This window comes from Hippopotamus amphibius, chromosome 16, assembly GCF_030028045.1.
Source record: "Hippopotamus amphibius kiboko isolate mHipAmp2 chromosome 16, mHipAmp2.hap2, whole genome shotgun sequence".
NCBI classification, from domain to species: Eukaryota; Metazoa; Chordata; class Mammalia; order Artiodactyla; family Hippopotamidae; genus Hippopotamus; species Hippopotamus amphibius.
In genome coordinates, this window is record NC_080201.1 from 38,149,667 (window position 1) to 38,221,755 (window position 72,089).

General features: G+C 39.6%; 1 protein-coding gene across 1 annotated transcript; it reads left to right on the top strand.

Annotated features, from left to right (window-relative positions):
- Positions 1–19,089: 19,089 nt before the first annotated feature.
- SHCBP1 (SHC binding and spindle associated 1) lies at positions 19,090–57,358 on the top strand. Its single transcript, XM_057711807.1, has 13 exons — positions 19,090–19,241; positions 22,699–22,866; positions 23,042–23,157; positions 24,550–24,758; positions 29,846–29,938; positions 34,323–34,556; positions 34,648–34,816; positions 37,707–37,827; positions 40,253–40,384; positions 41,061–41,179; positions 54,091–54,177; positions 54,531–54,672; positions 56,224–57,358. Exons 1-13 carry the CDS (start codon positions 19,133–19,135, stop codon positions 56,547–56,549), a joined length of 2,025 nt encoding a protein of 674 aa, XP_057567790.1. The 5' UTR covers positions 19,090–19,132; the 3' UTR covers positions 56,550–57,358.
- Positions 57,359–72,089: the final 14,731 nt, after the last annotated feature.

A 72,089-nucleotide genomic window follows, 5' to 3' on the forward strand; every position in this document is an offset into this window, starting at 1 on the left:
AGAGATTCTAATTGCAATGTGAGTAGACCTGCTTAAATTAAACTGGAACGTGTTATCAGAGTGAAGGTTAATGACCTAAAGATTAACAGCAGAGATTGAATTACCAGGAGAAGGATTGTGCTAATTGTATCTGTGAATTTAGAGTCTCTGCATTGCAGAGATTAATGGGAGGAATCCGTGCTCACCCTTTTTTCCAGCTTGAAGGAGAGTGTGGTTCCCGCCTGCCCTCATCAACCCACAACCACAAGGCTCTCAGCGAAGTGACGGAGTGATGAAGAGGGAACATATAGACCCAAGGCAGTGTGGTTACACTGACGCCTACCTGCCGTAGCAACGATGCTAACTGTTGTAATGTTGGCACATATTTCTTCCTCTCTCTGAACCTTAGCTTCCTTTTGGTAAAACATGTGGAGGAATGTATGTTTCATGCATGCTGTGGTGATGGTGTGAGGATGGCATGCGCTGCAAAGAAGCTTGGAAAAAGAAGTATGGTATGAGTCAGGACAGATGCCTTTGTTTGCAGGCGGCAGAAAATGGATTCAAAATTTAAACAACAATATTAAAAAATGGAACTTATTGACCAATGAAATTAGAAAGATCAGTGTGTGTATGTCTGTGTGTGTTTATGCTCAAGTGTGTGTGTGTGTGTGTGTGTGTGTGTGTGTGTGTGTGAATCTGGCCTAGGCACAGGTGGATGCAGGGAATGGATGGACTGAGAAAGGGTTAGGGGTGGTTCCCCAAAGAGATGCTGAGCAGAGAGAAGACATACAGTCACCATATGACTGATGTCACATCCAGCAAGAACTCATGGACTCTCCCCCTCCCCAGTCTGTCCTGAGTCTGAGAAACACCCCTCTCCCAGGGACCCAAGGCAACATTACAGTTTCCAATGATGAGGCAGCTGTTTGGCCTGCACAGTTTGGACAGAGGGCTCTACTTGCTACTGTGGTTAGCTGGTCTGCCTGTTGCAGCGGGCTGCAAATACTCTTGGCCCCAAATGAACATAGAGCCCCCGGTGCTGAGCAAGTGTGTAGATAAGGATTGCGGTCTTTACCCTGTGACAGCAGTAACCTGGCTGCCAGTCAAAGAAAAAAACATGTTGAAGACATGAAAGGGCATAACCATGTTGTTTCATAATTTTTTAAAATTATAACATTAAATATGATCCATCCTACTTTTTAAAGTAGATCATTTTATATGTAAAGCTGAAGTCCAACCACCACTCCTAATCCCATGACTCATTCCTAATACCAGCTTTATAAATACATTTTTAAAATAAACATATTTTTATTTAAATATTTTAAACATAAAATAAACTAAAAAAAATCTATTGGGGTATGTGTGTGTGTGTTTACCAGTCAGGATGGGCTAGGCTCTGCTGTGGTAACAAATAATTCAAAAATTTCAGAGGCTTAACACACATCAATTTTTCACTCCAGCATATACTTGACAAGGGCCTACAACGGGAATCTGTTTATTGGAGTCACTGAGGGACACAGGCTGACAGAAGCCAAGAGAGAAAGGAAAAAATGATGAGTTGTGGTCTGTTTCATAGCTTCCACCCAAAAGTGAGCCATGGCACTTCTCACATTTCATTGGCCAGAGCAAATCACAGGGCCTCACCTAGCTCCCAGGAGTGGGAACCTTGTACTTGGAAGAGCTGGAAATAAATTGGCAGCTAACACTAGTGACTATTCCAGTAGGTTTAATACATCTTCTGTGGTTTTGTTATTTTTATTCAACAATGTTTCTAGAATGTATCCATGTTGATCCATGTAGATCTAGTTTAGAGGGATGAGTCAATAAGCTGAACAGGGGAGTAGATGCTGTGTGATTCCAACATCCCTGAAGCTTTCTATCACTGCTTAAGTTCTCCTAACAATTCTTGGCCTCCAGTCCAACAACTGATGAACTGATCAATCCATCCTGAGAGATGAATTTAATCCTGTGACAGAAGATATCAATGAGCCAAGAGGTCAGGAGAGCTGTTGTTCTGCCCTTGAGGCGGCTGGGGACAGATTCAGGGGCAGTAGGAGGCCGAGTGCTGAGGGGTGCCCTGCCAGGGCTGAGAACTGCACGGCAGGGAGGGATCCCAGAGGCTGGAGTAGCTAGAGTGGGCTTCCTGGAGAGAGTGGTGCCGGGCCTGGAAGGTTGGGTAAGGCAGGGATAACAAGGAAAAGTAGAGTGATCAACAGATCAGTTTGGTCAGACTCATCTCCATCTTCCGCCAGCTTGGATGTGTCACAGGTCCAACCATCTGAACCCAGAGTCATCGTTCTTGGCAACGGCTACTCCAGGACGCCTGCACTAGAGTGCTGAGCCAAAGCCCCTGTGACTGGAATCTTCTTCCAAATTGGGGCTTGACTAATTCTTCTAAGATTGTGCCTGGAGCTGAAAATCACAGTCACAATGACAACAGTGGGCCATTATTGAATGCTCGCTCTGCATCAGGCCCCGTGAGGGAGGTGCAACGTGCTTCGTGTCAGTCAATGAGTGTGTGGTTACAAGAGGAGGAGCAACAACAAAACTGGCACTGCCCACTGCTCACTACGCGGCAGGCTCTTTTCTAAAGGACCTGGGGTATTAATTCATGTCTCCCACCTGACAGTCCCACAGTGCAGGTACTCTTGTTATCCCTACAGGTGATAATGCAGGTGAGGACAACAGGGTACAGACTGGTCAACACCTGCTCAAGGCCACATAACTAGGAAGTGGCAGACATGGAATTTGAATCCAGGTATGTTCTGAACTCAAGGGAGGATTGAAGAAAGCTCTGCTTCTGTCTTAGACTGTTTGGGCTGCTATCCCAGAATGCCACAGACTGGGAGGCTTATAGACAATGTATCAGAGACAGACAGAAATGTATCCCTCAGTGTCTACAGGCTGGAAGTCCAAGATCAGCCTGCTGGCAGATTCAGTGTCTGGTGAGGACCTGCTTTCTGGTTCACGGATGGCTGCCTTCTGGCTGTGGCCCCACCTGGCGGGGGGGTGAGGCTCTCTGGTGTCTTTTTTTTCAAGTAACTTTTAAATTAATAAATGAATTAATTGGCTGCATTGGGTCTTTATTGCTGGGAGCAGGCTTTCTGTAATTGTGACGAGTGGGGGCTACGCTTCATTGTGGTGTGCAGGCTTCTCAGTGCAGTGGCTTCTCTTGTTGCAGAGCATGGGCTCTAGGTGTGTGGGCTTCAGTAGTTGTGGCATGTGGGCTCAATAGTTGTGGCTCATGGGCTCCAGAGCTCAGGCTCAGTAGCTGTGGTGCATAGGCTTAGTTGTTCCGCAACATGTGGGATCTTCCCAGACCAGGGATCGAACCCATGTCCCCTGCATTGGCAGGCGGACTCTTAACCACTGTGCCACCAGGAAAGTCTCCACTCTCTGGGGTCTTTTTAAAAAGGGCACTAATCCTAGAACGTGCTTTCTATTCTCATGACCTAATCAATTCCAAAGGCCCCACTTCCTAACTTCATCACATTGTGTGTTAGGTTTCAACAGGTGAATTTTGGGGGGACATTCAGATTCAGTCTATAGCAGCCTCTCTCAGCCCACTTTGCAGTCCAACATATAACAGCAATGGTCCCAGTGGCTCTGGTGTCATTGTTTTGGGCCTGGCTGGAGGCCCAAGTTGGCTGAACCCCAAGATTTCTTTTTATCCGACAATTCCTACACCCAGTAATGTTGCCTGGTGATCACCTAGAGCCCTCCATCTGTTATAAAGAGGGTTCTTTACTGGTCTGATTAACCACAGGCCCTACTTGTATGTGCTTTCCAGTGTGTAGGCAGAAGGGTGTGACTTCTGGAAGGGGAGGGTTCTTTCCCCACAGCCACCTGATGGCTGCCCTTCCAGCCACTCCAGGCCCCCCAGGCAGCTTATGGGAGAGTCAAAGGTAGGAGAGCATAAGCAGAAATTTTTAACCTCTTCTGTGCCATAGTCCCACTGGGTGGAGCTTCCAGACTCCTTTACAGAATATTTTTATGAGCACAAGTAAAATACATAGGATTATAAATGAAGCCAATTATAATGAAATGCAGGTATCAAATTGTTTAAAAATTGTGATATAGTAATATATGTGCTCTTTTCTTAACTCATCAAATAAGATGTAGAGGTAGGATTAATGACTACAAAAATTCAAAGGAGAGCAGGCAAGCGAGGCTCCCTGGAGGATGTGAGCTTTCCCTGTGCCTTAAAGCATGGGTAAGATTTGAAAAGGCAAGGAGAATGGCTCATAAACACTGAGTGGAAGAGATGGGGTCAGTGTCAGAGAGGAGGTGACTCTGAGCTCAGCAGGACAGGACAGGACACAGAAACCTGGGATATGTGAGTTACTTTATTTTTTTTTTTTGTCAATTGCATTTTTTTAAAGCTCTTTATTGGAATTTAATTGCTTTATACTATTGTGCCAGTTTTTGCTGTACAAAAAAGTGAATCAGCTGCATTTATACATATATCCCCATACCCCCTCCCTCCTGCGAATCCTTCCCACCCTCCCTATCCCAATTCTTTAGGTCATCACCTGTTATTGAGTTGATCTCTCTGTGCTCTGCAGCAGCTTCCCACTCACCATCTATTTTGCATTTGGTAGTGTGTATATGTCCACGCTACTCTCTCTTCGTCCCAGCTTCCCCTTCACCCTCCACCCAATGTCCTCAAGTCTGTTCTCTACATCTGCATCTTTATTCTTGCCCTGTCACTGGTTTCATCAGTACCATTTTTTAAGATTCCATATATATGAGTTAGCATACGGTATTTGTTTTTCTCTTTGTGAGTCACTTTAATTGGGGGCATTAAATTAATATTTTAATTGCTTTATTTTACTGTCAATGCACCTCATTTACAAGTACCTGAAATAATGAAAAGGCGTGCAATTAAAAATACTTCTGTCTCCAAATCAGATGCTTCATAAGAGTCTGCCCTGCTTTGGGATCATCAGATTGCATGTGACACATGGGGCTACTCTGTCCGTGTCAGGGTTGGGCCAGTGCAGTGGGATTTCTTGGCACTGAGCTAAAGAAAGGTGAAATAATGCCATATATCTGAGAGCCGGAGAGCTGATAGTATAGATTCTGAGCACCAGGAGTGCTGAGGGTAGAAGATCAACATCCTAGTCCAGCACTCAGACAGAGGGTACTGCCACATTCTCTTCTCTTCCTCCACCTCCCTTCCTGCAAATCTTCCTTTCCTATACGTTTTTGTTCTAGTCAGGCCCTCAGTTGGTTGGATGATGGTGCCCACTTTGGGGAAGGCAATCCTCTTTACTCTTGTGATTCAAATGCTAATTCTGGAAATATCCTCACGGATGCATCCAGAAATAACGTTTAATCAGATATCTGAGCATATAAAACTGACTCATAGAATTAACCATATCACAACTCCACCATTTTTCAATGAGGCACCCGTACACATGTTCTGAAACCACTCTTAATCTACAAATAAAGATAATAACAGTCATAATTTCATCTAACATGATACAACTATCTTGTGTACAGCCGATAATACACTAGCTCTTTCCCTAGGAGAAGAGGTAGAGTCATGGAGTGAAGCTTACTCTCCTTGCTATCCCTTAGCTTAAATAGTATAACACGAAAATAACAATGTTTAGGTACTACGATGTAAAGTCAGTGTATCTTACATTACATGCTAGGGAATAGGAGAGGAAAGAAAACTGTTTCTATATCTGTGTATCTGTCTCTCTACCTATATGCATACACACAAGTATTTATAAGAAAATAAGGACTGTGATAATTATAGTCATTGTTTCTGTAACTGGTCACATGGTCATTGCTGGTGTTTATAACTAACTACCTTCTACTACCTTCTTCCCTCTTCCTGTCGTATTCCCTTTGCCCTAAGCAAGCACTTCAACTGGTCATAGTTCTTTACCTGGTGGGGTGACCCCAAACCTTCATTCCTGAAGGATCTGGGTCAGTAGCAGTCCTGTCTAGATTGAGTTGTAGTTTTCCATTGACCCTAATCATAGGGCATGGTAAAACTAAGAGACACCCTAAGGGGTTGCCTGTATTCCAGACATACTCTTTTTTTTTTTTTAATTGAAATATAGTTGATTTACAATATTGACTTTCACTGTTCATGAAAGTGATTCAGCCATGTAGATACATACATAGAGAGATAGAGATAGAGAGGTACTCTTTCTTACTTCCATGGTGGACTAGTAATCTCCTTGGTGATCAGGATCGGTCACCCCAGCCAGTATAGTAACTCCCTTCTTTGCCCGTTGATTCAGAAGAATGAGGCACCCAAGGTGGCAGCCTTACCTTCTAGTTCAGTGGAATCACTGTTGTGTCTCCTGGTGTAAATATTCCTTCCTTTGGAACTAAGACCTCTAGGCCAGTGAAGCATAGCATCATGGGAACAGTACGCAGGAGAAGTTTTGCCAAGGGGTTACTAGGCATAGCAGTGAGTGGTGCCACTGTCACATATGCTCTTTGACTCCTGGACCCGTGAATGCTCACTGTGGGAGAAACAGGACCCTATATCAGATGCTGATTCGGAGCACACACAGCTATCTGAAAACTTTGCCCCAGCTCTGCAATGTATTGTGCTAACACCTATATTGTGCTGTAGCTGAGTCTTCAAAAGGCCATTTTCTATCAAACCAGCTGTTTCCAGATGGCGGGGGACATGGTAAGAATGCCACGAGCATGGGCCTATCGCTTTTTTTCTTTTGCTGTGGAGTGAGTTCCTTGATTAGAAGCAATGCCATGTGGAATACCATGATGGTGGATAAGGCATTCTGTAAGTCCACGGATAGTCGTTTTGGCAGAAGCATTGCATGCCAGAAAGGCAAATCTGTATGCAGAGTAAGTGTCTCTTCCAGTAAGAACTAAATGCTGCCCCTTTAATGGTATAAGTGGGCCCGTGTAATCAGCCTGCCACTACATAGCTGGCTGATCACCGTGGGAAATGGTGCCATACCAGGGGCTCGACGTTGGTCTCTGCTGCTGATTGGGCACCCAGCAGTGGCTGTAGCCAGGTTGGCCTTGGTGAGCAGAAGCCCATGTTGTTGAGCCCATGGGTAACCTCCATCCCTGCCACCACAGCCACTTTGTTCATTAGCCCATTGGGTGTTCACATGAGTGACTGGGAGAAAAGGCTGACTGGCATCACAGAATGGGTCACCCTATTCACTTGATTATTAAAAGACTCTTCTGCTGAGATCACCTTTGGTGAACATTCACATGAGACACAAATATCCTCACATGTTTTGCCCGTTCAGAGAGACCTATCCACATACCTCTTGCCCAAATTTCCTTGTCACCAATTTCCCAATCACATTTCTTCCAAAATCCCCAACTATCCAGCCAAACCATTGGTCATAACCCATGAATCAGTATAATCACAAAATGAACAACAAGGTGCGCTGCTTGAAGTCCCGCCTGCTGAGAGGGTTTCCCTTTCCCACTGTCCTTCAGGGATGTCCGAGAGAGGGGCTGTTGTGTGGTCCCTGCATGTCACACAGAACTATCTGTAAACCAGGCCCAAGTCTTCTCTTCCATTGATAGTAGGGAGTTCCCCATGAAGCCATAGCTACAGGCTGGGAGAGAGAAGGCAGCACAGCAGAACTGGGGACCATGGGTATTTGGGCCACTCCTTCATGTAACTTATTTTTGCTTTCAGGGCCTGCCCAGGGCCAACCTGGTATATCCTGTTTCCACTAGATGATGTAGTGCTGCTGTGCACGCCCAACTCTGTAGCTTGGTGGGTCAGATAAAAGCCAGTTCACAGTGGGCAGCTCAGGTTGCCTAGTAACTTGGAGGCGCATGGATAAGCATTCAGTTGCTACTAAGGCCCAGTAGTAGGCAAGAGTTATTCTCAGTAGGAGAGTAGTTATTTGCAGGGAATGGCAGGGCTTTGCTCAAAAATCCTGAGGACCTGTGCTGAGATTCACTTATAGGGGCTACGAAAGGCTCCAAACAGCATCTCTATCACTTGCTGACACTTCAAGCACCATTGGATCTGCTGGATCCTGTGGCCCAAGTGGCAGGGCAGCCTGCACAACAGCCTCATCTATTGCATAGCCATCTCCTGTTCTAACAGCTTTTCTGGTCCCTTGGTAAATGGGCCCAAGTAACACACTCAAATGAGGAATATGTTGCCTCCAAAATCCGAAGAGGTCCACTAGGCATTGTGCCTCTTTTTTGGTTGTGGGGAGGGCCCAGATGCAGCGACTCATCCTTTACCCCAGAAGGAATATCTTGATATGCCCTACACTATTGGACCCCTAGAGTTTTCACTAAGGGAGAAGTTCCTTGAATTTTTTCTATTGAAACATTGTTTATATATGATATTATATAAGCTACAAGTGTTCAACATAGTGATTCACAATTTTTAAAGGTTACGCTCCATTTGTAGTTATTATAAAATATTGGCTGTATTCTCTGCATTGTACAATATATCCTTGTAGCTCATTTTATACATAATAGTTTGTATCTCTTAATTTCCTACCCCTGTACTGCCCCTCCCCCTTCCCTCTCCCCACTGGTAAGCACTAGTTCTCTATATCTGTGAATCTGCTTCTTTTCTGAATATACACTAATTTGTTGTATTTTTTAAGATTCTACATATAAGTGACATCATATAGTATTTATCTTTCTCTGTCTGACTTACTTCACTTAGTATAATACCCACCAAGTCCATCCATGTTGCTGCAAATGGCAAAATTTCATTCTATTTTTATGGCTGAATAGTATTCCATTGTGTATATATATACACACACACATACATAAAAATACCACATTTTATTTATCCACTCATCTGTTGATGAACACTTAGGTTGCTTCCTCATCTTAGCAATTGTAAATAATGCTGCTATGAACATTGGGGAGCATGTATCTCTTTGAATTAGTGTTTTTGGTTTTTTTGGGTATGTACCCAGTGGGATTGCTGGGTCATATGGTAGTTCTATTTTTAGCTTTAGAGAAACCTCCATACTGTTTTCCATAGTGGCTGCACCGACTTCCATTCCCTCCACAGTGTACAATGGTTCCCTTTTCTCCACACCCTCACCAATATTTGTTATTTGTGTTCTTTTTGATGATGGCCATTCTGACTGGTGTGAGGTGATATCTCATTGTGGTTTTGATTTACATTTCCCTAATGATTAGTGACGTTGAGCATCTTGTCATGTGCCTGTTGGCCGTTTTTGAAATTTATTTTCCACCCTCTGATGTGCAAAAATCTTAGCAATAAGTCTAGAGTAGCTGCTCCTTCTTGCTCAGTAGGTCTAACCAGCATAATGTCATCTATGTAATGAACCAGTGTGATATCTTGTGGAAGAGAAAGTTGAGCAAGAACCCTACAAACTAAATTATGAGATAAGGCTGGAGAGTTGCTATACCCCTGAGTGCCGAGACCAGCTCGGCGACTCGAGGTGAGTGACGGGTGCCGCAAGCTTGAAGAAAACACAGACACAGACTGAAGAGAAAGATGGGACCGGGGGACTCAAGACCTCTAGGATCAAGAGCCTTGCTGATTCATCCCATGTTGCTTTTATTTGTTTCCTGGCTAACACTTCTCAGGTTAATCCCATAAACAATCAAAGGCTTCACATGACTGGGGCAATGATCTTTGTTTGCCTCCTGGGTCCGACCTGAGCAGGTGTGGATCCGAGCAGGGTGCGGACCTGAGCTGGGCTCGGAGAGCAAAACAGCCCTGGGGGCAGGAGACCTCTCTCAGATATTAGGGGTCTGTGCCCCATCCCTGTTGGCCCCTCTGCGGCTGTGCCTGTCTTAGGTTGTTCCTCCCCTGAGGAATCTTACCCGTCTCTGGCTAACCAGCCATCCTCCAGGGCCAAACAGGGTGATGTGAGGAGGTAGAAAGGGGCTGCGCCCCCAGAGAGGGCCAATCCTCTGCCTATGCCCCCATAGTCTCCATGCCCTGCACCCTCAGCTCCTCCACTGCTCAAGCAGGACATTCTGAATCCCATCGCTCGGCCCACATACTTTAACATTTTCAAGGTTTCAGAAAGACTCCTGAATGTCTTCCCACACCTGAGGGAGAACAATGTGTGGGTATTGCTAGCTTTGCCAGCTGAAAGCAAGCTGCTCCTGGTGGGCTTTACAGACAGGGATGGAGAAAACGGCATTTTCCAGATCAATAGCTGCATATCAGGTATCAGGGGATGTGTTAATTTGCTCAAGCCAAGAAGTCACATCTGGTAAAGGAGCTGTAACTGGAGTCAGCACCTGGTTAAGCTTATGATAATACATGTAATTCTCCAGGATTCATCTGTCTTCTGAACAGGCCAATTAGACACATTGAATGAGGATGTGATGGGAATCACCATCCCTGCATACTTCAAGTCCTTGATGGTGCCATTAATATCTGCAATCCCACCAGGAATGTGGTAAGGCTTTTGGTTTGCCAATTTCCTAGGCAGAGGCAGTTCTGGTGGCCTTCACTTGGCCTCTCTCACCATAACAGCCCTCACTCAGAGGTCAGGGAACTAATGTGATGACTTTGCCCTTTGCTGAGTATATCTATTCTGATGACACATTCTGGAACTGTGAAAATAACCACAGGATGGAGGAAACACTGGACCTATTGTGAGATGGATCTGAACTAAAACTCCATTGATTACTTACCTCTATAACCCCCTGCTCAGACTGGAGGGTCATGGTGACATTTTGGGTTTCCTGAAATTAGTGTCAGTTCAGGGCCTATGTTTACTAGTCCCCTAAATTTCTGCTTATTTCCTTTTCCCCAGTGCACAAGTATCCTGGTAAAAGTGATAGGTCCTTTCGCTGAAGGCTGGGAGAAAGATTAATAGAATAAAATTTTGACAGTATAGTGGGGTCCTTCCTCAAGGCAAACCAGCCTCCCCTTCATTCAAGGGGCTCTGGGCCTATAAACTGGCTCAAGTCTGGGAATTGTTTGAAAGCCTGTGACTCTGTTTCTACCATTCAGGTTAGACCTTTGTTCACTTGGCCAAGAAATTTTATGCTTATACAGAACAAGTAAGAATTCAGTAGGCTTCCTATCTCTTTCAGCTCCAGGAAAGTCATGATCAACTAGGCAACGCCATGGGTCTGCATGAGTCAGACTATTTGGGTTGCTGCTTTGACACTGCTGTTCATAACTTGCAACCTTTCCCACCTTGCCTTTGGCTTCTGCTACCCTGGATCCAATTACTCCCATTGATGTTGAACCCAAGTCCGTGTACTAGACACACAGTGAGGCCAAACAAATTGAAACGTGGGAGTCTGGAGCAGAGAAAGGTTTATGGCAAGGGCTGTGCAAAGAAAACGGGCAGCTCATGCTCAAAAAGCCAAACTCTGGATGGTTTTGGGGCAGGACTTTTTATAGGCAAGATTTGGGGGAAGACCTGCAGAGTATGTGACCCTCCACTGATTGGCTGGTTGTGAGGTAACAGGCTGGTGTTGCAGGAATCTCAATCATCAGCCTTCTGGTTCCAACCAACCTGGGGTCCCCGTGCTTGTGCCCAGCCTAAAGTTACCCCCTCCACTGGGGCCACCCTCTTCTACGGGCCTTAGTTCCTGTAGAAGAACTTAGAAACATGTATCAGATTGTTATGCATAACCCTTGAAGAGGAACCAGGACCGACTTCATTGCTGCACCATCGTTTCTTGACTTTCCCTTTGTTTCTGCATTCCCTCACTCCATTAGTAACTGTTGCAATCTGCCCTTGGGAATTTAGGGAAGGTCTAGGAGGCTGAAAGTCTTTTTCCTGATAATAAGAAATGCAGGACACAGGAGGGCTTTTGTACCCAGGAAGGCCCCACAGGGTCCTACTCAGTTTCACTGTCCCATTTAGGGTTCACAATTCAGTGGTCGCAGTTCCCACCACAAGGTCTGGCTTATAGAGCAGAGTGATCACGGAGCTGTCCAAGGATTCTGGGATTCCCCTCACAAACTTATTTCTCACAGTGGTGGTGAAAGGTATGTCTTCTGCGGGTGAGGAGGATGGTCTTTGTGACAGCAGTGATGGGGTGGTGGTAAAGGCCCCTCTGCTTCATGAGCCAGCCAGCCCAAATGTGCTGTGTATGAAAATTATCACTGCAAGAGCCAGAATTCTTAATAGACATTCCAAGAAGCCAGGAGGTTTCTGGCACTTTGGTGAGAACTGAAGCACAAAAGTCATATTCCTTCTAATTTCTGAGAAAGTTTTTAATTTTTGGAGCTTGTCCTTTAATGAGGCCAAGAGGACTCAAACAGATGAGTTTTAGTATAGACCCTCTATCCACGTGTGTTTTTATTCACTCAGGAGATATTTATTTGCTCCAGCCATGCTCCAGACACTCTATTAGGCACCAAGGAGGTGTTAGGGAATAGGACACAGTCTTCACCCTCTGAGGTAGACAGAACAAACAAGAAAAGAGAGAGCTCTGTAATTACAAATTGTGAACATGCTGTGAAAAAAAATAAACTGGGTATAGTCAAAGAATGATGGAGTGAGATCTAGTTTAGATTGGGTGGTCAGGAAAAGCGTTTCTGGGGAGAGACATTAATCAGGGACCAAACAGGATAATCAGGGACCAAATAGCTATACTTGGCGGCATATGTGTGATTCTGAGAAAAAGTTGCTAATAAATTAAACGCTTGTAAATCGAAGCACCTGGGCAGTGCATCGGGGAGAGCCCACCTGTGGAAAGGAAGCTGCTGTGAAGACAGATAAGGGACGAGTCCTAGGTAGTATGAATACTGTCAATGAAAAATTAGTCATTCAATCAAAGAATGAAAAATTTTATTTGAGCCAAATTGAGGATTATAACCTGGAAGCATTGTCTCAGAAAGCTCTAAGAATACGGCTCTATAAGTTCTTTGAGACAGAGGGCTGTACATTAAATGATGTATTATTGACAGTTTACACAATCCAGATCTAAGCATCATGTGGCCCCTTACAAGATCAAGAAGGAATGTTATCTTTTTTTTTTTTTTTTTTAATGGCTCATGGGCTTAGTTGCTCCGTGGCATGTGGAATCTTCCCAGAGCAGGGCTTGAACCCATGTCTCCTGCCTTGGCAGGCGGATTCTTTACCACTGCGCCACCTAGGAAGTCCGGAATGTTATCTTTTTAGGAGTTGTCTTGTTGATGCTAGGAGAATGTTGCTCTTTATGAGTGAACAGGTATTCCTGCTGATGGGGGAGGTCTGGTCGATGCTTAATGCAGATACATAATGCACAATAGGAGAGAGTGAGGAGGCCAAAGGGCACGGAAAAATTGTTGCATGTAAATTTTTTCTTGTCTCGCTATAAGATATGACCTTTATTTCACAATACTCATGTCCTGATTTACTTCCTGATGAATGCTACAAACATTTATTGAGCACTGATTATGTGCCAGATACTGAGCAAGGCACTAGGAGTTGGTGATAAGAAAGCAAACATGTTTCTTGCCTTCATGGAGCTCACTGTTTAATAGGGAGGTAGGAATAATAGAGAAGTGTAAATTGTGATAAATCTTATAGAGGAAAAATGCAGGAGACTATAAAGTCAATATTACTTTGGTATCAAAACCAAAGTCATCACAAGAAAACTATAGAAAATGTCTTGTAAATATGGATGCAAAAATCCTCGATGAAATACTAGCAAATTGAATCCAGCAATACATAACATGGATAACACCATGACCAAGTGAGATTTACCCCGGGAATGCAAGATTGGTTTAATATGTGAAAATCATTAATTTAATATACCACACCAGTAGAATAAGGGACAAAAGCCACACGATCATCTCAAGAGACCGAGGAAAAGCATTTGATAAAGTTCAACACCCCTTCAGGATAAATTCAGTAATATAGGAATAGAAGGGAACTTCCTCAGCCTGATAAAGTCAATAAGAAATCCACAGGTAAGATTATACTTAATGGTGGAAGGATGGATGCTTTCTCCCTAAGATCAGGAACAAGACATAGACGTTAGCTCTTCCCATTTTTATTCAGCATTGTTCTGGAGCTTCTTCTAGCCAGGGCCATTAGGCAAGAAAAAGAAATAAAAGACATTTAGAATGAAAAAGAAGTAAAACTATTTCTGTTTGCAGATGATGAGATCTTATCAACAAAATGCAAATTTAAGGCATAATGAGATATCACTATATACCTACTAAAATGGCCAAAATTAAAAAAACAAATAACAAAAAACACATGTTGGTGAGGATACACACACACACACACACACACACACACACACACACACAGGTCCTAAGATCTGCACGATGGGTCAGCAAGCTGGAAACCTAGGAGAGCTCATGGTAGTTCCACAGTCTAATTCCAGAGGCCTGAGAACCAGGAGAGCTAATGGTATAGTTTCAGCTCAAAGGCCAGCAGGCTTGATACCCAGGAAGAGTCAATGTTTCAGTTCTCTCTTATCATGAAGGTTTTAGCCCAATACCCCTGCAAAGAGGGCCCTGCCTAGGATTCTCTCTCCTTGGTCTGACTACATTTGACAGGTATTCTCTTGTTTAATATGCCTCTCCTCTACTGGACCATGAGCTCCACGAGGTAAGAGTTAAGTTTATTTGTTCCCTTCTAATCCCTGGAGCCTTGCACAAGGTCCAGAGGCTCTACAGGAAACTTGCTGAAAGGACTTCTCAATGCTTTATGAAGTGCCAAAGATTTATTTTCTTTTGAAAGTTTAAGCTGCCCTCTAGTGGAAAATACAAGCCAAAATTCACGCCTGGTTTTTGTTCTTTGTTTTTGTTGCCAGTGGGAACCGTGGACTCTCAGATGAGAGTAGCAGAGACCTAGCATCTCTCCTCTCCCTGCAGTGGAGTGGACATCGTGGGCTACCTGCCCACCCTGGGCCCACAGCTGTGGAGCTCCCCACAACTGCAGATGGAGAGACCGGCCTCTGCCGTTAGGACCTGTCCCAGGATCTGGGGGCTCTCTCCACCCTTCTCTGATGTTCAGAATTTGCACCGTCTGTCTTGGTCCTTGTCTGTGCTCAGAAACCCATTCATACGGATGTGTGGACACATTCTAAAGTGGGGCAGTGGCGGCTATGCTGGACTTCTGTCCCCCAGGGATCAGAGTCCTGAGCTGCACACTTTAGAGAGTGTTTCTCTCCTGGGAGAGCTGGTGGGCTGCTTTGGGGGCAGAGGGTCCCCAATACAGGCAGCGTTTGCTGACCCTACCTTAGGTAATAGTAGTAATGTTGAATCTGTGGTTCTGGGTAGGCGGTCTCTGGGCAGTAGCAGCAGAAATAGCCCAGACCTGGTCATTTGACTCTAAACCTGAGCCTTTGGCTAATGGCATCATAATATTACACTATACATAAAAGGAGCTGTATTAACTTAGTTTGTCCCTTTACTAAGTGAATTTTAGTAGTAGGTACCAGCCATACAGAAATGAATGTGACATGGTACTTACCTTCAGAGAACCACAGCCTCTGATGCAATGTCACACGTAGACTAGGCCTCAGAAGCTGCAAACTGGTGGTCTACAGATATGTTTTATTTGGCTAGCACAGTGTTTAAGTTTTTAAAAATTAGTTGCCAAACTTTTAAAAAATATTTTTATTTATTTATTTTAGAACTTTTTTTTAAAGAACTTTTATTGAGATACAGTTAACATACAATAAACTGCATATATTTAGCGTGTACAATTTGGTATTTTTTTTCATTAGTAATGTATATATGGCAATCCCAATCTCCCAATTCATCCCCCCCCCCCCCCCACTGCTTACCAACCTTTTAATATGGGAAATTTCTTATAAAAATCTAGACTTCTGGCTTCAATTGGAAAACCAACATGGCAACATGCGGTCCATACGCATCACTTTCCACGAAACTGGCACCAATGTGCCCACTTCTCTCCTTCTGTCACCCCACCTGCCTGGCCATTCCAGGTACTGCATTGAAACCCCTGTCCTGGGAGCAGCGAGAAGTAAGCAGTTAACTCTGGAAGCAGGTGAGGGAGTGGGTGAGTCCTCTCAGGTGCAGTGACTTCCCAGTTGCCATCCTGACAACCTGCATGGGAGATGGTGGTGGCCACAGGGGGCTGTGGCAGGGAGGGTGGGATGAGATGAGAGCCTTATAAGCTGGAGGATGGGCTGCACTTGGCTTTGCAGTATAATGACCGTGAATCATGAATGAGAATTCCAGGTCAAGTTTTCCAGCAGGATATGAAAACTGAAAGAGCCTCAGGAGAGAACTCAGGTCTGAAGACCTTTCTATCAAACATGAATTATGTTACTTGAAGACTGGGGCTCTTGTTGAAATGCAGATTCCAATCCAGCAGATCTAGGGACAGGGGAAGGACTCTGAATTTCTAACAAGCTCCTGGTCCCTGGACTGTACTTTGAGTAGTTAGGGCTCAGAACACAGGTTGCAGTCTACAGGGCTGTGGGCCAAATTTGGCCTGGGAAATAGGTTTTTCTGGGTTGCATAGTGTTTACATTAAAAAAATAGTAGATGAATTGGATTGGGATTGACATATATACACTATTGATACTATATATAAAATAGGTAACAAATGAGAACCTACTGTATAGCACAGGGAACTCTACTAAATGTTCTGAGGTGACCTAAATAAGATGGAAATTCAAAAAAGAGGGGATATATGTATACATATAGCTGATTCACTTTGCTATACAGTATAAACTAACACAGTGTTGTAAAGCAACTATACTTCAATTAAAAAAATTGTTGCTAATAGCTTAAAATCATGCATTTTCACATAAAAGTCTGAATCTGTCTTCCCCACTCATCACTCTCTATCACTTCACTAAACTTTATTTTATTTTTAGTATTTTTCGTAATTGAATCCTGCTTGTTAATTGATTTTTTTACTTGTTCGTTGTGCATCTCCACTAGGCTGTGAACTCCTTGCAGGCAGGACCTTGTCCCTCTTGTTTGCCCCTGCTTCCCTTGAGCCCAGAACAATGTCTGGCACACAGTCTATACTCTCTATATTTATTACTTGTCAAGTGAATAGCACATCTGCTTTCCTGTGTGCTCACAGTGAGTGCCACAGTCCACACTAGACCTTCTTCACTCACTTAGGTTACCTCCTGTGGAAGGACTCAGGATAATGCCCTTGGGAGCCCCTTAGGTTTAGGGAATCTGAGGAGGAGGAAGATGAATGAAGGCAGGAAGGAGGACCAGGAGAGTGAAGGCCTGGGGGCCAAGGGAGGAAAGACTATGGATGCGGGTGCTGGGCCATCAATGCTGCAGCAGGAGGAGGGTGATGGGAGTGAGAGAGGGCAGGCCTCTGGAGGAAGCTACTGGCCGTTAAGAAAGCAGGAGAGGCAAGGCACTACCCAAGAGCAATTTGATGCTATCCAAAAAGAAAGTGTGGAGGCAGTATCTCTAGATTGCAATTGGGCTTTGGGAAGTTTTTAGGGGTGGACAGTAAGTTTTGAGCCCCTGTGTAGACAGAGGATAAGGACCTAGTGGTGAGAAAGAGAGTGAAGATATAAAAAAGACTGGGAATAACGGGTGCCACACCACCTAAGGCAGGTGGACGGCTGTGATGGGCTGCAGATGGAGGGATTGGAGAGGAAGAATTAAAAAACCCTTTCCCTAGGATAAGGGGGAGGGGGCAGGAAAAGCAAACTCCCAAAAAATATGTGCTTCTAAAAGGTCTCCACTTAGGGGAAGACTCTAAAAACTTTCCACATAATCATGCAAGCATAGGTTTGGAAATGTATCCAGTTTAATAAAAGATTTGTCCTTATGGAGTTTGCAGCTACATAGGTGTTTCGTCTGACCCCGTGGTCACATGTTCCTTTCCAAGAATTTTCCAGAAGAATTAGTTTGGGCAATATCTTGACAGTTGACAAAATATTCCATAATTGAACCAGAAGAGAGCTATGTTGTCTTCAGCACTGAGGGATGTGGGTGAGTAGAAATCCTGCCACGTGTGGGGTTTGTGGGCAGAAGGGTTAAAAGGAGAATTATGAGAAAGCTAACTCGGTCTTCAATGCCCAATGCTAGTGTTGATGTTATCGTTTTGTGTGTTTTCACCTTGTGGTGCTTAATAAATATTTGTTCAATGAACAAATAAATGTAAGGTCAGACTCTGTACATGAGAGTCAAAGAAATCTTGTTTCCTGGAAAAGCTAGCTGAATTAAGTGCAGGTTTCCACAGTCACCTCTCCTGGTTCCTTTTCGTTTCAGCTGTGAGGGATCTGAGAGACTTTAGCGCAAGGTTTTCCTTCAAGGCAGTAAGTGGAAATGTCCCCCCTGTGATAACACTGTCATGACCAGGCTCTCATCCTTTTGTGGGACTCATCCTACCCGGTGTTCTGGTAACCTCTGCTGTTTCCAGCCATCTCAAGTCTGACCAGTCATGGCCTGGCAGAGCCTTTAAAGGGTGGATTCAGGAATTTGGCTGGTTTCTAATACTGGCTCTGTGGGGTTAAATTGGGCATTGCTTAATTTCTTGATGACTCCAATTCCTCTTCTGTAAAATGGGAATAATAATAGTATTTCCTGTCTTATAGGATAGTTTTTGAAGATTGAATAAGATATTGCAATAAAATAGAAGGAAGGTGTCTTGCACACAGTACTCAATAAATGTTAGCTATTATCACTGGAGGTTATAGTTGTTGATTAATAAATGTGGGTAAAACATACTTTTACATACTACATATAATTTGACAATCTTTGAAAATATCCTCTGCGTGTAGGTGGTGAATGAAAGAGAGGGGGAGAGAGAGAAAGCGAGTGAGCAACTTATTTTTGGTGGTGAAAGGTTTGGAGCCATCTAGGCCAATATACTATTAGAACTGAAGATGCTCTTCTGAGAGATGAAGTGACTTGCCTAAGGTAATTCCAGTGGTAATGGAAGAAACAAGTCTAAATACTATGTTTTTTGATTCTCAAGCCAGTGCCTTTTCCGCTCTACCCCACTTCCAGGTACGGCTTGTTAGTTTTTCGGCAATCATTCCAAGTTACGTCCTAATTCAGCTTTGTCCAAGTTCGTCCCAGTAAGCAAAAAAATCAAGAACTTGAACTAGGGAGTCCGCCCGGCCAGTAGATGGCGCCCAGGCACTGCTGCCGGGGTGGGCGGAGGCTGAAGGGGACGGGGCTCGAGCGGAAGCGGGGGGGCTCTGCAAACTTTCCTTTAATTGGTCCAAGAGCCTCGGCTCGCTATCCAATCAGAAGAGGCTGCGTCATCACATTACTGGGCTGGGCGGCCGCCCGCGGAAATTTGAAATGGCTGACGTGTTGCTGGTGGGTGGTGGGCTGGGGTCGCAGGCGATGGCCCCGGAGCCCGAGCGCACCGGCTGGGCGGCCAAGGAGGAGCCGGCGCCCTTCGAGAAAGGTGAGCACCCGCCTTGCCAGACCGGAGGACAGCCGCCTGCGACAGACCGTGTCGGCAGCTCGGGGGGCGTCGGGACTCTCCGACGGCGCCTGGGGCGCAGGCCTTCCGGAGCTAGCTGGCCTGGGTGGCGCCGGTGGCTGGGCGATGCCCCGACCCACTCTTAGGACGTCGAAGTCGGGAGGTACCCTGGACAAATCCCCTGCCCCCCGCCCAATCTGACCTCAGCTTCCTCGAGACCGGAGGAATTCCTACTCTTGCTGTCTGGGTGCGCCCGCCCCGCCCCAGCTTTGAGAGTGCGTTTGTAAGTGCAGAGTGGGCGCATAATTTTTATTTGGATCTCAAAGGAGATCATGTACCACACTCCCCTTCACCGAAAGAGAAGAAACTTGAATTCTTGGCCCAGATGGCTGCACCGAGCACTGAGGGCAAGTGACAGGCCCAAAGGTAGGGGAGCCAATTTGGGACAGAGTCTAAAAATAGAACCCAGGTCTAATTCTCAGTCCTTTCTACCTCTTCATGGAGACTCCGTTTTTTTTTTTTTTTTCCTCCTGATATTTTAAGGTGATTCAGGTTTTACTTTAACATTTTCAGTTGTATTGTGTAGTGGAAAGAGTCCCAGGAAAGTGAGAATACATAGGTGTGACTTAATTTCACTACTAACCCTTCTTGTGAACTGGCAGCAGTCACTTGGCTTCAGTTTTCCCATCTGGAAAACAGGTAGTGGTGCTATGGAGTGCTGAAGATGAGGTGAAACAATGTGTGAAAAGTAATACTTTCAAATTGGCTGTAAAGAATTGAGTTGATATATTGTACTCTTTTTAGTTGTGTTGACACACATAACTTAAAATATACCATCTTTATTTTTAAGTGTACAGTTCAGTGTATTCATTCACGTTGTGTAGCGGTCACCACCATCTGTTACCATGATTCTTTTCTTCTTGTAAACTGAAACTCTATACCTCTTGAACAGTAACTCCCCAATCGCCCCTCCCCCCAGCACCTGGCAACCACCATTATACTTTCTGTCTTTATGATTTTGACTACCCTAAGTACCTCCTATCCACAGTATTTGTCTTTCTGTGCCTGGCTTATTTCACTCAGCATGTTTATCCAGCACTTGTCATAATTTCTTTCCTTTTTAAGGCTAAATAATTTTAGCTATTGTGAATAATGCTGCTGTGAACATGGGTGTACACATATCTCTTGGAGATCCTGCTTTCAATTCTTTTGGAAATTGCTGGGTTATACGGTAATCCTATTTGAAAATTTTTGAGGAGTCACCATACTGTTTTCTGCAGTGACTATAGCATTTTACATGCCTACCAACAGTGTACAGTGTTCTTATTTCTCCATATCCTTGCCAACACTTGTTTTCTTGATAGTTTTTCTTTGCTTTTTCTTTTTCTTTTTTTTGGTGGGGGGATAATAGTCACCTGATGTTTGTGAGATGAAGGTATTATTTATTTAAAAAATTTATGTTATATGATGGGTACTGTTGGAAGTGATTAACAAATAGTTTATTCTCTTAATTGAAGTTGGCATACTATTTTCATCTCCCCTGAGGTACAGAGAAATTGTCACACTGCAGGTAAGGGATTGATGTCCTCTGAGGCTCAGGTGCATTGATGTCTGTGAACAGGAAACCCTTAAGTACACCTTGGTCATCTTGTTGCCAAGTCCAAACTTGCACTGTTCCATGCTCGACAGACCAATAAATTGAGAAATGAGTTGTTGGGGCAAGGATTAGTGACTTTGTTTGGAAAGCCAGCAGACCAAGAAGATGGTGGACAAGAGTCCCAAAGAACCATCTTGCCAAAGTTAGAATTCAGGTTTCCTTTATACTAAAAGGGGAGAGAGTGTGACTGGTTGTTGCCAACTTCTTGGTATCAGAATCCTTTGTTTTAGCATCTGTCCAGATAGGTCAGGTCATGATGTTCCTGTAAACCTCCAACAAGACAAATGTTATTCTCTGTTCTGCAACTTTTTATCTCTATATGAATGGAAATGTGTTAAAAGTGTTAAAGATCAGAGCCTTGAGAATGGGCTCTCCTGTGTATTTCAGGCTATTGGCAACATTCTTAACTTGTATCAAAAGCAATAGAATACAAAGTTTAAAGTATAAGAAATAGATCCATATGGAGTCAGATTTGTTCTTCCCTATTACAATCTGTGGGGTCACATAATTCTGGTGCCTGAACAGGGGCAAAGAAATGGAAAGAGGGAGAAAAAGAAGGAGAAATATAAGAGGTGAGGGAAGAGAAAGACTGTTGCTAATAATAGTCTCAGATACCCTTCCTGAAATCACTGGGAAGGACTTTGCCAGTCTAAATGCTACCCTCAGCATTGTTTATTTAGTAGTCATTTTGTCCATTAAAAACAGCATAATACACAGAATTAGATATGTCTGTGGCCCAGTCACACCTTGTGAAACGTAATTATATATAGCCCAAACCTAATGCAATTAGAATTTTCTAATCCTTTCCTTAGACCAGGCATTGAAATTAGTGAGGAGGAACCTAGTAGCTTTGGTGAAGTAAATCTTATGCCTTATTAAGAATCTCTCATCCCTGCTTATTGAGGGGCACGGACAAGTTGATATTGTAGAAGTTAAAGGGAGATTTCAGTTTGTCTGAGATGGAGTGTAGGAAATCCGCTCTGTATTTAATGCAGCTTTATGGAGTTGTTTTGGAAGAAAAAGTGACTAAAATATTTGACCATTATAAGTTGCTAGCTCTAGGAATAATCATAGCCATATCCTCTGAAGGAGAACTTGGGTGATTTCCACTGAATTAAAAAACAGCCCTCTTGGGACTACCCGGGTGGCACAGTGGTTAAGAATCTGCCTGCCAATGCAGGGGACACGGATTTGATCCCTGGTCTAGGAAGATCCCACTTGCTGTGGAGCAACCAAGCCCGTGCGCCACAATTATTGAGCCTGAGCTCTAGAGCCTGAGGGCCACAACTATTGAGCCTGCATGCCACAGCTAGTGAAGCCTGTGTGCCTAGAGCCCATGTTCCACAACAAGAGAAGCCACCGCAATGAGAAGCCTGCGCACCACAACAAAGAGTAGCCCCCTCTCTCTGCAACTAGAGAAGGCCCGTGTGCAGCAATGAAGACCCAACACAGCCAATAAATAAATAAATTTATAAAAACAACAACAAAAACAACCCTCTTCCTTTGCCTCCCTGAGAAACCTCATAGCACAGCAATAAAAACCTAACCCATGCAGGATTTTAAGTCCTTATTGTTTTGAAGTAGAACTTGGATTTTGAGATATTTTTAAATTTAGAAAACTGTTTTTTTCTGACAATGATAGAGGTAAGTAAAGCATTATACCCACATCCTTGTTTATATTTTGTTTAGAATTTCTAAGCAAGTATATGAAAACAGAAGCAGTTTGTAAGTACTGGAAGTGTCTGGGATAGTTCAGCCTGCCTACTTTTGCTGTTCTCTTAGGTTTGTTCGAAGATGAAGATTCATGCAGTGATTGTAGCAATCACGATAAACCAGGTACGAGTTTACAAAGTTTTGTGCCAGAAGGAAAAACTCACTTCCCAGAAATGTTCCAGACAAGTCAACTTTTGTTCTATGAGCGATTCAGAGCTTATCAAGATTACATTTTAGGTGAGTGGGTCCTCTTTTTTGCTTCTTTTATCTTTTAATTTATACGTTTTCAATAGATTGTCTCAGTTCCTGAGACTGCCATTTGTTGGTTCTGAGAAAGTAGCTTTAAGTGGATTTACTAACTTCTCTCTGCTTTATACAGTCCCAATTCTTATTGTGTTTAATTTGTTTGTAGCTGACTGCAAGGCCTCTGAGGTAAAAGAATTCACAGCTGAGTTTTTAGAGAAGGTCCTTGAACCATCTGGATGGCGGGCAGTGTGGCACACTAATGTGTTCGAGGTGCTGGTTGAGGTAAATTTAATTCTGTTATTGAGACATTTATCTCTAGCTGAAAACACTTTCCCTCAGACTGTTATAGCCAAAGTGCTTATTATTTTTAATTAAAGTTTATGAGCTGATTGAAAATAGCATGTTTTTCACATCTAATTGCCATGGGTGTATGAAGTGTTCCACAAATTTTAAAGGCAATATCAGGGGATTGAGGTGGTTTAAGTTTCAGTGTCCTTTATAAAGGGGAAATGGATTAGAAACCTATGAAGTGGAGGAGGTATTTGAGGCCATTTAAAAAACAAAGAGGCCTAATTATAAAGTCATTGGGGTTTGAATTAATTTTTTACCTCCTTAGTTGTAGCCCATTAAAGTAGCTCAAACCAAGTAGGCATTTTAAAATTAGCCTATTTTTTGCCTAACAAATTTGTAGATATGTGGTTAACTTCTTGATATCATGTTCCATTGCAGAAAGTAAAAATAATCTTATTTTTCAACTGACTGGGCCATTTACATTGTTTGCACTCCAGTTACAGCTGTGAATATTTCTCAGTGTTTGCTAACTGGACCACAGAAACCCCCGTTAAACTAAAATGGTAAACCAGGGAGTATGAATGCAAGTTGTGGCTGCAGCCCCTTTAGAAAATGACATTACATACTGCAGTAACTATATATGAAGCAATGGTTTGCAAGCAGCTGTTCCTTGTGGATTTTTAAATTTGGGATTATGCTAATACTTTGGTTGCAGTTCAGGCCTGTTAATTTGATTAGAATAGTAGCTCCCTCCCCACAGCACACCTCAATTCTCTTAACAGTAGTCAAAGTCATTGTTTTAAAAGAGAAATGTGCCATTCCTCTGCTTAAAAACCTCTAATGAATTGCATTTACCAAAGTCCTGGCTTTATGGCTTCTCATTGTGCTAGATAACGTGTAAAAGCCAAGCTCCTTCCAGTGTTCTTCCTGTCCTGATCTCCTTGCCTCTCTCTCACCTCACCTCCTGCTGCCTCTGCCTCATTTCCCTCCTTTGGTTCCAGCAGGAAACACTGCTTCTCTGCTCCTCCAGCTGCCAAGCTGGTCTCTGCCCCAGTGCCTTTTGCATCCTTCCTGCTCTTCACACAGCTGATTCCTTTTCATCCTTTTCAATGCAGCTCAGAAGTGACTTCCCCTAACCCTCCCAGTAAAACCAGACGACCACCTCTGCTACTTATTCTCTGTCACATACTTGTTGCCATCTTGTTTGTTTATTTGTCACCTTGATTACAACATCAGCTCCACGTGGCCCGTCTTGCTTATCCTTTATATTATGGAAGAAAGCTCCCTACTCCCATTTCATGCTTTAAAAAATTCAGGCTGTGAGTAGTATTTTAGATGTATCTTAGTTTTGATTTGCATAAGTCACATTGTTTTAAATTTCAGGTCACAGATGTGGACTTCGCAGCCTTGAAGGCAGTGGTGAGGCTTACTGACCCGTACCTCTGTGAATCTCAAGTGAGCACTTTTACTTTGGAGTGTATGAAAGAGCTCCTTGATCTGAAGGAACACCGGTTGCCCCTGCAGGACCTGTGGGTGGTGTTTGATGATTCTGGAGTATTTGACCAGACAGCACTTGCAATTGAGCATGTCAGGTAGGAAGAGTGGTTGATAAAAGTAAACTTGTGGCCAAAAACTTTGGATGAAATGCAGTGATTCTGGTCTGTCTTATACCTAGATTTAAAACTCAAACTGTAAACTTGGTCACTGCAATATTTTAAAATATTCAAAGACAGGGGAATCTTTCTTAAATTAAAAAAATGTTTTTAATGTTTAAAATTTTGATTTTGAGATAATTTCAGAGTTACAGAAAAGTTGAGATAAGTAGCACTAGGGATTCCTATATAGCCTTCTCTTAGTGCCCCCAAATGTTAGCAAAAGATAGGGAATTCTTAATTTGGTTTGTATATGTTTAGAAACTGTCTTAAAAGTTCTGGATGCTAAGGGTATAGTTGATGTAGTTGAATGTAAGAGGGAAGGAAAGAAGGTACAGAAGGTGGTATACTGTCACCAGTGCACTGGTAAGACTGACATACCGTGTTTTCAAGGATGTGTCCGGCCAAAGAAGGCATTTTCTCAGGCCATTTCCAGGATCCTTGTGGGATGTGTGCTTGCCTTTCAACCTTTCTTGGCTTAGTTGGTTTCCACTTGCACAGGTGCATGCCTTGTCCCTTAAGTGAGAAGGAAAGCCCATACCTGCATTAATAGGTATGCTTTTTTTAGTTTTTAGATAACTTTTTTGTCAGATAGTTCCCGATACAGATGGTTCTTTTGAATCTTCTTTTTATAAGAATCTTTACTAAGGAAGGCTTATTTTTGGCTATTTAAAGTGGACTTATATTCCTTCATGAACTGGGGACTGGATAATATAAAGGTCATGTTAATAGTGTTGCTTGGTGTTTTGTAGTTCAAAAGGTACCTTCCAGTTTCTATACCATTGGTGAGTTAACCTGGTTTTGCTGAGCTTAATTTGATACTCTACAAAGAAGCAGAGTGTCTTTGGGCCCTGCTTCTGACATCTTATGGAAGATTTCTAATTGTATGTGAGGATATTTAACCATAGGTATTCAATATTAGGCCAGACAATATAAATCTAAAGAACTGGCTTGTGTCCAGAACCAAAATAACTCCCTTATGTTTCTGTCACTTAAAAAAATCTGTCCATTGAGGCACATGAAGGTGAAAGGGTAATTGATGAGTTTAGGAACTTGGGATCAGGGAGCTAATCTCTTATGTGTGTAGACGTTGGTAGAAAGACAAGTATCTGGAATTAGTAATAGTATTATTTGACTATTATTCTTCATTTTGAGGGCTCAAAGTTAAATTATGAGGATTTTCATTTGTTCATTTTATTCAGTAAGTATTTCAGTGCTGGGTCCTGAGTTGAGGGTGAGATTTGACTGGCACACAAAACAGACCCAGTCACCATCACCAGGGAGATGTCAGTCTAAAGTTGGGAGATGAACCTTGATGAAATAATCACATAAAGATATGTGTGTGATTAGAAACTGCAGTGATTGCTGTGAAGGATAACAGAGTGTTCTAAGACTAGGTCAGCTCGGTGTAATATGGTTATTTCCTGAGGAAAATGGTATTTGAACTTGGGTCAGAAGGGTTGGTTAGGTGAAAGTGGTTGTGACAGGGTAGGGGAGGGAACAGGTTCAGGAGCTCAGTGAGTGTAAGGAGCCAAAAGGCCAGCATGGTTGAAACATAGACAGTAATGGAAGAGACTTAGGAAACCAGCTTATAGGTTGTCAGGGTTCAGAAGATTCAGGGATTTGTCAGCCAATGAATCATTTTTGTCTTTAGGAGCAGTGGGAAACCACTGAAGGGTTTTCAAGCAAGAGTGAATATGATCAGCTTTGTGTTTTACAAGGTTCATTCTGGCTTCTGTGTAGAAAGTAAATAGAGGGGGAAGGGGTAGAGAGACCAGTTAACAGAGAGTGAACTAGAGTGCAGATATGGAGAGTACAGATCAGGCTTATTGAGAAAGTAAAATGGCTGAGACTTGGTAGTGGAGTGGATATGGGAGAAGTCAAGGCTGACTCCCAAGTTTCTGTCTTAAGAGAGTAAACACTGGAGGAGGTGCAGATGTGAATGAAATGTAAATCCCCAGTACTGAACTGGTGAGGATGATATTTGAGCTGGGTTATGAAGTGTAAATATAAACTTACCAGGTGGAAAAGGTGGAAGGCAGCCTGATCAGCATGTCACAGTAGGTTTGAAAGAGCTTGTAAAATTGGGAGTTTGCATTCAGGGTCTCTGAGGCAAGAGAGGTGCTCTAGAGGCAGAATGTGAGTCCATGTAATATCACCAAGCTCAGGAATTTGGACTTTGTTCTGAGGACAGCAAGGAGCCAGCAGGGTTTTTTGGCTGAGTAAAGGCATGCTGAGGTTTATTTTATTTTTATTTTATTTATTTTTTTGCTTGTTTTTCAGAGATGGACTCTAGAGGGTGAAGAGACTGGCAGTCTAATCTATAAGAATTAAGAGATGGCTTCATTTTCTTTTCTTTTTCTTTTTTTTAAATTTGTTTATTTTTTATTTATTTATTGGATGCGTTGGGTCTTCGTTGCTGCACACAGGCTTTCTCTAGTTGCTGCGAGCAGGGGCTACTCTTCATTGTAGTGCGCAGGCTTCTCATTGTAGTGGCTTCTCTTGTTGCGGAGCACAGGCTCTAGGTACGTGGGCTTCAATAGTTGCAGCACATGGGCTCAGTAGTTGTGGCTCATGGGCTGTAGAGCACAAGCTCAATAGTTGTGGCGCACGGGCTTAGTTGCTCCGTGGCATGTGGTATCTTCCCAGAGCAGGGTTCAAACCCATGTCCCCTGCATTGGCAGGCGGATTCTTTACTGCTGTGCCACCTAGGAAGTCCAGAGATGGCTTCATTTTCACTGCTCCATTTTCAACTTTTTGACAGATATAGTTTTGTACTTCCTGGCAGTCCATTAACGCTTCTACTCCTACAGTACCATTGAAATTGTGCTTAAGGTCACCCATATTCTTGTATCCAGTCATCACTCCTCTGATCTCCTCTTGCCTTGACCTCTTGGTCACATTCTAAATATTTGATCATTCACATCTTCTTAACATGCTCTACTGTCCTCCCAGTTTCTGGGACACCACTTTATGATGGTATGTCATGGGCTTGCTTTCTTAGTAATCTTGGCTGGCTCTTCCTCTTATGCTCAAACTTTAGAATGTTGAAGTTACCCAGGGCTCAGGCCTAGGCTGTCTACTCTTGTCTCTCTCTAATCAGCTTTGGAAGCACATTAGAATCTCCTGGGAATTTTCTTTATAGGAGTATTCCAACTAATACATGAAGAAAGAATGATAAGATGAAAATATCATTATTTTGCAACCCGTAATAAAATAGAGGTTCCAGGCAATGATCATCAATGGCTGCTACAACCGTTGGTGAAAAACTGATGGGGAACTTTGCAGCAGATAAATCAGGCTGACAATATCTGAATCCGTTGATCATTCTTAACCTCATCATCAAAAGAGATGACCACATATCATGTGCTTCATGATGAAGGTACATTATACCTCCCTTGAAATATTCTTGCCAAAAAGTGTTTCCTAAAGACGATCAAGTCACTAGTTCTTACTATCAGTTTACTAGAAATAAAGGAAACAGAAGAACATGTTAAATGACCCTAAGAGGTTGCAATCAGTAAAATTCAGAGTGTGGGAAACTATTAAATTGCAAAATGAAAAAGAGGGATGGATAATATATAGAGTAAGTGTGATTTAATTAAATTCAATGGCTGACCCTTGTTTGGATCCTAACTTGAACAAGCCAACTGTAAAACAACAACAGCAAGAACAAAAGAGATAATTAGGGAAAACTGAACACGGACTGGATACTTGGTTATTAAGGAATTAAAACTTTTTTTTGTATAAAGGTTTATTTTAGAGGCACATACTAAAAATTTATGAGTAATATGCTATGGCAGAAATTTGCATTAAAATAATCCAGTGTCAGGGTGGTAGGGGTAGGAGAGCAGAGAAGTAAGTGGCTAGAGTGGAGGTGAAATAAGATTGCCTGTGGGACTTCCTAGGTGGTGCAGTGGTTAAGAATCCACCTGCCAATGCAGGGGCCACAGGTTCGAGCTCTGCTCTGGGAAGATTCCACATGCCACAGAGCAACTAAGCCTGTGCGCCACAACTATTGAGCCTGTGCTCTAGAGCCTGTGAGCCACAACTATTGAGCCCGTGTGCCACAACTATTGAAGTCCACATGCCTAGAGCCCGTGCTCCGCAACAAGAGAAGCCACTACAATGAGGAGCCCACGCACCACAATGAAGAGTAGCCCCCACTCACAGCAACTACAGAAAGCCCATGTGCAGCAACGAAGACCCAATGCAGCCAATAAATACATTAAATATATAAATAAATTTATTTAAAAAAAAAGATTGCCTGTGAGTTGATAATTGTCAGAGCTGGGTGATGGATACATAGTATTCATGTTACTATTTCCTCTTGTGTATGTTTGAAATTTTCCATGATAAAACATTAAATCACTTTGGGGATCTTTAAAAAAATATAGATCCTGCACACTCCCTCTGCCACACCCCACCCAAGAGATTCTGATTTATTGATCTGGGATAAGGTTGCAAATCAATTTTTAAAAACTTCCCAGGGGACTCTAATGTGCAGCCAGGGTTGAGAACTACTTTGTTTTATGTCCCTGGATGATCTCATCTGTTGCTTTAATGCCATCAATTTGCTGACAGCTTCCAGATTTATGTGTCTAGCCCTGACCTTTCCCTTGTGCTCTGGGCTTATATGTTCATCTGCACTCTTGACATCATCCACTTGGAGTTCAAATAGGCATCCACCTGAACATGGTGAAAATAGAACTCTTTATTTTCAACCCTAAACTTGTTTCTCTCCCAGTCTTTTCTATCTTAGCAAGTGGGACTAAAACTTTCTACCAAGTTACAGATGGTCAATAAATAGTTCTGATAAAAAGAAGGTCCTAATAGAATCAATGTTGTAGAAAAACTTCTTTAGCCAGTCTAAAAAAGTTCTCGTGCATCTCATAACTACCAAATTAGTGAATATTCAGTCTTCTCTGCCATACTCGATAGACTTGTTTTGATTTGCCCTTACCCATCCAAAACCCTAACATTTTAAGCTAGTGATTGAATTTGAGTGATGCTAATTTCCTTTTCAGATTTTTCTATCAGTACATTTGGAGGAGCTGGGATGAAGAAGAAGAGGATGAGTATGATTATTTTGTCAGATGTGTTGAACCGCGATTGAGATTGTAAGTATTTATTAGTGGCCTTGTACATGTTGGAAAGAATAGCTATTTGTGGTTTAATTTCACCAGCATTTTATATATACTGTATATATACTCCAGGGGCCTACGGACAGAAACAAACTGATATATAAATATTATAACCCACTGACAAGTTATTAAATGAAACTTGTACAGGTGCAGAGAAACTTACTTTTAGTGTTTATAAACCTACTTGTAGTGTTTTTAGAATCTGAAAGCAGAGGATTCAAGAATATGTAAGTTAACAGCTCACTCTTTTGTAAATTTGAATAAAACTCAATTGAGCTAATGTGTTAAAAAGAAACAACCATTCACCAAATTCAGTAAAGACAGTTGTTTGAAGAACAGTGAAATTAATTGAATTATAGAAGACTTTTTTTTTTAAGAGTACTTTTAAAGACATGGCTTTACTGTAAGTTCTTACAGTAAAATATACTAGGCTAAACAGACTTACCTCAGGATGTTTTGTCAAGTTCTTTTCCTTAAATCTTATTTGATAAATAGATGAAAATACTAAATAGTTAATATTGATGGTAAACAAAAATTTCCAAAATACCTAAACAAACCTAACACATACTAAATAAACAAAATACCTAAACATTCTTTATTGTATTTTGGTAAGGAAAAACCCTTCCATTATAAAAATACCCCAGATTAAACATGCAGCCCAAATAGTTGTCCTGGACTGACTGTTAAACGTGGCTTCCACTAGATGGTGCTATAAGACCAGGCAATTTTTTGGTACTTGTGCATGGTAATTTAATAGGCAATGCTGCAATAAGAATAAAATTAGACCTTGCATGCTAAAAAAAAAAAAAAAAAGAAAAAAAAATTGTAAAAGGTAATTTTTTTCCCTGTGTGAAAGATGATTTGGTTACATAAGATAAGGCAGTAACCCTTTCCATTTCTGTGGAACCAATTTGATTCAGTAAATTTCTCTTGGTTTAAATAGTAAATCATAAGTAAAAAGTATGTGAGAAGTCTTGTTAAGGTTGGTTCTAATTTCAGCTTTTCATAAATTGGCTGTGATTTCCATTTAGCCTTTCCAATTTTTCCATTATGCATTTCCTATTTTCCCATAGTGTATTCAATAAAATGCCAGAATTTCAATAAGCTTGCATGTTTTCTAGTTTTGATATACTTGCTCTTAAAGAGCACTGATTGGTTTTGATTGAAGGGAAATGTAATGGTGGATGAATATCGTGTTTCTGGCAAATTTGATCTTTACTTGGAAAATACTGTATTCCGATTTGACAGCCTTACATGTTCGAACAATAAGAAATGATTTACATACATATCTTATACATCACTGGCAGATGGGAAAGCATAAGGGAGGAATTGTTTTCAGTTATGGAGAGGAAATTATGGTACTTGATGGGGAAACTGGAATGTTATCAAATATAGGCTGTATCTTTAAAAGGTCCCTGGGCTAAGACAGGAGTAGAGCTATTCACAGGCAAGAGTTAAAGGGAATCAAACCATATTGTTTTGATTTTGCACTGTGAAGTAAATATTTTTCTTTTCTAATTCAAAACACTCTGCTTGAAAGCTTATGGGTCTGTGACACAGATGTTGGTTCATTACTTTCAGACTATGAAGCATCACTATAATGGGAAGAAATAAGCTGATTGGCATGGATATTGCAAATGCTAAGAAACTTATTTTAAAATTTGAGTCTTAATCTTTATAACATAATAGACCTGATCAAGCACACAGTGGTTGGGTCCCCAATTTCTTGTTTGCAAAGTGGATTTCTAGACTATCCTTAAATGAGTGTGGATTCACCAAAGCAGAAAAAATCCTTGCTTTTCAAGCTTCACCTAATTCATTTACTTGAAAACTGGAAAAAGATATTTTCTGTTTATCTTAAATACTATTTAAATGCTCGCTGTAATCTGATGTAAATATGTTTAGGATGTGATTCTGTTTTTTTGTCCCTCTGTCTTATTCAGAGCATGACAGAGTTAAGAAGATGTCATCTAAGGCAATCATATTCAACCTTGGCTGCACATTAGAATCCCCAGGGAACTTTAAAAATATCCCTCTACTACTAGAGACCAATTTAATTGGTCTGGATGGGGACCTGAGCATCTGTATTTTTAAAAGTTCCCCAGTGATTCTAATAAGCAGCCAAGGTTAAGCTCTGGCCTAAGTCAATATACTTTTAACTAAGAAATAAAGCAATTATTTTAAAACTACAGGTAATGACAATAATATTGCAGTTTATTTTCAAATCCATTAATTTCAAATCCATTAACTTAATTGTACATTCATAAAATATTGCATCTAGAAGTACTTTTTGTCTGTCCCTATATTTGAGAAGGTATGTAAATTAATAAATTTTAAACACCAACAAGGTTGTCCAATACAAGGTTATCTTGTTTTAATCACTCTCTAGTTTAGTAATAACAGCTTCATTTTTTTCTCAGAATCTCAAAGGCTTATACTTTTTTAATACTCTAATAATCTTCCTGAGGGACTATTCAGCAAGCTATGCTCCATAGTGCTTTATCTATTTTATTTATTTTTTAAATATTTTATTTATTTGGCCACAGCAGGTCTTAGTTGAGGCACATGGAATCTTTGTTGCTGCATGTGGGATCTTTTAGCTGCGCCATGCAAACTCTTAGTTGCGGCATGTAGGGATTTAGTTCCCTGACCAGGGATCAAATTTGGGACCCCTGTCTTGGGAGTGCAGAATCTTAGCCACTGGACCACCAGGGAAGTCCCCTCCATAGTGCTTTAAATGCAGGCAAGGACTAGATGATTTGAATCATTTAAAACTTTTGATCTGATAAATGTGGTAATCTTTTTTTTTAATATGTCTATTGGAGTATAATTGTTTTACAATGTTGTGTTAGTTTCTGTTGTACAACAGTGCATCAGCTATACGGATACATGTATCTCCATATCCCCTCCCTCTTGAGCCTCCCTCCCACCCTTGCCATCCCACCCCTCAAGTTCATCACAAAGCACCAAGCTGATCTCCCTGTGCTATGCAGCAGTTTCCCACTAGCTATCTATTTTATATCTGGTAGTGTATATATGTTAATGCTACTCTCTCACTATGTCCCAGCCTCCCCTTCCCCTTTGTGTCCTCAAGTTCCGTTCTCTATGTCTGCATCTTTATCCCTGCCCTGTCACTAGGTTCATCAGTATCATTTTTGTAGATTCCATATATATATGCGTTAGCATATGGTATTTGTCTTTCTCTTTCTGACTTACTTCACTCTGTATGACAGACTCTAGCTTCATCCACCTCACTACAAATAACTCATTTTCATTCCTTTTTATGGCTGAGTAATATACCATTGTATATATGTGCCACATCTTCTTTATCCATTCATCTGTTGGTGGGCATTTAGGTTGCTTCCATGTCCTGGCTATTGTAAATAGTGCTGCAGTGAACATTGTGGTACATGTATCTTTTTGAATTATGGTTTTCTCAGGGTATATGCCCAGTAGTGGGATTGCTGTATCATATGGTAGTTCTATTTTTAGTTTTTTAAGGAACTTCCATGCTGTTTTCCATAGTGGCTCTATCAATTTATATTCCCACCAACAGTTCAGGAGGGTTCCCTTTTCTCCATACCCTCTCCAGCATTTATTGTTTCTAGGTTTTTTAATGATGGCCATTCTGACTGGTGTGAGGTGATACCTCATTGTGGTTTTGATTTGCATTTCTCTAATAATTTGTGATGAGCATCTTTTTGTGTGCCTGTTGGTCATTTGTATGTCTTCTTTGGAGAAATGTCTCTTTAGGTCTTCTGCCCATTTTTGGATTGGGTTGTTTGTTTTTTTTGATATTGAGCTGCACGAGCTGCTTATATATTCTGGAGATTAATCCTTTGTCAGTTATTTCATTTGCAAATATTTTCTCCCATTCTGAGGGTTGTCTTTTCAGCTTGTTTATGGTTTCCTTTGCTCTGCAAAAGCTTTTAAGTTTCGTTAGGTCCCATTTGTTTATTTTTGTTTTTATTTCCATTATTCTAGGAGGTGGGTCAAAAAGGATCTTGCTGTGATTTATGTCATAGAGTGTTTTTCCTGTGTTTTCCCGTAAGAGTTTTATACTGTCCAGTCTTACATTTAGGTCTTTAATTCATTTTGAGTTTATTTTTGTGAATCACGAATGCTTAGATCTATAGAAAAAAAATAGCAACTCCTCAAAACAGAAAAATTAGTGACCTCAGTGAAGTGGTCCTTAAAACTTTTGACAGCTTTCACCTATTCAATAAGACTTAACGTGTTCCTGAGTTATATACTATGAAACACTTTTCTTATGGGGTTGCTGAGGACTAAATGGGCTGTCTTAATGATGGGAAAATGTGTCTGAAAGGCAATGGGTTTCAACTTGCTTTTAAACTTTCAGGCATTATGACATTCTTGAAGACCGAGTTCCTTCAGGACTTATTGTTGACTACCAAAATCTGTTGACTCAATGTGAGGAGAGTTACAGGAAATTTTTAAATCTGAGAAGCAGTTTGTCAAATTGTGACTCTGATTCTGAGCAGGAAAACATCTCCATGGTGGAAGGGTTAAAATTGTATTCAGAGATCGAACAGTTGAAACAAAAGCTAAAACTCATTGAGAATCCTTTGTTGAGGTATGTGTATCTTTGTTCTTCTCAACTAGTCAGCATCTTTTCTAACCAGCTATATTACTGAGAACTAACAAGTCTGTTTGGTTTCTTTAAGATATGTATTTGGTTATCAGAAGAATTCTAATATACAAGCAAGGGGCATCCGTCCAAATGGCCAGAAGGTCACCCATGTAGTCTCCTCCACCATGACGACTGGTCTACTGCAGTCCCTGCTCAGGGATAAGCTTTGTCCAGAGCCTTGTAAGGAAGAAATAGAAATTCAGGTAAAAGAAGGGTTTTGTTCCAGGTGGCTTTTTTTTTTTTTTAAAGCTCTTTATTGGAATATAATTGCTTTACACTCTTGTACCAGTTTTTGAGGTACACCAAAGTGAATCAGCTGTATTTATACATATATCCCTATATTCCCTCCCTCCCACAACTCCCTCCCACCCTCCCTGTCCTGGCCCTCTAAAGCATCATCCATCATCGAGTTGATCTCCCTTTGTTATACAAAAACTTCCCACTAGCTATCTATTTTACATTTGGTAGTGTATCTATGTCTATGCTACTCTCTCACTTCATCCCAGCTTCCCCTTCGCTCCCCACCCCAGCCCTGTGTCCTCAAGTCCATTCTCTACATCTGTATCTCCACTCTTGCCCTGTCACTGGGTTCATCAGTACCATTTCTTCAGATTCCATATATATGAGTTAGCATATGGTATTTGTTTTTCTCTTTCTGGCTTACTTCGCTCTGTATGACAGTCTCTAGGTCTATCCACCTCATTACATATAGTTCAAGTTCATTCCTTTTTATGGCTGCGTAATATTCCATTGTATATATGTGCCACATCTTCTTTATCCATTCATCTGTTGATGGGCATTTAGGTTGCTTCCATGTCCTGGCTATTGTAAATAGTGCTGCAATGAACATTATGGTACATGTTTCTTTTTGGATTATGGTTTTCTCTGGGTATACGCCCAGTAGTGGTGTTACTGGGTCATATGGTAGTTCCATTTTTAGTTTCGTAAGGAACCTCCAAACTGTTTTCCATAGTGGCTGTACCAGCTTACATTCCCACCAGCAGTGCAGGAGAGTTCCCTTTTCTCCACATCCTCTCCAACATTTATTGTTTCTAGATGTTTTGATGATGGCCATTCTGACCGGTGTGAGGTGATACCTCATTGTGGCTTTGACTTGTGTTTCTCTAATGATTAGTGATGTTGAGCATCTTTTCATGTGTTTGTTGGCCATCTGTATGTCTTCTTTGGAGAAATGTCTATTAAGGTCTTCTGCCTATTTGTGGATTGGGTTATTTGCTTTTTTGGTATTAAGCTGCATGAGCTGCTTGTATATTTTGGAGATTAATCCTTTGTCCGTTGCTTCGTTGGCAACTATTTTCTCCCATTCTGAGGGTTGTCTTCTTGTCTCGTTTATGTTTCTTTCACTGTGCAAAAGCTTTTAAGTTTCATTAGGTCCATTTGTTTATTCTTGATTTTATTTCCTTTATTCTAGGAGGTGGATCAAAAAGGATCTTGCTTCGATGTATGTCATAGAGTGTTGTGCCTATGTTTTCCTCTAGGAGTTTTATAGTGTCTGGCCTTACGTTTAGGTCTTTAATCCATTTGGAGTTTATTTTTGTGTATGGTGTTAGGAAGTGTTCTAATTTCATTCTTTTACATGTAGCTGTCCAATTTTCCCAGCACCACTTATTGAAGAGGCTGTCTTTTCTCCATTGTATATTCTTGCCTCCTTTGTCAAAGATAAGCTGCCCATATGTGCTTGGGTTTACCTCTGAGTTCTCTATTCTATTCCATTGATCTTCCTTTCTATTTTTGTGCCAGTACCATACTGTCTTGATCCCTGTGGCCTTGTAGTATAGTTTGAAGTCAGGAAGCCTAATTCCACCAACTCCGTCTTCCCTTCTCACGATTGCTTTGGCTATTCGGAGTCTTTTGCGTTTCCATACAAATCGTAAGATTTCTTGTTTTAGTTCTGTGAAAAATGCCATTGGTAATTTGATCGGGATTGCATTGAATCTATAAATTGCTTTGGGTCATATAGTCATTTTCACAATATTGATTCTTCCAATCCAAGAACATGGTAAGTCCCTCCATCTGTTTGTGTCGTCTTTGATTTCTTTCACCAGTGTCTTATAGTTTTCAGCATACAGATCTTTTGCCTCCTTAGGCAGGTTTATTCCTAGGTATTTTATTCTTTTTGTTGCAATGGTAAATGGGAGAGTTTCCTTAATTTCTCTTTCTGCTCCTTTGTTGTTAGTGTGTAGGAATGCAAGAAATTTCTGTGCATTAATTTTGTATCCTGCTGCTTTACAAAATTCATCAATTAGTGCTAGCAGTTTTCTGGTAGAATCTTTTGGGTTTTCTATATATAATATCATGTCATCTGCAAAGAGTGACAATTTAATTCTTTTCCAATTTGGATTCCTTTTATTTCATTTTCTTCTCTGATTGCTGTGGCTAAAACTTCCAAAACTATGTTGAATAATAATGGTCAAATGGGCACCCTTGTCTTGTTCCTGTTCTTAGAGGGAATGCTTTCAGTTTTTCACTATTTAGAATGATGTTGGCTGTTGGTTTCTCATATATGGCTTTTCTTATGTTGAGGTAATTTCCTTCTGTGCCCATTTTCTGGAGAGTTTTTATCATAAATGGATGTTGAATTTTGTCAAAAGCTTTTCCTGCATCTATTGAGATTATCCTATGGTTTTTATCCTTCAATTTGTTAATATGGTGTATCACATTGATTGATTTGCATATATTGAAGAATCCTACCATTCCAGGGATAAACCCCACTTGATCATGGTATATGATCTTTTTAATGTGCTGTTGGATTCTGTTAGCTAGTATTTTGTTGAGGATATTCAAGTGGCTTTTTTTCTTCTGATTCACCCCAGGCTTTCCTGAAATCTACAAAAAGTTTATAGGACTTTCCCCGAGCTGGTTTTCTGTGAAATGGGAAGTAGTGAGAGTACTACCTTTCCACAGCATTAGTCACTTATCAGTTATGCACTGGGCTCAGTGCAGTAGCAAAGGAAATACCTACATGTGCAGTTTTGGCTCCCTTTTCAAAATGAAACATAGAAGGCACCTGGAGTAATACTCAGGTTGCATTTGAGGGGTATGTATTTGCGATATGTTGTTGTTGTTTTCTAGTTCCATAGTGATCCGTTGTCTGCTATAAATGCCTCCTATGAGGGCGACACTGTTATTGTTTGTCCTGGCCATTACGTGGTACATGGCACATTCTCCATTGCTGACTCCATTGAGTTGGAAGGTGAGTATGGAAGATCATAAAACCAAACTCTCGTGCATGATATGCTTAAGAAAACAGTAAATCACTGATCTTGTTGAAGCTTTGAGAATTTGATTTCAACCCATTTGATTTTAAATGAGTTGCCTTGAAACATTAAGGGTTTTTGAAGTGTACTGGTTATTGACTCAGTGTTTGAGCAACGTGTGATTCTTTGTGGCATTATAAATGTTGGGAAGACAAAAACAGAGAGAAAAAGACCATTAGGTAGAAGCATAATTCCAGATTATAGGTGGCTGGTGAAAAGGAAGTTCATTTCTAGAATAAAAAAAACATTCCCAGCAATATTGTTTTTAAAGTTTAGCATTTTTTAATTTGTTGCTTCCTCTTATCTCATATATATTGTGGATATATTGATGCATGACTTTTGTTTTAAATTTAGCTTTTTTTTGTGAGAGGTACAGGTCCAACTTGAAATTGGATGCAAAATCTTTATCTTAATTCTTTAAAAGCTTGGTGAATGTCCCAAATTCTAAAGTGTACTTTTGAGAACATTAATATTGAAAGAGTATTAAAAATAACTTTTTAGCAGTTATAATCTTATTGTACATTTGGAGTGATTCCTAAATTTAGGTTACTTTACAGTAGTTCACCTTGGTCCTTTTTATTTCCATAGTGTGTCAGGTTTAGATGCACCTGTTCAACTATTTACTAAAAGAGCTTCAAGCAAGCAATAAAGCTTGTAATGCAAACAATCGTATATCATTTGGGGACTGGTGCAGCTGTTCACAAACTGCTTAAGCTATGTTCTTTATCTTGTCAAAATTTCTTGATGGAAGCAAGGCTGGGAATTTAATTTCCTGCTGTTCACTAGTACATCACCTCATCCCCTTCTTTGTTTTATGTGTGTAATTTTTGTTCTTTTTCCCCTCCAATATTTGATATATAATAAATGTGTGTTTATTAATAACACATCTGCAGGATAAATCACTGCAGTAAAAACACTTAATTTTTTTTGGCATAGTGCAAAGAGCATTGATATTATAGATTGTATGGGAGATAAGCATTTTTCCTAGATTGTTGAGGAAATTATAATGTAATTGCCAACATGTCATAAATAACTATATATGATTCTGATAGTTAAGTGTAAGAATGACTGTAAATTTATGAACAGAGAGCATTTCTGAGAATTTGGGGAATCAGATGATATTTCTAGTATGAATATATGGAGTACTTGTTCACAAGTAAGATTAAAGCTTATCTGATAGCTTATCTGATCTATAGCTAACACTTACAACAAGAGATATATATGGAGTACCTACTATTTACAGGGTATTAACAGTACTTATAATAGGATTTTTCTTTCTTGTTTAGAAAATCCATTCACTTAAGTGCGGGCTCTGTGTTTTAAACTGCTAAGATTATGTAACTTGGTTATGCAGTAACTTGTATATATAATGTAATATGGTCATTCTTTTTATACTTTTAATTTTTCTGATAATAAAAAAAATAGCTATTATAAAAATGTGCAGAGTACAGGTAGACACATAAAAAGAATCAGGGAAAAAAAAATTACTCACAATCCAGTCATCCAGAATCCACCACTGGTAGCATTCTGGTGTGTGGCATCCTCTTGCATTTTCTAGTGCCCCCAAAGGCTTATCTGTACTCTTCAAGTGTGGAAAACTTTAGTGACTTTGCCTGTTTAATGTACTGCTTTCATTTACTCAAGCAAAGACTCAACTTTAGACAGAGAGTTATTTCTTAGAGCTTTGTCTATGTGATTCTGTTTTATGATGAAAATTAGGCAAAGTTTTCTAGTTTTCTGATACTCCAGTTTTTTGTTAGCCCATTTAGAGGTCTGGCTTTATTAGTTTGATTAAGATTTGTAGAGAATAATTGTTTTTTATTGGTTAACAAGGTAGACCTGTTTTTCCAATAGCTAAAACTGTTCGTAGTCAGTTTGTCAGATTTTAAGTCAATCTGTTTAAGAGAATATAAAAATTAGAAAATCTTGAGAAATGCCTAGGCTTTTTCAAACCTAATTACATTAGGATAATAGAATCTTAGAACTGGGAAATAAAAAAGCTTATAAGGGCTAAATGCTTAAAAGCCCTCTGACCCAGCTGTGAGTACTTAAGATTATTACTATTTTTTTTAATAGGAGTTTTATAAGCAAGTTTAGTGCTGAAACTGGTATGAGATGGTTGTGGGTGTAGTTTTCCTAATACACAGGCAAATTGAAGAGTTATTATTATTAAAAATTGTATACCTCGGTAAAAATTAAGCAAGGTATGTGGTGAGATAATTAGATTTTATTTAAATGTGACTAGGTTGACTGGTCTCAAATATCATTTGGAATCATTTGATATAGAGAAATCTATCATAGAAATTTTGTGTTTAGACATTTCCCGTCACCTATCTTAAATGTTCTTGCTCTCTTCCTTAGGATATGGTCTACCAGATGATATTGTGATAGAAAAAAGAGGCAAAGGAGACACTTTTGTGGATTGTACGGGTGCAGATATTAAAATCTCAAGCATAAAATTTGTTCAGCATGATGCCGTAGAAGGAATCTTAAGTAAATATCTGAATATTTCATTTATTATTTGTTCCAGACTTTGAAGGAAAACTTCACTTTCCCTGGAAGATAGAATTTAATAAAATGCCACTCTTGAGTAGTATGGAAGGCTAATTAATTATTTATGTACATAGCTTGACAACTGAGGAAGCTTACTCTAAAGTGAAAAATAGTTCGATGTATTCTTGAAATTTGTTAGTTTAATATTTGTTTCTGTGTGGTCATTTTTTTCTTTTAAAACATTCCAATATTGTGATCTGTGTTCTTTGTGTTTGATTTAGCCCTGGACTTAAACCAGCTATCTTCACATTGTGATAGTATTTGTTTTCCGGGATTTGTATCCTCTATTTTGAATTGGGCCTCCTTTTCTTCTCTCTTCTAAGATGGTCATGAAGGTTACTTTCTGATATTTTTTTGGTAATGAGAAGTGCTTTTTAACTTAATTTTGCATTTCTGAGGGCAAGTCATTCTTTTTTAGGAATGCTGCTTTTAGATTATATCAATAGGAAATGACTCAAAATAGTCATTGTTTTATAAATTATGAATTAATAATTCCAGTAACAAAGTTTCAGTGAGAAATATTTAGACTGTATCTAATAACAGCTATAGGACGTTTCTAATATTGGAAAAGACACATTACTTCTTAAAGTATTTGATTGCATGTTTTCACTCATAGTCATTCACCATGGCAAGACTACACTGGAAAACTGTGTACTGCAGTGTGAAACTACAGGAGTCACAGTGCGAACATCAGCAGAACTTTTAATGATGAACTCAGATTTATATGGTGCCAAGGTATGATAATCTCGTATCCTTTTGGGAAGTAGTAGATTTAAGTTCTAAATAAGTAAATAAAATTTGCGACAAGATGTAATGCATACTCCTGTTCTCTTTCTTCAGAGAAATTCAGATGCTTCCATGTACTGAGTTGGCCAGACTCAGTTGTATAAGGCTCTTCTTCTTTAGCATTTTCAAAACAGAGATTAGGAAGAAAGTAATAAATCTCACAATTTCTCTGTCATATCTTTAAGAGAGACCTTTTAAGTTGTAGCTTTGTAAGTGATGTTGTAGCAGTTGAGGCTTGGCTGCTTTTTTTGTTTTGTTTTGTTTTTGTTTTTGTTTCTTTTTCTTCCTTTTTTTTTGGGGGGGGGCGTTGCTTTTCTTTTTTAATTCAATTTTTATTTTGAGATAATTGTGGATTCACATTCTGTTGTAAGAAGTAATACAGAGATAGCTTGTATGTATACCCTTTACCAGTTTCCTCTAATTGTAACATTGTCTAAAGCTGTAGTACAGTATCACAACCAGGATAAGGTTGATTCAGTCAAGTCAAATATTTCCATCACTACAAGGATCCTTCATGTTGCCCTTTAAAGCCATGTCTATGTGCCTCTGCTTCCAACCTTCTCATTAATCACAGGCAAATGCTAATCTGTTCTCCATTTCTGTTATTTCATCATTTCAAGAATGTTATATAAATAGAATCATACAATATACAACCTTTTGGAATTGGCTTTTTTCACTCAGCACAGTTTTCTGGAGCTTCATCCAGGTTTTTGCATGTACCAATAGGTTGTTCTTTTTTATTGCTAAGTAGTATTTCATGTACGGTTGTTCCACAGTTTAACTATTCACTTGTTGAAGGACATCTGAGTTGTTTCCAGTTTTTGGCTTTTGTAAATAAAGCTGCTATAAACATTGGTGTACAGGTTTTTGTGTGAACATTATTTTCATTTCTTTGGGGTAAATGCCTAGGAGTGCAGCTGCAGGGTATATGGTTAGTTGCATGCTTACTTTTTTAAGAAACTGCCAAACTGTTTTTCAGAGTAGTTGTAGCATTTTACATTCCTACTTAGCAATGTTTGAGTGATCCCGTTTCTCCATATCCTAAGCAGCATTTGATATTTTCACTACTTTTTAATTTTAGCCTTTCCGATAGGTGTGTGGTTTTAATTTGCATTTCCATAGTGGTTAATGATGTTGAATAATTTTTTCATATGCTTATTTGCCATCCTTATCTTCAGTGAAATGTCTATTCATGACTTTTGCCCATTTTCTAATTGGATTGTTTGTTCTTTTTTATGATAGAGTTTTGAGAGTTCTTTATAAATTCTAGATATGAATCCCCAATTGGATATGTCATTTACAGATATCTTATGCTAGTTTGTAGCTTGTTTTTTTTTATCGTTTTCACATGGGCTTTTACAGAGCCAAGTTTTAAAATTTGATAAAGCCCAATTTATCAATTTTTCCTTTTATGTGTAAGAACTCTTTGTCTAGCCCTAGGGTGCACAAATTTTCTCCTTTTTTTTTTTAATTTTATAGTTTACATTTTACATTTAAGGTCATGATCCATTTCTGAGTTAATTTTGGTATAAGATGAGTTTTAGGTCAAAGTTCATTTATTTGCTTATGGATGTCCAATGGTGACTGCACCATTTCTTGAAAAGTCTATCCTTCAATAAATTGGTTTTGTATTTTTGTCAAAAATAATTTGGGTATGATTGTGTGGGCCCATTTCTGGCTTCTCTGGTAGAATAATTCCCCCCACACTCACTTGTCTTTTTTTTAAAAATTGTTTCAGCTATTCTAGTTTCTTTGCCTTTCAATGTAAATTCTAGAAATATCTTGTCTGTGTCTACAAAATTTCTTGCTGAGATTTTGATGGGACTTTCAGTAAACCTATATATCAGTTTGGGGAGAATGGACATCTTTTTTTATGTTGAGTCTTCTAATCTGTGAACATGGTATGTCTCACCATTTATTTAGATCTTTGATTTCTTTCATCAGCATTGTGTAGTTTTCAACATGCAAATCTTGTGTATGTTTTTATAGATTTGTACCTTAACATTTCATTGTAAGTGATATTGTGTTTTTAATTTATTGTGCTCATTGCTAGTATACAGAGATACAATTGATTTTTGTTATGTTTGTTTATATCCTGTGACCTTGCTGAACCTTCTTATTAGTTCTAGGAGTGTTTTTGTAAATTTCATGGGATTTTCTACGTAGACAATCATGTCATCTGCAAATAGAGACAGCTTATTTCTTCCTTTCCAATCTTTTGCCTTTGGTTTCCTTTTCTTGCCTTATGACACTAACTAGAACTTCCAGCATTATGTTGAATGAGAGTGGTAAGAGTGGATATCCTTACCTTGGTATTGGGGGACTGTATTCAGTATTGTACCCTTAACTATAAGGGGTTTTTTGTTTTTTTAAAAAATTAAAAAAATGCTTTTTCAGTTTTGTTGAGGTGTAATGGACAGAAATTTTACATATTTAAGGTGTCCAATGTGATGGTTTCATATAAATATACATTATGAAATGATCACCACAGTCGAGCTAATTAGCATTCATTACCTCACATTGTTACCTTTGTTTTAATCCCCCATCCCCTCTTCCCTCTGGCAACCACCTGTTTGTTCTCTGCATATATGACTTTGTTTTTGTTTGTTTGTTTATTTGTTTTGTTTTTGTAGATTCCACATGTAAGTGAAATCATACACTATTTGTCTTTCTCTGTCAGACTTATTTCATTTCGCATAATACTGTCTAGGTCGCTCCTGGTTGCAAATGGCAAGATTTCATTCCCTTTTTTTTGGCTGAGTAATATTCCATCATGTGTATATGTGTGTGGTGTGTCAACACTACATCTTCTTTATCCATTTATCTGTTGTTAGGCACTTAGTTTGCTTCTGTATCTTGGCTATTGTAAGTAATGCTGCATATATCTTTTTGAATTAGGGTGTTCATATTCTAATATAAATACCCAGGTGTGAAATTGCTGGATTGTATGGTAGTTCTATTTTTAATTTATGGAGGACTCTCCATACTGTTTTCCATAGTGGCTGCACTAATTTACATTCCCACCAACAGTGTACTATGGTTTCCTTTTCTCCACATCCTCACAACACTTGTTGTTTATTGTCTTTTTGATAATAGCCATTCTGCCAGGTGTGAGATGATATCTCATTGTGATTTTGATTTTCATTTCCCTGATGATAAGTTATGCTAAGCATCTTTTCACATGCCTGTTAGCCATCTCTATGTCTTTGGTAAAATGTCTGTTAGGATCCATTTTTCAATCGAGTTGTTTTGTTTTTGATGTTGAGTGTGTGAGTTCTTTGTATATTTTGGGTATTAACTGCTTATCTGATATATTGTTAGCAAATATCTTCTCCCATTCAGTAGGCAGCCTTTTTGTTTTATTGATAGTTTCCTTTGCTATGCAAAAGCTTTTTAGTTTGATTTAGTCCCATTTCTTTATTTTTATCTTTTTTTCCCATGCCTAAGGAGACATATCTAAAAAAGTATTGCTCAGACCAATGTAAAAAAGGCACTGGCTTTGTTTTCTTCCAGAAGTAGTCCAGTTTGATTCTTTGGTGTGTAGCTGTCCAGTTTTCCCAACACCATCTGTTAAAGAGGCTGTTTTTTCTTCATTGTATATTCTTGCCCCTTTTTGTTGTAGATTAATTGTGCAAATGGTGGTGTTCATTTCTGGGCTCTCTATTTGTACCATTAATCTATGCATCTGTTGTGCCAGTACCATACTGTTTTGATTACTTTTAGCTTTGTAGTATAGTTTGAGATCAGGGAGCATGATACCGCCTTTTGTTGTTCCTTTTCAAGATTGTTTTGGCTATTTGGGGTCTTCTGTGTTTCCATACAAATTTTAGAATTATTCTAGTTCTTCAGAAAATGCCATTGATATTTTGATAGGAATTGTTTTGAATCTAATTTGCCTTGAGTAGTATGGTCATTTTAACAGTATTATTCCAATCCAGGAGTATGGTATATATCTTTCCATCTGTTTGTGTCATCTTCAATTTCTTTCCTCAGTTTCTTAAGTTTTCTAAGTATAGGTTTTTTTTTTTTTGGTGGCACTGTGAAGCATGAGGGATTTTAGTTCCTTGACCAGGAATTGAACCCGTGCCTTCTGCAGTGGAAGTGCAGAGCCTTAACCAGGGAAGTCCCATAAGTACAGGTCTTTTAACTCCTTAGTTAGATTTATTCCTAGGTATTCTTTTTGATGATTGTAAATGGGATAGTTTTCTTAATTCCTCTTTCTGATATTTGTTAGTGTATGGAAATGTAACAGATTTCTGTATGTTAATTTTGTAGCCTGCGATTTTACCAAATTCATTGATGAGTTCTAGTAGTTTTTTGGTGGCGTCTTTAGGATTTTCTATGGATATATCATGTCATCTGAAAACTGATGGTTTTACTTCTTTTTTTCTAATTTGGATTTCTTTTATTTTTTTGTCTGATTGCTGTGGCTAAGACTTTCAATACTACATTGAATAAAAATGGCAAGAGTAGGCATCCTTGTCATGTTTTCCTGATCTTAGAGAAAATGCTTTCAGCTTTTCACCATTGAGTACGGTGTTAGCTGTGGACATATCATATGTGTCATTCATTATATTGAGGTATATTCCATCAAGGGACACTTTGCTGAGAGTGGATATTGAATTTTATCCAAAGTTTTCTCTGCATCAACTGAGACAATCAAATGATTTTTTGTTCATTCATTTTATTCTTTCATTGTTAATGTGTTGTATCATGTTGATTGATTTGTGGATATTGAACCATCCTTCTATCCCTGAGATTAATCCCACTTGATCATGGTATATGATTCTTGTAATATATTGTTGGATTCCATTTGCTGATATTTTGTGAAGGATTTTTGCATCTATGACTGTCAAGAATATTAGCCTGTAATTTTTTTTTTTGGTGGTGTCTTTTTCTGGCTCTGATATCAAGATGATGCTGGCCTCATAGAATGAGTTTCTGAGTGTGCCTCTTCAACTTTTTGGGATAGTTTAGGAAGGGTAGGTGTTTAGTCTTCTTTAAATGTTTGGTAGAATTCACCTGTGAAGCTGTCTGGTCCTGTGCTTTTGTTTGTTGGGAGTTTTTTTTTTTTTATTACTGATTGAATTTCATTACTGGTAATTGATCTGTTCATATTTTCTATTTATTCCTGACTTGGTCTTGGGAGATTTTATTTCTAGGGATTTATCCATTTCTTCTAGATTGTCCATTTAATTGGCATATAATTATTACTTATAATCTTATGTGATCCTTTCTATTTCTGTGGCGTCAGTTGTAACTTGTCCTCTTTCATTTCTGATTTTATTTTGGGCCCTCTCTCTTTTTTAATTTGTGAGTCTGGCTAAAGATTCATCAATTTTGTTTATCTTTTCAAAGAACCAACTCTTAATTTCATCAATCTTTTCTATTGTTTTTCAGTCTCTATTTCATTTATTTGTGTTCTGATCTTTATTATTTATTTCCTTGTCCTAACTTTGGGTTTTGTTTGTTCGTTTTCTAGTTCTTTTAGATTTAAGGTTACATTGTTTATTTGAGATTTTTCTTGTTTTCTGGGGTAGGCTTGTATCACTATAAACTTCCCTCTTGGAACTGTTTTTGCTGCATCCCATAGATTTTGGATCATTTGTGTTTCTATTTTCACCTGTCTCCAGGTATTTTTTGATTTCTTAGATTTTTTTCAGTGACCCATTCTTTAGTAGGATATTGTTTAGCCTCCACAGGTTTGTGTTTTTGCACTTTTTTCCTTGTAGTTGATTTCAAGTCTCATACCACTATAATCAGAAAAGATGCTTGACAGGATTTCAGTCTTCTAAATTTTTGAGATTTGTTTTGTGGCCTGTAGAATTGTCCATGTGCACTTGAATGTTTTTTCTGCTGCTTTTGGATGGAATGTTCTCTATGTATCTATTAAGTCCATCTGGCCAGTGTTTCCTTAATGATTTTCTGTTTGGATGATGTATCCATTGATGGGGTGTTAAGTACCCTATTATTGTGTTACTATCAATTTCTTACTTTATATTCTCCTGTGTCAGTGCATACATATTTACAATTGATATATCTCCTTGTTGGGTCTATCCCTTTATGTTTGTGCAATGTCCTTTGTTATCTCTTGTTACAATTTTCGTTTTAAAGTCTATTTTCTCTGATACGAGTATCTTTCTTTTTATTTTCATTTGCATGGAGTACCTTTTTTCATTCCCTCACTTTCAGTCTGTATGTCTTTAAATCCAAAGATCTATATGTAGGCAGCATATATATGGGTCTTGTTTTTGTATCCATTCAGCCTCTCTTTGTCTTTTAATTAGAACATTTAGTCCATTTACATTTAAAGTAGTTATTGATAGAGATGTACTTATTGTCGTTTTGTTAGTTATTTGGGAGTTGATTTTGCAGTTCTTTATTTTTCCTTTCTTTTCTTTTGTTCTCTTCCCTTGTGATTTGATGACTATCTTTAGTGTTATGTTTGGATTTCTTTCTCTTTTTTTGTGTGTGTATCTATTATAGGTTTTTGATTTGTGATTACCATGAGATTTATATATAGCAATCTTTATGTATACACGATTAAATTGCTGATCTCTAAATTTCAAATGCATTTTAATGACCCTGCAGTTTTACTCCCTTCCCCCTACAGTTACTGTTTTTTGACATATTTTACATCTTTTTGTTTTGTGTATCTCTTTACTTATTGCAGATATAGATGATTTTACTAATTTTTTGATCTTCTACTAACTTTGTACATGGTTGATTTACTACCTTTACTGTATAATTGTCTTTATCACTGAGCTTTTCCTTTCATAACTTTCATGTTTCTAGTTGTGGCCTTTTCTTTTTTGCTTAGAGAATTCCCTTTAACATTTCTTGCAAAGCTGGTTTGGTGGTGCTGAATGCTTTTAGCTTTTGCTCATCTGTAAAACTTTTGATCTTTCCGTTAAATCTGAATGAAAGCCTTGCTGGGGTAAAGTATTCTCTCTCTTCCCCCCCACCCCCAACATATTGTATAATTCATTGTATATGAAATGTCCAGGACAGCCACGTCTATATGGATAGAAAGTAGAGTAGTGATTGCGTGGGGCTGGGAGTAAAGTGGGGAAGAGGAGATTGGGGTAATAACTAAAGGGTACAAGGTCTCTTTCTAAGGTGATGAAATGTTTTAACATTGACTGTGGTAGTGATTGCACAGCTCTGTGAATATACTAACAACCATTGAATGGTTCATTAAACATAAGTGGGGGAATTGCATGGTATGTGAGTTGTATCTCAGAAGGGAATAATGCAGCCAGAATGGCAGAAAGCATCCTTCGGGCTCCAGCTTTCTCCTTGACCCCTGCTTATCCTCACTGTCCCTTTAGGGTGTCTTCCTTTCCACCATGTTCCAGGCTAGCAGTGTCTTGACATATATATATTTTTTTTCAGCTTATTTTCCACAGAGTATTCTTGATTTTAGGTTTTCACCTTTTATCACTTTAAATATATTGTGCCCTTTGGCTTTCAGAGTTTGTGCTGAAAAGTCAGTTGATAGCCTTATGGGAGTTCCCTTGCTGTTTTTAACATTCTCTCTTTATCTTTAATTTTTGCCATTTTAATTATAATGTGTCTTGATATGATCCTCTTTGGTTTGATCCTATTTGGGACCCTCTTTGCTTGCTAGACCTGAATTTCTGTTTCCCTAGTTAGGGAGGTTTTCAGCTTTTATGCCCTCAGGTATGTTCTCTGCCCCCTTCTTTCTGTATTCTTCTTCTGGGATTCTTATAATGTGAATGTCATCTCACAGGCCACTTAAACTGTCCTCACTTTTTTTTTTAATGTTTAATTAAATTAATTAATTAATTAATTTGGCTGTGTTGGGTCTTAGTTGAGGCATGTGGGACCCTTTGTTGCAGCATATGGGCTCTTCGTTGTGCCACAAGGGCTTCTCTCCAGTTGCAGCATAGTTGCAGTGGTGTGCGGGCTTCTCTATAGCTGTGGCATATGGGCTTCTCTCTAGTTGTGACGTGTAGGTTTTCTCTCATTGTGGTATGCAGGTTTCAGGGTGCATGGGCTCTGTAGTGGTGCACGGGCTCCAGAGCGCATGGGCTCTCTAGTTTGCAGCATGCAGGTGCTCTCATTGAAGTGTGTGAGCTCAGTAGTTGTGGCACGTGGGCTTAGTTGCCCTGCAGCTTGTGGAATTTTAGTCCCCCCACCAGGGATCCAACCCACATCCCCTGTATTGGAAAGTGGATTCTTTACCACTGGACCACTGGGGAAGTCCATCCTCACTTTTTTTCATTCTTTTTTTCTGTTCAGCTTCAGTGATTTCTACCTCTTTGTCTTCCAGCTAGCTGATTTATTCCTCTCTATCACTTAAACTACTATTTCCTAGTATTTGGAGTTTTACTGTTATCTTTTGTTTTTGATTTCTAGTTTGATTCCATTGTGGTCAGAAAACACACTATATGATTTCAATTTTAAAATTTTGTTGAGGTTTGTTTTTATGGCCCAGGACATGGTTGGTCTTGTTATATGTTCCATAGGCCCTTGAAAGGAAATGTGTGTTTTGCTGTTGTTGAGTATAAATGTCAACTAGATCAGGTTGGTTGATAATGTTTCTGAGTTCTATATTCTTTCTGATTTTCTGTCTAGTTTTGTCAATTTCTGAGAGATGGGTGTTAGTCTAACCATAATTGAGGATTTGTCTTTCCCCTTTCAGTCCTATTAGTTTTTGCTACACATATTTTGCAGTTCTGTTACTTGGTGCATACCCATTTAAGATTGCAAATTTTTTTTGGTGAATCAACCTATTTATCATTATAAATAATTACTGTTTGTCTCTGGTAATTTTCTTTGCTTTGAATTCTACTTTATCTGATATTAATAGAGTGACACCTGTTTTCCTTTGATTAAAGTTTACATGGTATATTTTTTCCCATCCTTTTATTTTCATCCTGTCTTTAATGTTCTATTTGAAGTGAATTGTAGACAGCATGTAGTTGGATCTTGTTTGTTTATTTATATATTTATTTGGCTGCATTGGGTCTTTGTTGCTGTTCTCAGGGCTTTCTCTAATTGTGGCGAGCGGGGGCTTAGTCTTCATTGTGGTGCGCGGATTTCTCATTGTGGTGGCTTCTCTTGTTGCAGAGCACAGGCTGTAGGTGGGTGGGCTTCAATAGCTGTGGCATGTGGGCTGAGCAGTTGTGGCACATGGGCTTAGTTGCTCTGTGGCATGTGGGATCTTCTGAGACCAGGGATCAAACCCATGACCCCTGCATTGGCAGGCAGATTCTTAACCACTGCGCCACCAGGGAAGTCCTGGATCTTGTTTTTTAATCCACCTTACCAGTCTTTGTCATTTAACTGGTGTATTTAGACCATTTACATTTGATGTAATTGTTGATGTTACATCTTTATTCTGCCATTTTATTTTTGTTTTCTATTCTCTGTTTTTCATTTTTCTCTTTTTTGCCATCCTGTGGGTTACCTGAACATTTTTAGAATTCCATTTGCTTTTGAGTGTATCTCTTTGTATAGTTTTTTAAGTGGTTGCTCTAGGTATTGCCTTATATATACATAACTTACCACAGTTCACTGATATTGTCATTTTACCAGTTTGAGTGAAGTTTAGAAACTTTACCTCCCTTAACATCTCTTTACCATCCCCTGTCTATATTTATTATCTTCAATATATCCTCTACAGAGTTCTAGAACCACATTAGACAGTGTTATGTTTTTAGTTTAGACAGTCATAATTTAGAAACTCAAGAGGAGGAAAACTATTATATTTACTTATATTTTTGCTTACTGAATACTTTTTCTGATGTCCTGAGGTTTCCTCTTTTGCTGTTCCTTTTTTGTTTAGAGAACTTCCTGTAGCTGTTATATTAGGGTTGCTTTCCTGGTGATGAATTCTCTTCACTTTCCTTCATCTTAGAATGTCTTGGTTCCTCTTTATTCCTGAAGAATATTTTCACTGGTTATAGGATTCTAAATTGACAGTTCTTTTCTATCAGCCCTTTTGAACAATACTGTGCCACTTTCTTCTGGTCCTCTATGGTTTCTGATGAGAAATCGTCTTTATTTGGATTTTTTCCCTAATAGATAAGGCATTGTTTTTCTTTGACAGCTTTCAATTGAAGTTTTTTTTTTTTCCTTTTTTTTTTTTTCCCCTTTCCTTTTTTCCCCTCTCCTTTTGGTCTTAAGCTTTTAGAATTTTAATTATGATGTATCATGAAATGGATTTCTTTGCGCTTATCCCACTTGGGGTTTTCTCAGCTTCTTGAATCTGTAGGTTTAATGTCTCTTGCCAAATTTGGGAATTTTTAGCTATTTCTTCTTTGAATTTCTTTTAGTTTCACCCTCCTTTTCTCTTTTTAGGACTCTGATGACACAAATTTTGGATCTTTTGTTATCCCTGAGGTTCTGTTCACTTTTCTTTTTCAGACTATTTTCTCTCTCTTGTTCAGACTGGATAATTTCTATTGTTCTGTCTTCCATTTCACTGATTCTTTCCTCTGTTCTTTCCTTTCTGCTGTTGTGTCCATTCACTGAGCTTTTTATTTCAGTTATGGTATTTCTCAGTTCTGAAATTTCCATTTGGTTCTTTATATCTTCTATTTCTTTGATGAGACTTTCTGTTTTTTTTTTTGTTCAGCCTTCTGTTGATATTTTTCATTTGTTTTAAGTATATTCATAATTGCTCATTAAAACAATTGGCTGCTTTAAAATCCTTGTTAGCTAATTCCATCATCTCTAACATCTTGGTTTTGATTTATATTGATTATCTCACTAAGTATGACATGTTCTTGGCACTTGGTATGAAAGTGATTTTCAACTGAAACCTGGACATTTTGTATTATATTATGAGAATCTGCATCTTCTGTTTTATCTGGGCTTCTTTTACACTACTACAGGAGGGAATGGAGTGGAGGGTACTGCCTTGTTACTGCCAGATGGAGGTAGAAGTCCAAGTTCCCCATTTGGCCTCCATTGACATCCAACTTGAGTGGGGAAGCTCCTTGTTACTGCTGGGTGTGGGTGAGAATTCCAGCTTCTTACATGTCTCCACTAATGCTCTGGCACATGGCAGTGGACTTATTACCACTGACAACGGTGAAAGTCTGGACCCTCCACTGGTCCAGACACCACTCCCGTAGGGAAAGGATTTCTGATCTTGTTATTATCAGTTGGGGATACAAGTCCAGGCCCCATAAGTATTTGCAAGGGGAGGGCCTTGTTACCAGCTGGTGGGGATGAAAATCCTTGGCCTTAACTGATACCACCCCAGTGTGGGTGTTGGGGTGCCTAGTCACAGCCTCGAGAGGGTGGAAGTCTAGGCTCCCCCTTGAGACTTGCCAGCATGGGTGGGGCTGGGCTGGATTTTTTCCTGTGGTGTTTGTCTAGAATAGATCTGTTATTGTTTCAAAGTTTTCTGTTCTTCTAGGCTTGCCTGGTCCTTTGGCTAGAGAGAGCAGGATTTTGGGGAATCTTTTCTGGTCTGTGTCTGGCATTTTTGGATTGCCAGATTCTTTAGCTTCATGCTTGGGAATGTGAGTCAAAAAGAAAACCCAGGAAATGCGCCAATGTGTTGGTGTCATTCCTCAGATGTTGAGGTGTCTAGCTGGTCTGCCTTTTTAATCATCTTATGTTTGTTTTATATATAATGTCCATGGTTTTTACTTGTACCATCATCTTAGAAGTGCCAGCCTTTTCGGTTTCTTTTTAGTTACTGCGTATCTGTTCATTTTCGTAGCACATTTTGAACATGATTGTCCCAGTTACCAGGTGGCTGCTGGCTTGAATTATTCTTCTAAGTATTACATGATTCCTGATGATTTAATATTTAATTGTAACTATTTTGTTGTATATGTACTTTTAATGTTATTGCCCCTAAATCTTTTTGCATATAGCTACAGACTGAAAATCTTAGCTGAAGGCCCATTTCGCAGATCTTTTGACCTCTCTACAGAGAGTTAGGTTGGTGTGTAGTGACCATCCCATTACATATATGTTTTAGTAATCCTTAAAGGGGGAAGTAATAATTGTTTTCTCATGGTGCACTACCATTCCTAGGAAAAGAACTCAACATACATACAATAGATGTGTCATAAATGGTTAATAGCAACTCTTCTTCATCTAGGATATTGTGTACGAAATTATTCCAAAAATGAGTTTTTAAATAATCATAGAGGTATGAGTGAACCATTTTTACTTACTAAAGTACCTAGCATAACATCAGGAAATAAATTATTCCTATTATTGTTATTTTTTTTTTGTTGGTACCATGTGGTGCCAAGGGACAATGTGAGAGAATTGGGCTATGCATGGATTGTTCTGGTTACTCTGTAGGTATAAACAGGACACTTGAATTGGTTACTAATTTAGCATGTGTGTAGTAGTGGGGACCATTAATTATTTTAATTCATAGAAGTGATTTTCAGGTTAGGTTGGGATATTTTAAAACTGGTGTGCTTTTAAAAATATAGGGCCTTATTTCTATCTACAGCTTAACAATATTTTATTAGATTTGAACACTGTTCTCCAACTAATTGAGTATTTATGAAAGAATGGTCATTTTTAACATAATTGTTTCAACATAATTGTTAACTGACTTTTTTTTTTGGCAGAATCAGAAAACTGATTTGTCCAGAATGAAAGAGAGTGAAACAGTAATCAAGTGTTGAAATTCCTAGCCATTGTTTTGTGTGTGTGTGTGTGTGTGTGTGTGTGTGTTGTATTTGAAAGTGATAACTAATAGACAACTTGCTGGAAAAGAAGCAAATGGAAATGTTGATTAGAAATGCCTAATAAAACTTTCTATAAAACACTGTATATTTGCACTGTGTTTAAGTCTAAGAAGTGATCCTACCTATTTAAAACTTGTCATTACCTTAAAATGTAACTTGTAGGGTGCAGGTATAGAAATATATCCCGGGAGTAAGTGCACCCTGAGTGACAATGGGATTCATCACTGCAAGGAAGGGATCCTCATTAAGGTGAGTACCTGCTGAGACACCCTCTTCCCAAAGGTTAGAGTGGTTTTACCTAAGAAATAATTATGTTTTATTAAATTTCCATATTGTTTCTGTTGTTTTCTGGTTTTGAAAAGCATAAGCAGTATATAAATTTTAATAATATCAGTGGTTGAAAATCTCTTGTGAGAATACTTTGTTGTCTATAGATCTGCAGAAAGGACAAAGGAATGCTGTGTCACTCAGCTCAGATTGTTCTACCACATATTAATAAGCATAGCTTTCTGTTTTATTTTTAGAATAGCCTGAAAAAGATTTTGAAAGCAGGCAGTGTTGAATGTGACAGTTCCTTAAAACATTTGTTTCCAACGTCATAGGACTTCTTAGATGAACATTATGACATTCCCAAAATATCCATGGTGAATAATGTCATACATAATAATGAAGGTTATGGTGTTGTCCTGGTGAAACCTACAATTTTCTCTGACCTGCAAGAAAATGCCCAAGATGAAACTGAAGGTATGGTATATTTAGTAATTTTCAAAATAAAAAGCAGGCCTAATTTATTTTCTTTCAGCATTAAACTGATTAAAGATCTGAATCGTCTCCTCCTTAAAAAAAATAACTAGCATATGCTTAAGCATGGAGATAGAGAAGCTTGGTAAAGCTATAACATTGTGGAATCTTGGAGTGAAAGAAAGTTTCAAGGTCAACTAGTCAACTGGTCAAAGCCTTGATGTGTGGTTTCTGTGATCCTGAAGTTCCCTTATCATGGTTGGCTTTCTATAAATTTATAGAATAAGGATGGGCATATGGTAGCAATGCTGGCATTTGTTAAGGATGGAGGCATAAAAATGAATGTGCCAGGTTGAAGGCTGCATTTGACTGGAGAGGATCATGGAGTTTGCCTCTATTTTTTAGTTGTAAAAGTAAATACCTCTCTGTCAGCTGTCTTTCTTGGCAGTAAAGCTGAGCTAACTTAGTGGGAAATTCATGAATTTCAAGCCATGACCCAGATCACTATGAAATCTCAGTCACAGAGAAAGATTGTACATTGTCATGGGTGAGGAAAGTTTAAAGGATGATGAGTAGTCCTTGTCATCCTTCAGGATCCACTCCAGCTGTCTGTTAGTTCTTTTTCTCCCCACAGTTCTATAGGTCAGAAGTTAAGAAGAGCTTGGCTGGGTGATCTGCTTAGGGTCTCACAGGGTGAAAGTGAGGTTATCAGCTGGGCAGGGCTCTTACCCGAGAGCTCTGGGGGGAGAATCTGCTTCCAGATTCCTTTATATTTACAGAATCAATTTCCTTGAGGCTGTAGGACAGAGGTCTCCATTTTTCTTGCTAGCTGTTGGCTGGGGATTGCTCTCAGCTCTTAGGGACCATTCTTGGGTCCTTGCCCCATGACTCCCTCCATTTCAGCAACAGAGGACCTCCCTCAAAGCAAATCTCTCATGCTTCAAATCTTTCTCATGCTTTGAATCTCTTTATGCTTTTCTCTTCTTCATCCAGCCAGGGCAAATCTTGCTATTAAAAAGTTCATATGATTAGGTTAGGCACACCTGAGTTATGCTTTTTCTAAGGTCAACTGATTAATAACCTTAATTACATCTGCAAGGTCTCTTTTGCCATTTAACAGTCATGAAAGTAACACCAAGGGGCAGATGGCTCTGCATCACCAGGCCATCTAGAATTCTGCCATCACAGGCAGTCACTTATAAAGCTGCTAGATTGGGAGTTCGTTTAGGGAAAATAGCACTGTTTTATTTAATCTTTGCATCTAGCCTCTAATACAGAGCTTAGTAAATATCCAGGAGAGGTCTGTTGAGTGAATGAGATCTAGGATAAAAAGAGAAAATTCAAAATTGGTAATCCTGTTTGAGGGTCAGGAGAACCTGAAGATTAAGACAACTGCTTGTTGAGACACTTACGGCAGAGAGTTTGTTAAGTCCAGTCAGATGACAGCAGGAATCCTTGACAGAAAAAACTTGAAAGCTCTGATAGACTATAGAAATATATGTTTTAATTGTTTATATATTTAACTCTAATGTTATAATTTGTTTGCTTCTTCAGAAAATAAAGCACTTAAAGTTCAGACAAGTGGAGAGGCAGATGTAGCTGAAAGAGTGGATCTAGAAGAGCTGATTCAATGTGCAACTGGTAAAATGGAGCTTTATGCAAGAGCTGACCTTTCTGAGCAAGTTGAAGGCAATTGTGAAATTGTAAATGAACTGGTTGCTGCCTCCACACAAAAAGGCCAGATGAAGAAGAAAAGGTTGAGTGAATTGGGGATCACGCAAGCTGATGACAACTTAATGTCACAGGAGATGTTTGTTTCAATTGTGGGAAACCAGTTCAAGTGGAATGGAAAAGGGAGTTTTGGTACATTTCTCTTCTGACCACTGTGATGTAAATAGATAGCAAAATATTGGATTTTGCACATGCTGCCCCCAGGAATCACTGCTGCTATAATGCTTTGCTTCATGTCTATGTTTTGTATCTGATATATTCGATTGGGTTTGAATGAAATGTAGATTTATTTCTATCTGCAGGTGTTGCACATAAAACACTCTTTTTATAAGGAAGGTCATAAAAACATAAAATAGAAAATATTTGGAGATTTCTTACCTAGAAAGTCTTGCTTTCTCAAGTAGGTAGTTCTCATATTGTCTATTAATAACTTTCTAGTATAAATACTCTTTAGCACTTCAAAGAGGAGGAAGAAAGGCAGGGAATGCAAGATGAGTGCATAAAAACGTGATAGGTGTCAGTGTGCAGTGTCTTTTTAATTCCAATTATAGTGAGTCTGATATATCCATGCTTTATTTGCATAATACTTGTCTTAAAAGCTTTTATGACTGGGAGGTTATCTGCCTTATCAGACTTATTATTGAGAATCTGAGTGGAAATGCCTTTTTATGTTGAACTATGTAATCATCGAAACAGTAATAGCGTAGCAGGTTTGAAACAGAAATGAAACGTGTTATTCAGAGCCAATGCATACATAGAGCATTTTCACTATTGCTGAATATGAATGATTAAAAAGAAGGTGCTTTTTTTCACCATAACAGTATTCTGATCAGATTTCTTAACATAGTCAAAATGATTACCTATATAGCCTATATCAGCTCTGTGTTCTTGATATCATATTGTAAAATACAGCTTTTAAAAGTATTTATATTTCAAAAAAGTATATGTGACATTAATATTCCTACTGATTAAAATTATAATGATGAAATAATAAATTGAATCTTGTATTTTTCCAAATGCATTATGGACCATGGTGCCTGTGTAGCATGTGTGATCCTTTGAAATACATAAAATATTTTGATATCTTTTTAGTATTTCAGAAAGAGTATTAAAATTTTTCCTCAGTGCAGTTGTTTCTTAAATTTGAATAAATTATAATTTTATATAATTTTATTTTTCAGATGCTACTAAATGTGGAAGGATTTATGTTAGATTCTTTGACCATTGAAAGACATTTTCTTTTACTCTTTAAATCCTGTTGCAAAAGTAATGCTAATTAATTCTGTATCAACCTGAGCCAAATACTTATTTAAAAACCATTTATTCAACTTAAAAAAATCAAATTGGTTTTCTAATTAAATTTCCATTTTATCATAGAGTTTAGACTTTGTATATTCTCTTGTAACTTGCTAGAGTGTCAAGAAAACGATAAGTAACTAGGTAAGTAAAGTTAATACCTTCTTTGTTCCTTATTATAGGATGATGGTTTTTCAGGTATCATTTCTATCTTAGTTTAAATCTAATCTTATATTAATTTTTACTCAAATTACATTGTTACTGAATAGACCTAGTGTATTCCTTTTTTTTTCTTAATTAATTAATTGGCTGCATTTGGTCTTCATTGCTGCACGCAGGCTTTCTCTAGTTGAGAGGGGGCTACTCTTCATTGCAGTATGCGGGCTTCTCATTGCAGTGGCTTCTCTTGTTGCAGAGCACAGGCTCTAGGTGCGTGGGCTTCAGTAGTTGTGGCATGTAGGCTCAATAGTTGTGGCTCATGGGCTCTAGAGCGCAGGCTTAGTAGTTGTGGCACACGGGCTTATTTGCTCCACGGCATATGGGATCTTCCCAGACCAGGGATTGAACCTTTGTCCCCTGCATTGGCAGGCGGATTCTTAACTGCTGCACCACCAGGGAAGTTCCAGGCCTAGTGTGTTCTTATTTAAGTTACATAGAGTACATTTTGCTTACTGGGGAGAGTTGAACATCTCAGGTGACTTTGTCCAGGGAGTACAGAGAGCCCTGCAGGGATGTGGATTTGATAGTCAAGGTGAAAACACTGACATGGAAAAAGTTTTTACTTAAGTTTTAAGTATTAAGGTATATGCAAATCTGCTCTTCTGGGTTTTGTGACTTGTTGACCTAGGGCTTGTCTATTACAAGATTATAAAAACATTTTGTATTATCTTCTAGTACAAGTAGGCTTGTTTAAATTTACATTTCTGATCCATCTATAATTTGGTTTTATGTGTGTTATGATGTAGAACTCTTTTTCTCTAGATGGTTAATGGGTTCTCTTGATATCATCTATTGAATAGTTCATTTTTCCACCACTTAATTGGAATCTTGCTAAGTTCCTGTGTTTGCATACAGTTGACACTCCAGCTTAAAAACTCCTGCCTGCTAATCTCCAGCTAAATGTATATTCTGTTATAAGGATCCAGCTCACTAGCACGCAATCAAATTTGGCTAGAAGAAATGTTTTCTAGCCATCCTGCATTGTAGCAAGTTTTTTCCTCCTAGTGACTTGAGGAAAATGTAGTCTCACTTCCACTCCATTCTTATTTATAGAAACCTTCTTGGCTATTGAGCTGCTTTTTTTTTTTTTTAAATTAGCATTTATCAGCTTTTTCAATATAATAAAAATCATCAATTTTAGGTCTACAACTCTGAATCGTGTGTGTGTGTGTGTGTGTAGCAGACTTTTTTTTTTAATTGGAGTATAATTGCTTTACAATGCTGTGTTTCTGCTGTACAATGAAGTGAATCAGCTATATGTATACATATATCCCCTGCCTCTTGGACCTCCCTCCCATCCAACCCCCCCACTCCACCCATCCCAGTCATCACAGAACACTAGCTCTCTATTTTGCACATGGTAGTGGTGTATATATGTCAATCCTAATCTCCCAATTCATTTCACTTCCCCCCTCCCACTCTCCCCCTCCCAGCTTGTCCATATGTCTGTTCTCTACTTCTGCATCTCTGTTCCTGCCCTGGAAGTAGGTTTATCTGTACCATTTTTCTAGATTCCACATATATGTGTTACTATACGGTATTTGTTTTTCTCTTTCTGACTTACTTCATTCTGTATGACAGATTCTAGGTCCATCTACATCTCTGCAGATGACCCAATTTCACTCCTTTTTATGGCTGAGTAATATTCCATTGTATATATGTACCACATTTTCTTTATCCATTGGTTTGTCATTGGACATTTAGGTTGTTTCCATATCCTAGCTATTGTAAGTAGTGCTGCAATGAACATTGGGGTACATATGTCCTTTTGAATTATGGATTTCTCAGGGTATGTGCCCAGTAGTGGGATTGCTGGGTCATATAGTAGTTCTACTTTTATTTTTTTAAGGAACCTCCATACTGTTCTCCAAAGTGGCTGTATCAATTTACATTCCCACCAACAGTGAAATACAGTTCCCTTTTCTCTGATGATGGCCATTCTGACTGGTGTGAGTTTATACCTCATTGTAGCTTTGATTTGCATTTCTTTAATAATTCGTGATGTTGAGCATCTTTTCATGTGCCTCTTGGCCATCTGTATGTCTTCTTTGGAGAGATGTCTATTTAGGTATTCCATTTTTTGATTGGGTTGTTTGTTTTTTTGATATTGAGCTCCATAAGATGTTTGTATATTTTGGGGATTAATCCTTTGTCAGTTATTTTGATTGCAAATATTTTCTCCCATTCTAAGGGCTGTCTTTTTGTCTTATTAATGGCTTCCTTTGGTGTACGAAAGCTTTTGTTTTGTTAGGTCCCATTTGTTTATTTTTGTTTGTATTTTTTTTTTAATTTTAAGATTTTTTAAATTTTATTTTTTATTTTTTTATATTTGTTTATTTATTTATTTATTTGGCTGTGCTGGGCCTTTTTTTGCTGTGCGCGGGCTTTCTTTAGTTGCGGTGAGTGGGGGCTGCTCTTCGTTGTGGCACGTGGGCTCCTCATTGCCCTGGCGTCTCTTGTCGCGAAGCACGGGCTCTAGGCGCATGGGCTTCAGTAGTTGCAGCACATGGGCTCAATAGTTGTGGCTCATGGGCTCTAAAGCGGAGGCTTAATAGTTGTGGTGCACGGGCTTAGTTGCTCCATGGCATGTGGGATCTTCCTGGAGCAGGGATCGAACCCATGTCCCCTGCATTGGCAGGTGGATTCTTAACCACTGCGCCACCTAGGAAGCCCTGTATTTTTTTTTAAAGAACTTTTATTGAGATACAGTTAACAGACAATAAACAGCATGTACTCAGAGTGTACAATTTGGTATCCCAATCTCCCAATTCGTTCCCCCCCTCAACCCTTCCTGCTTTCCCCACTTGGTGTCCATATGTTTGTTCTCTACATCTGTGTCTCTGTTTCTGCCTTGCATTTCCTCTTTCTTAGTTGTTACCATTTGCCTTATGTATTGAGGTGCTTCTATGTTGGGTGCATATATATTTATAATTGTTATCTCCTCTTCTTGGATTGATCCCTTCATCTTTATGTAATGTCCTTTCTTGTCTCTTGTAACATTTTTTATTTTAAAGTCTATTTTATCTGATATGAGTATTGCTTACTCCAGCTTTCTTTTGATTTCCATTTGCATGGAATATCTTTTTCCATCCCCTCACTTTCAGTCTGTATGTGTGCCTAGGTATGAAGTGGGTCTCTTGTAGACAGCATATATATGGATCTTGTTTTTGTATCCATTCAGCCAGTCTGTGTCTTTTGGTTGGGGCATTTAGTCCATTTTACATTCAAGGTGATTATCGATATGTATGTTCCTATTACCATTTTCTTAATTGTTTTGTTTTTGTAGGTCCTTCTCTTCTCTTATGTTTCCCACTTAGAGAAGTTCCTTTAGCATTTGTTGTAGGACTGGTTTGGTGGTGCTGAATTCTCTTAGCTGTTGCTTGTCTGTAAAGCTTTTGATTTCTCTGTCGAATATGAATGAGATCCTTGCTGGGTAGAGTATTCTTGGTTGTAGGTTCTTCCCTTTCATCACTTGAAATATATCATGCCACTCCCTTCTGGCTTGCAGAGTTTCTGCTGAGAAATCAGCTGTTACCCTTATGGGAGTTCCCATGTATGTTATTTGTCATTTTTCCCTTGTTGCTTTTAATAACTTTTCTCTGTCTTTAATTTTTGTCAGTTTGACTACTATATGTCTTGGCATGTTTCTCCTTGGGTTTATCCTGCCTGGGACTCTGTGCTTCCTGCACTTGGGTAGCTATTTCCTTTCCCATGTTAGGGAAGTTTTCAAGTGTAATCTCTTCCAATATTTTCTCAGGTCCTTTCTCTCTCTCTTCTCCTTCGGGGACCCCTATAATGTGAATGTTGGTGCGTTTAACATTGTCCCAGAGGTATCTTAGGCTGTCTTCAGTGCTTTTCATTCTTTTTTCTTTATTGTTTTCTGCATCAGTGATTATCACCATTCTGTCTTCCAGGTCACTTATTTGCGCCTCTGCCTAAGTTAATCTGCTATTGGTTCCTTCTAGTGTATTTTTCACTTTAGTTATTGTGTTGCATATCTCTGTTTGTTTGTTCTTTAATTCTTCTAGATCTTTGGTAAACTTTTTGATCTTTGCATCCAATCTTTTTTCAAAGTCCTGCATCATCTTCACCATCATTATTCTGAATTCTTTTTCTGGAAGGGTGCCTATCTCCTCTTCATTTAGTTGTTTTTCTAGGGTTTTATCCTGTCCCTTCATCTGGTACAAAGTCCTCTGCTTTTTCATTTTCTCTTTCTGTGGCTGTGGTTTTCAGTTCCACAGATGAAATACTGCTGATACTGCTTGATACTGCTGTCTGCCCTCTCGTGGAGGAAGTTATCTAGGAGGCTCTTGGTTGCTTCCTGATGGGAGAGACTGATGGTGGGTAGGGCTGGGTGGGTGGAGCTCAGTAAGACTTTAATCTGATTTGGTGGGTGGAGCTCAGTAAAACTTTAATCTGCTTGTCTGCCAATGGATGGGGATGTGTTCCCACCTTGTTGGTTGTTTGGCCTGAGGTTACCTAGCACTGGAGCTTGCAAGCTCTTTGGTAGGGCTAATTCCAGACTCTGGGAGGGCTCATGCCAATGAGCACTTCCCAGAATCCCTGCCGCCAGTGCCCCTGTCTCCTTGGTGAGCCACAGCTGCCCCCCACCTCTGCAGGCAACCCTCCAACACCAGCAGGTAGGTCTGGTTCTGTCTCCTATGGAGTCACTGCTCCTTCCCCCTGTGTCTTGGTGAGCACACTTTTTTGTGTGCCCTCCAAGAGTGGAGTCTCTGTTTCCCCCAGTCCTGTAGTGGTCCTGCAGTCAAATCCCGCTGGCTTTCAAAGTCTGATTCTCTGGGGATCCTTCCTCCCGTTGCTAGACTTCCAGGTTGGGAAGGCTGACGTGGGGCTCAGAACCCTCACTTTAGTGGGTGCACTTCTGTAGTATAACTGTTCTCCAGTCTGTGAGTCACCCACCCAGCATTTATGGGATTTGATTTTAACACAATTGCGCCCCTCCTACCATCCCATTGCGGCTTGTCCCTTGTCTCTGGATGTGGGGTGTCTTTTTTGGTGAGTACCAGTGTCCCTCTGTCAATGATTGTTCAGCAGTCAGTTGTAACTCCAGTGCTCCTGCAAGAGGGAGTGAGCACATGTCCTCCTATTCTGCCATCTTGATCCTATCTCGATTTTGTTTGTATTTTCATTACTCTAGGAGGTGGGTCAAAAAAAATCTTGCTGTGGTTTATGTCAAGGAATGTTTTTCCTATGTTTTCCTCTAAGAGATTTATACTGTCCAGTCTTACATTTAGGTCTTTAGTCCATTTTGAGTTTATATTGTGTATGGTGTTAGGGAGTGTTCTAATTTCCTTCTTTTACATGTAGCTATCCGGTTTCCTAAGCACCAGTTATTGAAGAGACTGTCTTTTCTCTGTTGTATATTGTTGCCTCCTTTGTCATAGATTAGGTGATCATGGGTGCGTGGGTTTAATCTCTGGGCTTTCTATCCTGTAAAATTGATCTGTATTTCTGTTTTTGTGCCAGTACCATAATGTCTTGATTACTGTAGCTTTGTAGTATATTTTAAAGTCATGGTTCTTTGAAAGATGCCATTGGTAATTTGATAGGGATTGCATTGAGTTTGTAGATCACCTTGGGTAGTATAGTCATCTTGACAATATTGGTTCTTCCAGTTCAAGAACATGGTATGTCTTTCCAACTGTTTGTATCGTCTTTGATTTCTTTCATCAGTGCTTCATAGTTTTTGGAGTACAGTTTTTTTGTCTCCTTAGGTAGGTTTATTCCTAGGTATTGTATTCTTTTTGTTGCAATGGTGAATAGGATTGTTTCCTTAATTTCTTTTTCTGATTTTTCATTGTTAGTGTATAGAAATGCAGGAATGCAAGAGATTTCTGCATGTTAATTTCGTATCCTACAAGTTTACTAAATTCATTGATTAGCTCAAATAGTTTTCTGGTGGCATCTTTAGGATTTTCTATGTATAGTATCTTGTCATCTGCAAACAGTGACAGTTTTACTTCTTTTCCAATTTGGATTCCTTTTATTTCTTTTTTTTCTCTGATTGCTGTGGCTAGGACTTCCAAAACTATGTTGAATAGTAGTGGAGAAAGTGGACATCCTTGTCTTGTTCCTGCTCTTAGAGGGAATGCATTCAGTTTTTCCCCATTGAGAATGATGTTTGATGTGGGTTTGTTGTATATGGCCTTTATTACGTTGAGGTAGGTTCCGTCTGTGCCCACTTTCTGGAGAGTTGTTATCAGAAATGGTTGTTGAATTTTGTCAAAAGCTTTTTCTGCATCTATTGAGATGATCATATGGTTTTTATTCTTCAGTTTGTTAATATGGTGTATCACATTGATTGATTTGCATATATTAAAGAATCCTTGCATTCCAGGGATAAACCCCACTTGATCACCATGTATGATCCTTTTAATGTCTTGTTGGATTCTGTTTGCTAGTATTTTACTGTGGATTTTTGCATCTATGTTCATCAGTGATATTGGTCTGTAATTTTTTTTTTTTTGTAGTATCTTTGTCTGGTTTTGGTATCAGGATGATGGTGGCCTCATAAAATGTGTTTGGGAGTATTTCTTCCTCTGCAGTTTTTTGGAAGAGTTTGAGAAGGATGGGTGTTAGCTCTTCTCTAAATATTTGATAGAATTCATCTTTGAAGCCATCTCGTCCTGGACTTTTGTTTGTTGGAAGATTTTTAATCACAATTTCAATTACATTGCTTGTGATTGGTCTGTTCATATTTTCTTTTCCTTCCTGATTCAGTCTTGGAAGGTTATACCTTTCTAAGAATTTGTCCATTTCATTCACGTTGTCCACTTTATTTGCATATAATTACTTGTAGTAGTCTCTTATGGTGCTTTTTATTTCTGTGCTGTCCACTGTAAATTGTGTTTCATTTCTAATTTTCTTGATTTGAGTCCTCACCCTCTTTTTGTTTTTCTTTTTTTAAATTTATTTATTTATTTATTTATTTATTTATTTATTTATTTATTGGCTGTGTTGTGTCTTTGTTGCTGTGCATGGGCTTTCTCTAGCTGCAGCCAGAGGGGTTACTCTTCGTTGTGGTGCCCGGGCTTCTCATTGCCATGGCTTCTCTTGTTGCAGAGCATGGGCTCTAGGTACCTGGGCGTCAGTAATTGCAGCACATGGGCTCTATTGTTGTGGCTCTTGGGCTCTAAAGTGCAGACTCAATAGTTGTGGCACACAGGCTTAGTTGCTCCACGGCATGTGGGATCTTCCTGGAGCAGGGATTGAACCCATGTCCCTTGCATTGGGAGGCAGATTCTTAACCACTGTGCCACCTAGGAAGCCCCTCCCTCTTTATTGATGAGTCTTGCTAAAGGTTTATCAATTTTGCTTATCTTCTCAAAGAACCAGCTTTTTGTTTTATTGATTTTTGCTATTGTTTTCTTTGTTTGTATTTAATTTATTTCTGCTCTGATCATTATGATTTCTCTCCTTCTACTAGCTCTGGGTTTTGTTTGCTCTTCTTGCTCTAGTTTCTTTCGGTGTAAGGTTAGATTGTTTATTTGGGATTTTTCTTTTTTCTTTAAGTAGGATTGTATTGCTATAAACTTCCCTCTTAGAACTACTTTTGCTGCATCCCCTAGGTTTTGGATTGTTGTGTTTTCATTGTCATTTGTCTCTGGGTAGTTTTTGTTTTCCTCTTTGATTTCTTCAGTGATTTCTTGATTATTTAGTAGCATATTGTTTAGCCTCCATGTGTTTGTGTTTTTTACAGTTTTTTTTTTTTTTCCTGTAATTGATTTCTAGTGCCATAGCATTGTGGCTGCAAAAGTGCTTGATATGATTTCAATTTCCTTAAATTTACCAAAGCTTGATTTGTGACCCAGAATGTGATTTATCCTGGAGAATGTTCCATGTGCACTTGAGAAGAGAGTGTGTTCTGTAGTTTTTGGAAGGAATGTCCTGTAAATATCAGTGAAGTCAAGATGGTCTAATGTCTCATTTAGAACTTGTGTTTATTTATTTATTTTCTGTTTGGATGATCTGTCCATTGGTGAAAGTGGTGTGTTAAAGTCTCCTACTATTATTGTGTTACTATCGATTTCCCCTTTAATGGCTGTTAGCATTTGCCTTATGTATTAAGGTGCTCCTATGTTGGGTGCATAGATATTTCCAATTGTTATATCTTCTTGGATTGATCCTTTGATCATTATGTAGTGTACTTCCTTGTCTCTTGTAATAGTCTTTACTTCGCATGGAATATCTTTTTCTTTCCCCTTACTTTCAGTCTGTATGTGTCCCTAGGTCTGAAGTGGGTTTCTTGTAGACAGCATATATATGGGTCTTGTTTTTGTATCCATTCAGCCACTCTGTGTCCTTTGGTTGGAGCATTTAATCATTAACATTTAATGTAATTATTGACATGTATGTTCCTAATACCATGTTCTTATTGTTTTGGCTATGTTTTTGTGTGTCTTTTTCTTGTCTTGTGTTACTGCCTAGAGGAGTTCCTTTAGCAGTTGTTGTAAGGCTGATTTAGTGGTGCTGAATTCTCTTAACTTTTGCTTGTCTGTAAAGCTTTTGATTTTTCCGTCAAATCTCAATGAGATTCTTGCTCAGTAGAGTATTCTTGGCTGTAGGTTTTTCTCTTTCAAGACTTTAATTATCCCCTGTCACTCCCTTCTGGCCTGCAGAGTTTCTGCAGAAAGAGCAGCTGTTATCCTTATGGGTTTTCCCTTATATGTTATTTGTTGTTTTTCTCTTGCTGCTTTTAATATTTTTTCTTTGTGTTTAATTTTTGTTGATTTGATTAATATGTGCCTTGGTGTGTTTCTCCTTGGGTTTATTCTGTATGGGACTCTCTGCAGTTCTTGGACTTGGCTTACTATTTCCTCTCCCATGTGGGGAAAGTTTTCCACCATAATCTCCTCAAATATTTTCTCAGACCCTTTCTTTTTTTCTTCTTCTCCTGGGACGCCTACGATTCGAGTGTTGGTATGCTTAATATTATCCCTGAGGTCTCTGAGACAGTCTTCCATTCTTTTTATTCTTTTTTCTTTTTCCTGCTCTGTGAAAGTTTTTTTCCCCCATTCTATCTTCCAACTCACTTATTCATTCTTCTGCCTCAGTTATTCTGCTGTTTATACCATCTAGAGTATTTTTTATTTCATTTATCATGTTGTACATTATTGTTTGTTTGCTCTTTAGTTCTTTTAGGTCTTTAACTGTTTCTTGTATTTTCTCTATTTTGTTATCGAGATTTTGTATCATTTTTACTATCATTACTCTGAATTCTTTTTCAGGCAATTTTCCAATTTCTTCTTCATTTATTTGGTTTTGTGGATTTTTATCTTGCTCCTTTGCCTGCAAGGTTTTTCTTTGTTTTCTTATTTTGTCTAATTTATCGTGTTTGCTCTCTCCTTTCCCTATTCTGCTTAGTAGAAATTTCTCTTTGTTCTGTTTGGCTTGCGGTGTCAAGCACTGGAGCTTGCTGGCCTTTGATTGGGTTTGGAATTTGTTGTTGCAAATGAGAACTCTGGGGGAGCATTTGCTGATTAATATTCCATGGGGTCAGGAGTTCTCTGGTGGTCCAGTGTCCTAGACTCCACTCTGTTGTCTCAGAGGTCCAGGTTTGGCCCTGGCTGGGGCCCCAAGACCCTGGAAGCTGCACAGCATGGAGAAAAAGGAGGTAGAAGGAGGGCAAAGAAAAAAAGGAAGAGAAAAGGGAAGAAAGGGAAAGGGCAGACAGATCCCAAAGATTGGTGGTGAAAACAACTCTAATCAGTCAAAATCACACAAGATGTGCACACTTGCAGAAAGAGAAGAGGAAAAGAAACCAATGAGAAGAGAAAATGGGAGAACAAAGAAAAGAAAGGAGAGAGTACTTATACCAATTACAAGCAAATCTGCATGCACATATGTACAGCAAATATTTAACTAACAGATACCTAAAACCAGAAATATAATAAGTATACCAAAAAGTCCTCTAACATTTCTAGGTATGGCTCTGCCCCTGCTGTGGAGAGGACTGTGGAGAGTTCAGACTGTGATGTGGCATTAGTCCTGTGTGTATTTGTTCCCACAGTCCCCAGTTTTTCCTTATGTCTGCAGTCCCTATTGTAGAAACACTCGTCTAATCAGGTAATTCACAGGCGCAGGTTCTTTCAAGCCTATTGTGGGCATTAAATCTGCTCCTCCTGTGGCTGTTTCTCTTTCTCTTCTTTGGTCCTGCAGACCTTGAGGATCAGTTTTTGTTTTGGTCCCTACTTTGTATGTGGGTTTCCTCTCAGGAGTCGGTTCTGTTCCCAGGCAAGAGGGGGTGAAAGTGGGTGCTTGGGTCTCACTTGAAACTTCATGTTGGAGGTAGGGAAGGATATGGTAGTCTTACTGACATCTGCGGGATGCCATGGAGGAAAAGGAGGTAGAAGGAGAGCAAAGGAAAGAAGGAAGGAAAAAAGGGGAGAAAGGGAGAGGGCAGACAGGTCCCCAAGATTGGTAGTGAAAAGCAACTCTAATCAGTCGAAATCACACAATGAGATGTGCACACTTTCACTTACAGAAGGAGAAGAGGAAAAGAAACCAATGAGAAAATGAGAGAGCAAAGAAAAGAAAGAAGAAAGTACTCGTACCAATTACAAGCATATTTACATACACATATCTATATATTAGAAGTTTAACTGACACATACCTAAAACCAGAAACAAGATAAACATACCAAAAAGTCCTCTAATATTTCTAGATATGGCTCTGCCTCTGCTGTGGAGAGGGCTGTGGAGAGCTCAGACTGTGATCTGGTATTAGTCTTGTGTGTATTTGTCCCCACAGTCCCCAGTTGTCCCCTATGTCTGCAGTCTCTATTGTAGAAACACTCGTGTAATCAGGTGATCCTCAGGTGCAGGTTCTTTCAAGCCTATTGTGGGCAAAATCTCTGGAATTGCTTGCAGCAGCAGAGTTCAGTGAGCCTGAGATTTGGTGGACTTCCCCTGTTGCCAGGAGTGTGTGGCCGATAATTTGCCTTACACACAGGACCGTTGCCAGCTGTGGCTGTATGGGCCGTGGGCTGGAGGTTCGGCGGTGGGGGTGGGGGAGTGGGGTGGAAGGCAGGTGAGTGGGTGTTCGGAGGTACCCAGCTGCACCCAAAGCGGCCGGAGCACAGGGTTGGCTAGTGTTTTGATCCAGCAGTCCCCAGGCCGGTGGCGCTGTGGCAGGGGCGGAGGAATGGGGCCGGCAGGCAGGTGGGCAGGTGTTCAGCGGGACCCAGCGGTGCATGGCACTGGCTTGGAGCTGCGGACTTTTGGAGCCAGCAGCCTCGAGTCCTGCCACTTCGCCGTCGCCTTTGGGTTTGCAGAGAGGGATTTTCCTCCCAAGCACTCTGAGACAAAAGTCCCCTGACTCTCCGTCTGTCCCAGGTTTTTCCCCAAACTCCCTATCTTTGCTGGTGCACCAGCCCACCAGGCTTTTCTCATGCATCCAGCCCCTGCTGTCTCCCTGAGGACTGTTCTCCGAAGCCCTCGCCTCTGTGCCCAGCCCCCACCTCCTCCGCAGGTGAGCAGCTTGGCTCCTGTGGCTGAGGAGTGCTGCCTAACTCCTCCGTTCGGGGATCTCTCCACCCTGCCCTCGGCAGACCTGCGGTTGCTCTCCCTTCTGGGTGCTCCGCGGCTTCCCCATCCTTCCCTGCCAGCGAGGGGGCTCCCCCATGTGTGGGAGCCTTCCCCCCTCACAGCTCCCTCCCAGAGGGGCTGGTCTCCTCAGAATTCTTTGTCTCTTTTTTCCCCCCTTCTTTCCTTTTCACTACCTGATTACATGGAATTTCTCTTGCCTTTTTGATGGTCTGAGGTCTCCCGCCGGCATTCAGGAGGTGTTCTCCAGGAGTCACTCCCCAAGTGGCTGTGTTTTCCAAATCTTTGTGTGGAGGAGGGTGATCGCCACATCCTACTCCTCCACCATCTTTCTCCAGTTCCTCAGTCTTATAAGTTTTTAACTTGCTCTTTCATCTGTAACATTTTTTTGTCATCTCATTTTCTTTTAAATGGGTGGGTTACTAGTTGTTTGGCCTGAGGCTTCCAGCTCTGGAGTTTGCAGGCGGTTGGGTAGAGCTGGGTCTTGGTGCTGAGAAGAGGACCTCCAGATGTACTAACTCTGTTTAATATTACCTAGGGTCTGAGGTTCTCTGTTAGTCCAGCGGTTCAGACTTAGTGCTCCCACCATAGGAGCTCAGGCCCAACCCCCAGCCCAACTAAGATCCTGCAAGCTGTGTGGTGTGTCCAAAAGTAAAAAAGGAGCAGAACAATAACAAACAATAAAAAATAAAATTAGGACAGTAACAGATATATTAGAAAAATTAAAAATATAAATGAAACAACCGGAAGATAAAACAGAAGCCCAATAGCAAAAAAAACCCCCAAAACTGGAAAAGGCCTTGAATGTGGGAGTGGAGCTTAGGGAAGGGCAGGGTTTAAGCAGGGTGGGGCTTATGTTCAGGACTGTGGTTGCACAAGGCCCTGGGGTGGGGGCGGGGCTTAGGCTCAGCCCACCTGGAATGGGGTCCAGAGGCTTCTGGGCTCTGAGTTTGGAGGACAACCCCAATCCTCTGATCCCTGGGGAGTCCCTGCGTATTTGCCGCTACTCTTCCTCTCCACCTCACTGGGGGCCTTGGAGGGTGGAGGACCAGGCCCGGGGACCCCAGCAGGCTCCCGAGGGCCTGAGTGGGCAGGGGAAACACTAGCTGCATTCCCCTCCAATCCTTCAAACCCCTGAGGGTCTCCCCCCATCCTCGTTGATTCCCTCGCAGTGAGTGGGCCTCTTCAGGTGTGGGAATCCCTTCCCCTTTCCAGCTGCCCCTCAGGGATGCCAGTCCCTTCCAGCTTCTACTTCTCCCCCTTTGTTCTCCCCCACATCTTAGCCAGTTGCTTTGGGGTTCCTCCTGTTCCCTTGGGTGTCGAGGTCCCCCACCAGCGTCTGGTAGGTACCCTAGCTGTGAGAAGACGAGAACTCCACATCCACCTACTCTATCTTGACTCCGCCCCCACAACTCTGAGTCTTGACAAATATATGTAGTTGTGTAACTACTACCACAATCACAATATTGAAAGTTTCCATCATGTTTAAAACTTCCCTTGTTTTTTTTTTGTTTTTTGTTTTCTTTGCTGTCAATCTTTTCTCCCTCTCCTTGGACACTGGCAACCTCTAATCTGCTTTGTCACCATAGTTTTACCTTTTCTAGAATTACATATAAAAAGAATGACTCAGTATACAGTCTTTTGTGTCCATCTTCTTAAGCTTATCACAATGCTTTCAAAATGTATCTATGCTGTTTCATATGTCAGTAGTTTGTTTTTTATTGCTGCATAGTTTTCCATTGTGTGGATATTGAGTATTGTGTATTCATTCACCTGTTGATGGGCAACATGGGTTGTTTGTAGTATTTGATTAATATGAACAAAATTGCTAAGAATATTTGGTTAAAGTTTTTGTCTGAACATATGTTTTTATTTCTCTGGTGGTAAATATCTATGATTGGGATTGCTGGGCTGTATAGTAAGTGCACATTTTACTTTATTAGAAAGTTCCAAATTGTTTTCCAAAGTGGCTATCCCATTTTGCTTTCCTACCAGTAGTTCATGAGAATTCTAGTTGCTCTACATCCTTGCTACACTTGATACACTTGATATTGTCATTCTTTTAAATTTTAAGTATTTTAATGGGTGTGCAGTGATAGCTCTCTGTGTTTTTAATTTGCATTTCCTTTATGATTAATGATGTTTAGCATCTTTTCATGTGCTTATTTGCCATTTTTATATCTTTGATGAAGTGTGTATTCAAATCTTTTGCTTATTTTATTCCCCCCAAATCAGGTTGTTTATTATTGAGTCGATGGTTTGTGGGGTTTATTTGTTTGTTTGTTTTTGATGCTGGATTTTTTTCATCAAATATATGTTTTGCAAATATTTCCTTTCTGCCTGTGGCTTGGGTTTTAATTTTCTTAACAGTACTATTTAAGCAGCAGAAGTTTAAATTTTGATCAATTCCAATTTAACAATTTTTTTTTATGATTCATGCTTTCTATGTCTTATCTGAAAATCTTTTTTTTCTCCTTTCCTACCTTCTTTTGGATTGAGGATTTTAATTTTTTTTAATTAGAACTATTTTGTCTCTACCATTGGCTTATTTTATATATATGTGTATATATATATATATATATTATACCTATTATATATTTTATAGTTTTG

What these genes read in the sequence shown, in the direction of transcription:
- SHCBP1 (XM_057711807.1), top strand. Translation starts at nt 19,133, where the DNA reads ATGGCTGACGTGTTGCTGGTGGGTGGTGGGCTGGGGTCGCAGGCGATG. An exon ending in TGCCGTAGAAGGAATCTTAA is followed by an intron (nt 40,385 to 41,060) that starts GTAAATATCTGA and finishes TTTCACTCATAG; the next exon opens with TCATTCACCATGGCAAGACT. An exon ending in CAGATTTATATGGTGCCAAG is followed by an intron (nt 41,180 to 54,090) that starts GTATGATAATCT and finishes TGTAACTTGTAG; the next exon opens with GGTGCAGGTATAGAAATATA.